Source organism: Neolamprologus multifasciatus, chromosome 16, assembly GCF_963576455.1.
Source record: "Neolamprologus multifasciatus chromosome 16, fNeoMul1.2, whole genome shotgun sequence".
Classification (NCBI taxonomy): Eukaryota; Metazoa; Chordata; class Actinopteri; order Cichliformes; family Cichlidae; genus Neolamprologus; species Neolamprologus multifasciatus.
In genome coordinates, this window is record NC_140454.1 from 650433 (window position 1) to 722521 (window position 72089).

The 72089-nt window shown below is 40.8% G+C and overlaps 1 protein-coding gene across 1 annotated transcript; it reads left to right on the plus strand.

Annotated features, from left to right (window-relative positions):
- The first annotated feature begins 556 nt into the window (after positions 1 to 556).
- On the plus strand, positions 557 to 30993 carry marco (macrophage receptor with collagenous structure). The gene is made up of 11 exons (XM_085136123.1): positions 557 to 803; positions 3421 to 3519; positions 4756 to 4910; positions 7419 to 7536; positions 10569 to 10631; positions 14849 to 14920; positions 19140 to 19208; positions 22107 to 22142; positions 27827 to 27880; positions 28350 to 28514; positions 30139 to 30993. Exons 1-11 carry the CDS (start codon positions 695 to 697, stop codon positions 30267 to 30269), a joined length of 1071 nt encoding a protein of 356 aa, XP_084992249.1. The 5' UTR covers positions 557 to 694; the 3' UTR covers positions 30270 to 30993.
- Positions 30994 to 72089: the final 41096 nt, after the last annotated feature.

The following is a 72089-nucleotide window of genomic DNA, read 5'->3' on the forward strand; positions in this document are numbered from 1 at the left end:
AGTCAGTGTCAATTGTTGATTTGTCCTGTTCACATTGTATGACGAATTATGATGTCTGTTTAGTAGCCGTTTGCATACTATGCATACTCTCTCCCTCTTCATGTGTGTGTGTGTGTGTGTGTGTGTGTGTGTGGGGGGGGGGGGGGGGGGGCGGGGCGCCAGAGGGGGTGTTCGCCCAGGGCGCCTAACAGGCTAGGACCGCCACTGTTTCTATGTCATGTATGAACTGTACATCATGTAGAGTCTGAGTGGGTAAATTACTCAGGGTAATGTAAACATTGTACACAGGAAATCAAAGCCAGAGGACAAAATAAAACTTTGCTGTAAAACGTTGCTGTAGGGTATGTACGTTATTGCAAACCAATATTTTCATAACTTTTTTGCATTGTCAAAGAATAAAAGTGGCCAGAACTTGGACAAGAAAATTGCAACTTCCGTTATGGTTTTGTAAGACCTCACCAGCTTCCTCATTTTGTTTAGCAGTAACGCTAAATAAAATTCAGCTGCAATATTTTAGTCAACTCAGCAACAAATCAGATACTTTTACTTCCTCTCTTTCAGTCGGTTCTCATGTGAGCTCTTTGGTACAGAGCTTCTGTTGCAATCTGGGGAAGAAGTGTCATCTTTTACCTACTGCATATGTTAAAAGAGGCTCCCAAGTAGGAAGTGAAGGTCATTCGGGGCTATAGGAAGAATGGAGACGGCAATGAACAGGACAAGGAATGAGGTCACATACACTCAGAGTAACCCACTGTTTGACATGTCACTCAGCAGGAGTGATCTCTACAGCCTTCAGCCTGATGGTGAGTGCTAAGACAGTGAGTGTTACTTCTTTCATAGAAACTGTGTTGAGATTTGGAAAATAGTTATCATGTTACAATGAACGTGAAGGCCTAAATCCCTGATTGTTTTACTTTTTAATTTCAAACCTTTGGTGCTGTCGCTTCTGAAGATGTGCCTAAACTTATCCATAACTCTTAACTGGCCATCAGCAGTCTCTGAAGATGGAAATGCCAATTAAGAGATATTATTTTCTTCCTGGTAGGTTGTAACGCTTGAATAATCCATATACAACCTGAAAAAAAACCTCAGTGGAAACATTATAGTATCGTTTAACAAAAATAATTTTTCAATTTGCTATAGTAACCAAAAATTTCTCGTAAAGTAAGAAACACTGAACCATCGTGAAAGCCAATTTCAACCTCGATGCGACCAAAGAAAAGTTTGGACTGAATAAAAACATGAACAGTGGAGTTAAGTGCTTTATTAGACTTGATGACAAAAACAAAAAAATCAGCTTCCTTAAGTTTTTTACGGCAGCTGCCTGAGCAGGTAAAAAAGCAAACAAACAAAAGCTGCTGTTGACAACAGACAAAACAATATTGAGTGTTTTGTTGGCTGTTTCGTCTTGGGAGAGAGTTTATTAAGACTCCTGAAACAAAAAGGAACGACATAATGACTTAACTGAATATAGAGCAGTTCAAAGAATAACTTACAGGAAAGTACAAGAGCAAACAAATCATCTAAAAAAAAACACCTGTGGGACTGAAAAACACAGAAGTAACCTGAATACTGGCAAGAGAAAAATGATTTGATTCAATTTGAATTAATTCTGGGGACTGCAGTGTCAAATGTAAGACTCTGTTGCTTCTAGTGCTCGTAAGTAAACTTTATTGTCATCTCTACTATATACAGTACAGGATATAGAGAGACGAGGCGAGGCTCCGGTTCCACTCAGTGCAAAAGACAAACAATAAATATAAGAAGAGAAATAAATATAGACTTAAAGACAAAGATAAAAGGATCAATAACAGTTAAAATTTACAATTTACAGTTTGAAAACTGCAACAAAACCCATTTCCCACCCACTCTAAATCAAAAATCAGTCTAATGTCATTATCTAATGTTGTTATTATTATTATTATTATTATTATTATTATTATCCCCAACCTTTTTTGTTCCACGGACCGGTTTAATGTCTAACAATATATTCACGGACCGGCCTTTAAGGTGTCACAGATAAATACAACAAAATAAAATGATACGACCGAGACAAAAACTGTGGTATTTTGTAAATATAATAATAAACGCAAATTGTGTAATTGTGTAACTTTATTAGCAGCGTCCTCCTGAAATGAACCAAGAACATTGAGAGTAACATCCTCCTCTCTGCCCCTTAATGCCCTCTGGTCGCTATGGTAACGCGGAAATATTTCTTTCAAAATAAGACGCACAACTACAACACGGGAAAAGACTCAGGGAAACCGAGTTAATGATTAAAACCCCGAAAACCATAAATTTCACTCAACTCTCGCAGCCTGGTGACAAATGGCTCACAGCCCAGTACCGGTCTGTGGCCCGCTGATTTAAAGTGCTGTCAGTAATACAGTGGCTGTCATTCTTAAACCTGGGACAGAGTGAAATGGCAACCTTTACCAGCAGGTGGTGGCAGTGTTTCATATTTTCTTTCAGTGACAGCAGGTTTGCTCATTAAGAGGTTTTCCACGATTCAAATTTAAAAAACGAAATAAAGAAAATGACATGAATGAAAATTCACTCAAAACAGCTCCTCATATGCCAACTATGGAAAAGCATCTTATGGTACAATCAACAGAGCTTTTAAAATACTGATGTTTTAAACATGCATAAAAAATTATCTCTTTATTTCTCTCTTTCTCCTCTGCTTTTCTCAGTACTAAATGCCTGAATACAAACTCCTGCTTTGATGACAGCCTAGAAATAGAAACTGTGTATTATCCTTGGAAGCACTGAAAGCAAAGTGATAAGTTCCTGTATTTGGTTTGTGCAATGTATATACTGGCATTATTTTATTGATTTATTTATTGCTTGACTGATTTATTTGCAGAACAAATAAATAAATGTTAGTGATTCACTTGTGTATATATATATATGTTTATATATATATATATATACACACACACACACATATATATATATATATATATATATATATATATATATATATATATATATATATATATATACATATATATATATACATATACACACACACACACACACACACACACACATATATATATATATATATATATTGTGTGTGTGTGTGTGTGTGTATATGTATATATATATATATGTATATATATATGTATATATATATATATATATATATATATGTGTGTGTGTGTATATATATATATATATATATATATATATATGTGTGTGTGTGTGTGTATATATATATATGTGTGTGTATATATATATATGTGTGTGTATATATATATATATATATATATATATATATATATATGTGTGTGTGTGTGTGTATATATATATATATATATATATATATATATATATATATATATATATACATATATATACATATACATATATATATATATATATATATATATGTGTGTGTGTATTATTGTGTTTCAGATCTGAAGTCATCCCGGCCCAGGAAACTACGGTGTTTCCATGTCATAGTTATTTACCTCATCCTGCAGACAGTCCTTAATGCTTTTCTTCTTTATAAAGGTACAGCTGCATATCATCTCATTTCACAGCTATAAAGAAATCAAGATCAATCCATTTAAAAAAAAAAATACATTAATGAGTAGCACTTTAAAATAATGTCACACTATTGAGCATTATTAAGGTATCAGAAAGTGTTTAATCCACCATCACATTTTATTCTCCCTAGTATGTAATTGATAAATACAGATATAAATGTTTATTCATGACAATAAGCTTATTTATAACATGTTCATTGTATAATTTATAAATCAAAATAAGTGATTAACAAATGGTTAAAAGATGCATATGACTAAGATATCAAGATAAACAGTATTCTACCTTTTTATCCCTCATGACTTCTTTTTAACTTGTATATTTTTTTTTTATAGCATTATCATTTTAAATGCACACGCACAGTAGTCATATTAATCTTACTACATATTACTATTATTATTAGTAGTAATAGTAGTAGTATTAGCACTGATGGAGCATTGCAAAGCAGCCCCTGTCGCTGTAGAATGAAATAACTTATGAGCAAAGACAGAAATAAACGACATTATTTAAAAGTTCAGTGATGCTACCATATCAACAAACACCATGGCGACAAGGTTCAATTTAGTTTAATTTATACAGCAACAAATCGCAACAACAGTTGCCTCAAAGCACTCGATACTGTAAGGTAGACCCTACAAACACTTCCAGCACAGTTACTCCTCCTCCTTCTCTCATCCCAACCAATCACAGCAGATGGCCCCGCCCCTCCCTGAGCCTGGTTCTGCCGGAGGTTTCTTCCTGTTAAAAGGGAGTTTTTCTTTCCCACTGTCGCCAAAGTGCTGCTCATAGGGGGTCATATGATTGTTGGGTTTTTCTCTGTATCTATAAAGCGCCTTGAGGCAACTTTTGTTGTGATTTGGCGCTATATAAATAAAATTGAATTGAATTGAATTGAATTGAATTGAATTGCTCCATCTCTCTGGACAGCAGACATCTAAAGACGTTGTTGATCAGTTATTTAGACTTTATAAATGCCACAATGACCATGTTATAAATAAATAATTATAAATAAGCATCTTAATCATTAATTTTTATATTTGTATTTAATGAGGAGTAATGGTTTATAAGTGGTGAAGCACTTACTAATACCTTAGTAATGCAGGTTAGTAAGGTTAGGGTGACATTATTATGATGTGTTACTCATTAACATACATGGGAAGAAAGTATAGTGAAACATATTTGTTCATTTTCTCTTGGTTCCAGTTTTCACACTGGAGGCTTCACTGGCTCGCCCCAGATCAGAGGAGCAAACGTCCAATGATGGTTCTCATGGTTATGAAAGCTTCCAAACTCTCATACAAAACAACAGTCGAGAAACCAAGAACCTGAGACACCACCTATGGACGCTGGAGAGCCAGGTACTCTTCTTTACATATAATGTGACACAATGGATATTGAAGTTTGTAGGATTGACCCACGGCTGACTTGATCTTTCCTGTGTTGCTCTGGTAGAGCGGATCAATCGCTGCCTCATGTTCTTGGGCAATATGTTGATCCCTAAATTGCCGTTGATGTACTCGCTGGCATGTGAGCGTGTGAACGTGACACAAAGAGTTTGGGCATACATAAAGGTGCAATGGGAATGTGTGTTATGGGAAGCGTTTTAAGTGCTGAGCTTATGTAAAAAGGTACTATTTAAGAAGCAGTCCATCACTGAATAAACAGCGCATCCGGAAAGTATTCCAAAATGGCCTGTATGGTAGTTTGTCCAGACAGAAGCCACAATCATGCATGATGATGGGCAGCCGTGCCCCTCTCCACACGCCTGTCTCACACACAGCCAACGACAAGTATCATAGTCATAACAACTCTATAACAGAGCTTATCTATGTGCTTTGCTTATAGTGAGTCATCTTTATTCTCAATCAAAGATATAAATCAAAGTATAAGTCTGATTAATATGTTAGCTGAGACATGAGCTGAGTAGCTGCAGCCTCAGTAGATGAGTATCTGTGTGTGGCTGCAGGAATGTGAAAGATAAGAAATGTGCTGCCAGCCCAAAATGATGTTCTGAAAGATTCTGGGAAAGAGAAATGGTACTAAGGGTTGAACAGAGATGTCAGATGTGATTTTAATGACAGTTTAATTATGCTTAATACTGATCAGAATATAATCAGATATGAGTTTAACCAATACAATGAATGAGAAAATATAATGATGTCATGATTCCAGAATCACGTATGTGGAAAAGCCACATAGATAGATGGTAAGATATGGTTGGACATCAGGTGATAAGTTGTTTGTTCCTTTCTCTTCTCTGAGATGAGCAGTTCAAAAGCTTAGATTATATTTATATTATAATAGTTATGGTAGTACTTTCTATTACAGCTTGGTAATAAAGGGGTAACGGTAGGGTAACAAGGGGGAAACAAGAGGGTAATAATGTAGTATTTCTAAGTTTTAATATCCAAAGTAATAACCATGTAATATCCAAGTAATATCAAGGCAGCAACAATGGTTACAGTTGAGTATTATTACCCTGAAATGTATGTAATAGGATAATAAGAGCCTCAAAAATTGGGTGTAATAATGTGGAAATAGAGCTCGGTAATAAAGCAGTAATAGTAGGGTAACAAGGACAAAATAGGAGTGTAATAATGTGGTAATTTCTAAGTTATTACCACTCAATTACCAGTAGTAGTTTCTATATAAAAAGCAGGAAACAAAATGCCAAACCGCCTGTTTCCATTTAATAACACATTAATAACCGTTAAAGCTAACTTAAAGAAGTGTGGTTATTACCTGGAAATATCTCAGGTAGTTTCCATGTAATAAGAAGGAAACAGCTGCAAAACCACTTGTTTCTATCTAATAGCACATTTATAACTATGTAATAAGCTTTTAAAGCACACTTAAAGAATAGTAACGACACCTGTGGTGGTTTCTGTGTAATAAGCAGGAATTTAACACTATGGTCGTGATACCTGATTAAAAAAAGCACCAGGAAGTCTGTAATGAGCTGGAAACACTTAAACACAAAATGTTAATAATTAAGTTAAAAACAATAACACATATGAATACATGTGTGTTATTCTCTGCACAGGAGTGTAGCGGACCCTCCATCATGGCAAAATGTATACATGGATGACAACACATAATATGGTAAATATAGTTAAGGTGGGAAAGAAAGTGGAGCACATTTTTAAAACTGTAATCAGTCGTGGCAAATCATCAAACGTCTGCTGACATCTTGGTGAATTGAGTTGTGTAAATCCACAAAGAGCAGTAAAGCTAAAAGCAGCAGTAGCTCAGATCAGCTTATCACAGCTTGTACATCAAGAAAATCTACTGGAGCCGCAGATGTTTCTCCACACTGAGCCATCCCAGCTGTCTTTAGGGTTCCCCCATCTGCTGAACCCCACAACGTAGGCAACAGAAAATAGGAATACAGGAAAATAAAAAATACTACTATTTTAATATTGCCTTAACATTGCACAAGGCTTAGTCAGCTTTACACAAAAACATCCTCCAAAAAGCTGCTTTTTACTTTCTTGCATTTACACACTACAGGTGTGTACTTTCTGTGTAGCTGGCCTGAACCACTGCACTTGGTGTCTTACACTTCTGTCTTTCCTTCTTTCACAGTCTGTCTTTGCAGGTGATTGATGGATGGTATGCCCATCAAAATAAAGCTAACATTAATCTCAGTGTTATTCCACATTACCTGGACTATATCAATATTCAGATCATACAGAGATTAGTTAAAAATATGGTGTGTGGATGTGCAACCATAGTTTTCCCCGATCTGGAGCTGAGTACTGATTTGTATTTCTTTAGATTTAGAAACTTATTCATCTATAATAATTCCTTTAAAAAAGTGTTTCCATGTTTTTACACTTTAACATCACAGTCACATATTTTACCAGATTAAAGGCCTGTGTGGCGAGGAAGGTCAGCTGGACAAACTGAAGACCGGCCTGAGCCTGCTCAATACCACCACCCATAACCTGGAAGGCAAACTAACAGTCATCAGCTTGAAGCCAGGTCTGTGCATGTGTTTACGTACACAACAACAGGGTAAAGCAACAACTATCACACAGGGCGTTGTCTGATTTCAAGCTTTAGATTCACATCATTGTTATTTAGACAACACTGAGGTTATTGTTCTCTGTCCTACAAATTTTAGAAATGTGGTGTTTAACCAAGAATTTACTTTAGATTGCACTGCGTAGCTGAGACTGCGAGGAATTTAATGAGGAATTTCTAACCAAGATTTATCCTTTAGCATGCACAGTAAACAAATATGTAGGGCTGCCTTCATTTGTTTGGTAAAATTAGAAACATCCGGTCGCTTCTATTGTGATACATAATCATCGGGTCACTCTAAAAGCTCCTGAAAAGCCTTCAGTTGATCCTGAATGCTGCAGCAAGAGTGTTAACTGGAACTAGAAAGAGAGACAATATTTCTCTCTTAAATTTGGACTTGAATTTAAAGTCTTCATCTTCACATGCAAAATGAATAACGAGGCCACACCATAAGAATTTATAGCAAGTTTCTAAAAGTAGAATAGAAGGCAGAGCCTTCAGCTATCAGACCCCTGTACTATGGACCAGCTGCCAGTTTGGATGAGTGAGACAGACACTCTCTGGGCTGTGAGGTCTCTCGCTCGCCTCATCCTCCACCTGCGGCTGGTGAGGTCACCCTGCAGAACCAGGAGGAGGCACAGAGGAGCCCCGGGCCCCAGACATCCATATGCCCTCCAAAGCATTAGAGCCTCGGGAGGACCAGAGCAGGGGCAATGGTAGCCCCTGCCCAGAGACGAGCCCTGGAGCGGGGGCTCACCCAGCAACCACAGTGCAGAAGTCCCACGGGGTCGTGGTGACGAGCCTGCATGCTCCGCTGACAGCTGGCTGTGCCAGAGCAGACTGAGGTCCAGGCCCAGGGAACCGAGACCCAAGGGCGCCCCACACTCCAGCAGGGGCCAGACAGAGTCAGGGGGGCCAGGTCCTGCCAAGCAGCCGCTGAAAGTGAGCCAGTACACAACTGAATACTCAGCCTCTGACATCCAGAACCATCAATGCTCTGCCAGGTGGGGACACCAGCCACTGGCAGGGACTGTGGCGTGGGGCAATCCACTCACAGACCCATGAGACGGGGTAGAGACAACCACACAGCCCTGGTCCATGCAGCAGCAGAGCAGCCAGTCCCAGACCCCATGCCTCCCTCCACCAGCTCATATGTGGTGTTGATGCTGGCCTATAGAGCATTTAAAGTACACTTTGCAAAGGAGGAATGAAAGTTGCAAAGCTTTGACAACAGAGCAAGCTTGAAACTAATCAATGCGACTGATTGTCCCGGAACAACAGTAATAATGCAGGAACAATACCTCAGGTGTAATCAGATGCATCATAGCACATATTGTAATAAAATTAGGGATGCAACGATACCAATTTTTTCAAACCGATACTTGGATCTGAGTACTTGCCGATAGAGTACAAAAAACGATACTTCTACCACACACACACACACACACAAATGCAATGAATTGGAAGACAGGTTTTATTTTATTCTCTGCCGATAAAAAATAAAATCTTAATAAAAATGACCACAAAAAAATTTCAAGTGAAAAATAAGCACTTCTGTTAAATTATTGCAGAGTCTCCACATTGTAATTTAACAAAATATCACTGAACTATTGGCACTGTCTCTAGGGAAGACCTTCCCAAAGTGTGGGGCCCGCCCCCTAGGGGGGGCGCAGAGCCATTGCAGGGGGGGGCGCGGCATGAAAAGGGAAAAACAAAACAACGCTTGGACACTGCTAGCACGGGGCGCCTAGACAAACGCAAAGCAGGAGATGAAGCATCGCTGAATATGCTTCCAAACCAACTTTATTCTAAGCCAAAGACTAGAAAATATGGTGAAGCATATCTTCCTTTGGCTTCACCTGCACAAGTGCCGAGGTTGGTCTCCCCTGCAAAATTGGTTTTCCCTGCGTCGGGAGCAAATCACGGACAAACAGGATCCCACATTCTTGATTTTTAGTTCACCAACACTTCTTGTAATGACTAACTACTCCTGAAATTTTGGAGATGTTTGCTCTTTACACAGTAAAGTTACAGTGGGATACAAATAATATCAGGCTGATCCTGCCACGATTTGTTCCCCGGTTCAAATCACGGACAAACAGGATCCCACAGCTGTTTATGTCTTTAAACCCATTTTGCACAGAGAGGCATTTTTAAAAAAAAATGTTGAATATAATTACACAGGAAAAAAACAACTACATGTAAAAATAATTACGCCGTGATGCCTCTGACTTTGTAAATGGAGGGACAGTAACTGCTTGTTTATATGTAAGCGTGTAAAACCTGAAGATAGAGACAAAATACTGTTAATCTGACTATCTGCCATTCTGCAATTCCTCTCATGTAAGCAATAACGTGCGCACGGCGTGACGTGAAAAAAGCCACATACCTTTGACGTTGCCTGACGAACTGTACGAATCTGTATTCCTCGTCCACACATACACGCAAAAAATGAGTTTTAAAAAATCTCAGTTTTCGGTGATTCCAAACGCCGTTTACGTGTGGACGAAACAGCTGCGTTTTCAAAAGTGTGGACGTAGTGTAAAAGAGTTAGTAGTTTATTTTCTTACTACCTGTAATTTAGTGCAGATTACTTGTATTTGCTTAATTGTTTACTAAATGTTTGAAGTGTGAAATAAACCGCAATTGAGCAAAATATGTGTGTGTGTGGTTGGAGGATGTGTTAGTGCGTGCGTGCGCGCGCGCGAGGGGGGCGCGAACATTTTTCTGTAAAACAAAGGGGGGCCCAGCGAAAAAGGTTTGGGAACCACTGCTCTAGGGGATGTCCCCCTAGTGGCCAATCTAAAAAACTACAACAGAAATGACAAGCCACCCTCTGATTAATGAAATAAGTTGGTATCGGTTCATGGTATCGGTTAACTTTTACGAGTATGAGTACACGCACATTTTACAGTATCGGCCCCATCCCTAAATAAAATACTTTCTAAAGTTTATCAAGCATAGCAATGTATTTACGTATGTGTTCTCAGGACCCCCAGGTCCTCCAGGCACCAATGGACATCCAGGTAACCGAGGAGAAAAAGGCAGCAAAGGTGAGGTCAAAGTTACAGAAGCTGTAATTGATGCATTTATATTAACAAATGGACTGGTTCTTATATAGCACTTTTCTACTCTTCTGAGCACTCAAAGCGCTTTAGACAACTTGTGCATTCACACCCATTCGCACAAGCACATTTCTCTAGGTGCTTTCTAGATAACATTCACACACATTCATACTCCGATGGATGCATCGGAGAGCAATTTGGGGTTAGTATCTTGCCCAAGGATATTTGGCATGCAGACTAGGGGAAGCCAGGAATCGAACCACCAACCTTCCAATCAGTAGATGACCTGCTCTACCACCTGAGCTACAGCCACCTCAAATGTGACATAAATCTGTGAAACGTCATATTCAGTAAGTTTAAAGCAGCAGCCGAGGCCAAAGGGAACGAGCTGATGACAGAATCATTCAGAAAAGCAGCGTCACATCTGTATTTATTTTTGCAGTGTTTAGTCTAAAACCTGCTTTGGTAAAGAACAAGAAAAGTTTCCACTGTAAAAACTTCATTCGTTAGACGATGCTGTGGGGTCGTGTGCAGCAGAATACATTAGCTTTCAGCTGCTGCTCTGGCAATGATCCCAGCATTGATGACGCATCATCTCCTGTCAGATGGATGATGAGACCTGGTTGATGGATGAGCTGCAGCCGTTATTTCACATAGCTTCACAATGTAGTGCACTGACATTTGCTGCATGAAATCTCTATCAGGGCTGGACTTTTACTCACACTGACAAATTAACCAGCTCTAATGCATATATTTCCCAATAGATCAAACTCCGCGTGCCCTCAAGCTCTCTGCTAAAAAAAGTCTTTGATCAAACTTATATTTTATGATAATTACATTTAGTTGGTTTTTTGTGGTTATTTGTTGGTTGATTTGTCTGTGAAACACTCGGCTCTATAAGGACACGAAGGACAGATTGTTGATTCACTAACATCTTCATTTTTCCGAGTCCTCACATAATAATTCTCAGTTAATCATCAATTTAATTCATTTTTTATCTTAAGTCATTGCCGTTATCTCAGTGCATTTCATTATGTAAAGACTGTAGAATATTAGAGAAAGATAAAAGATGAAGAAACAGTTTGCGTCGGTGCACAGAGAGAAGATGAAGCCTTCTCAGGCAGCTGCTGTGACCAGTTGTGGGGGTGAAAGCGTCAATATGTTTCTTTTTTTACTGCACTGAAAATTTTAATTAGTGAATCTTATTAAGGATGATTAAAAAGGATGTAAAGTGAGTGCTGTAAAAAGAAGTGTTTTAAGTGTAGTGCACTTATACCCAAGTTAACAAAATTAATGCAAGATTTACCTGCTATTGAAGTGCTTCAGACGTCCACAGAGATGAATGAAAAACAAGCTCCGTCACCTAAAATAGTCACGTTCTGTGCGGTGACAAAGTATTTGACAGCTCCCTGATTTCTTAGCTTTTTGTATTTCTGTTGCACTCACTTGTTTCAAATCATCGCATCATTTTAGACAAAGATAACCTGAGTGAACAGGAAATGCAGGTTTTAAATTGCAATTTCATTTATTGGGGAAAAGATATCTAAACCTACCGGGACCGATATAAAAATGTAATTGTCTCCTGAAAAGATTACCAACCAATCATTTGTCATAATCTTTCACATCACGGTGGAAGAATTTTGGTGCATTTGTTTTAATTCAGCAGCATTTGAAGGTTTTTAAGTATGAACAGCCTGTTTATGGTCATGCCAAAGCACCTCAATTATATTTAAGTCTGCACTGGGCCGGTCCATCACCTTCATTTTGTTGTTTTTGTGAAAAATGGCTAACATGATTTGCTGTCCTAAAGCCTTAGGAATAGTTTTGTAACCATTTCCTGGCTGATAGATGTCAGTTTCTTTAGATTGTGGCACGATGTGTTAGCCTACATCACTTCTTAAAATGTGGTTAAGTACATGTAACACTGGCTTAAAAAATATTATTTTTTTACATTTTGTTTTTGCTACTGGAAACTTTGGAAAGGTCTTTATCTATTTTTTTCCCACTAAATTCAGATTTAAAGTCCAATTAAAGATCATGTATATTATAATTATATATTCGATATAATTACGTTGGCAAAGAAAAGAACATTATTTTGACTCATCTCTGACTCATCAATCTGGAGGAAGAAAGTTGCGATGATAACATTCAAAGTACATCGTTACTGACATTGTGGCCCCATTAGCTGATGTGCTTTTGTGGATCTCAATCAGCACCCCTATGTGAGGAAGGTCTGGAACCTGCTCTCAGTTTAAAAGGTCGGAGTCTCTGATCCTACACTCAAGAAAAAAAAACAACAACCTTTGAATGAACATAAAAAAATGATCATGCAATGAATTTCCACATGATTAAATTGCTTTATTTTAGCAAGGAGACCACAGACAACCATTCACACCTATGGACCATTTAGCATCATTACCCTAACCCTACTCTGCATGTACCTAAAGGGCCACAAACGCAGGGACAACATGCAAACATGCACAGAAAGCCCAATTGGTGGATTCGAACTCTTGCTCTGAGGCAACAGTGCTACTCACCAACCTGTCACCCCATACTGTAAAAAAAGTAGGAAAGCTATGATTTCAAGGCTTGAATTTTATTTACACTTACAAACAGCAACAGCATGCACGTGCTGTGTGTTTACTTGCCTCTAATAACCCCAGTGACTTTCCTGTGGTTTGAAATCTCTTGTGATCAAGCGCTAACAGCTTCGCAGTCCTCCAGATGTCGATCATGCATCCTCTGACGATTTGGTTGCCAGGTTGGCCTCTGATTAAACCTGAAAAACTACCGGAGGATCTGTTCATTTTAAATATGACACCTGAGTGATGTGATGTCAATAATAAACAGGCTTTACAGTTTCACAAGGTGAAAAATAGAATGGAGAGAGGAGAGAAAGGGCAGAATTCAGGCTGAAGAAAAGTATTTCTGCTCTGTGTTGATGTAGGACGGGAGCCAAGAAATCAATGGAAATCCAAATCCTCTTGATTTTGTAATCTAACGTGGCAAAAATGAGAAAAACACAAAACCAAACTGTAAGAAACTGCAGTTCTTCATGATAATTAGACTTATACTGTGATTACATCTTTGATTAAGAATAAAGATGATTTACTATTAGCAAAAGCACATACAGATAAACTATCATAGCACTTTGCATCACTGGAAACATAAAAGGCACCTCTCTCCAATTTAATGTGAGCTAAGCCGGCGAATTCAGACTCTGCCGATCCCCCCTTTCTCGACATGCTGTTTCCTGAGGTAGAAAGTTGCACAGACAGAGCATCCGTTTCTCAATTTCTAGTACCCAACCGCTAAGTTACGGTGAAGTTGAATCTCCTGAATAGAGAGACGAGAGTTCAGCTGTTTGACCAAGTGGAAGTCGCTAACTCCCACTCGATTTTGTGATCGATGTAAACTTAAGATATCAGCTCTTTTACTTCTGTGGTGAAACTACAGGGTTAATATAACTGATCTAAACACTAATGTCTACAGTGTATATTTTGCTGAATAAACCATGTTACTATTTTAAATCGGTTCAACAGAAAACCATGTTGAGGTGACTTTGTTTTCCTGATGTGTAGCATCTGCATAGCTTCTACGGCACGAGTTTCTTCCGTAATAAAGTCAACAAAAATAAAAATAGACGTTAAATTTATTAACTTTAGCAGCTCATGGATTTTGCAAACTATCATCATATGTTGTGGAAACAACATGATTATTTAGGAAATAGATTTTTCTACTTTTACATTGATATAAAATGTGCCCCAATTAAAAAGATCACCTTTAAATGAAATTACTTTTTTAGGGTAGTTTGTATCTTTATTTTTCAAAAAAATGAATTTCAGAGGGTTTTTTTTGCTTTTGTAGAATATCTTATAGCATATTGGTGTGTAAATATAACAAATAATATAAAAAAACAACACTAAAAATAGTTCACATTAGAAAGAATTAACAAGACATTCCAACTGATCACAACAACAACAACAACAACACAAGTCCTGTGTAGAGGACTTTATGTTCTTTACATTTTCACTTTCTTTTTTATAATCAAAGTTTTATACATTTTATGAAAATATGATGTGGAGTAACAGTCAGTAATAAAATTGGTTTGTTTTGTGGTCGTCTTCTAACTGCACTGGCCGTGTGTGCTTTTTTCTGCATGCTTGCGTCATCAGATATTATACTCCATGTATGTTTCTTTCCAGGAGACCATGGAGATAACGGCCTTCCAGGACCAAAGGGTGAAAGGGGAGACAAAGGAGAACAAGGAGAGCCAGGTACTGGAAAATGGTCCACCATGTGGCAGCTATAGTAAGAGCTGCTCACATTCTCTGAAATCTTATCAAAGTTGCTTCAGTGCATCCTTTACAACCAGCTTAGATACTGGGGAGACTGGAGATATCATCTCACAGATCAAAGCACGGCCCCAGTGCAACATTCAGTACTGTTGGCGACAATATTTTAGCACCTTGGGAACGAGAATGGGTGCCGGGGCAGACCAGACACCAGACACTCCCACCCAAGGAGTAAGTACGGATGCAGGAGCAGGCTGGGTCATGGCTGCTCTTACCTTGGAGTGGCATAAGCGATGATCTGGCACCCGCTGTCCCTACCTGAGAACCAGGTACTGGAGCGGGAACCAGCAGGGCCCTAACTGATTTGAGACCAGGAAACGGGATTGGCTGAGCCCCAGCTTCCCAAACCTGAGGCACTGGTACAGCTGCAGGGAATGGGGGGGACCTTGGCCACCCTAGGAGCAGGTGTGGGTGCACAACACATCTCTGCCTGAACTGACTGACTTACACCGATGATCGTTTCAGGCTGTGCTGCTTCATAAACGCTTTCTGAATGAGAAGCATGAGGATTCATCTTCGAGAACAAAAGACAGTCTCAGAGAATGCAGGTCATGAATAAATGAATCGTCTGAGGGAGTCTTTCAAAAAGTAGTTTCATATACATAATCCTCATGCACAGTCTTGTCTTTAGCCAGTTCAAAAGCACAAATGTATGTTTGAGCTTCTGGAAGAAAACGAGCCGTTTATTGTGGCTGATAATGAACGAAACAGAGAAACAAAATGAAACGAAAAGCCAACCATAAAAAACCTAAACTGGGAAAACTAAACACAAAATACCTGAAACACATGGAAAGAATGAGAGGACACGGAGACACGAGGGAGGACAGATTTACAGACTGAGGGAGACAGAGACAATAAATACGCTGAGGGATGACGAGGGAAGTGGAAACAGCTGGAGTGAACAAGATGTGATGAGACGGGGGAAGCAAAACTTAGCACACTGAACACAGGACGAGAGAAGGAACAGGAAACACTGAGACTTACAGCCGGAGACAGCAATGAGATAAACAAGCAGGGAGGCAAACGATGAGACACAAGGAGAGCATGTCTACACACACACTGTCATGGTCCGCGGCCCGGTGTCCGAGGAGCTGATGGGATGACCACGGGTGTGGCTGTTAACTCCACACCTGCATCCCATCTCAGGCGATTATCAGGTGGACTATTTGATCCAGCCCAGCCAGCTGCTCCACGCCAGTCCGTTAGTCGTCTCACAGCGGTAACAGCTCGGCGTGTTTTTGAGCCACCTACCCGTCTGGAGTTTGGATCGCCTCCGGTACCAATCGCCTCTACTTTCCTGGTGCTCCCCCGCGGACCCTCACCCCTCCCTCCGGCTCCCACGGCCCCACTTTGACTGTAAGACTCATACTCTCCCCCACGTATGCTGCTATTTCCCCGCTCCCCAGTAACTCTCTTCCTCTTTCTGTTACAGCCTCCCACAGTCCCGATTACGGCGTTCCTGCGTAACTCATCCCCCGGTCCCTTGGTTTTTCTAGTTTCTCGCGTGTTTTCCTTTGACCCTTCCGGGACACCTTTAGTTGAAATAAAGTTTATTTTTCGTACTCCTGTGCGTGTTGTCTCTGCATCTGGGTCCAGCTTGTGTACTGAACTTTGGTTCATGACACACACAACCAGTTTGAGTAATAAAAATAGAATTATTTTTATTACTCAAACTGCATATCTCATTCAGCATGTCAATTAAACATATTCAATTCAATACTTTATTGTCCCACAAGGGGAAGCAATAAGAATAAACAAAACAATGATAAAAAGCCACAAGACAGTTATTTGCCATTAAGGAGACGGGTTCTCTAAAACGATGGCCAGAGTCAAACTCACTTCAAACAGTTTATAATAACATGAGCCTTCCTTCCTCTTCCTTATATCTTTGATTATAGCTTCAATTAGCACACATGAACTTTGTTTAGCACGCTGTATCACTTTAAACTTAAGAGGCCAGATGTCTTTTTATCCTCTCAGACTTAATAAGAGGTGAACAGGGAGGGCTTCATTCCCTCAGTTAGAGCTGGGCGATATGAGAGTTTTTCATATCATGATATGTTTTTTTTTTCATTTCAGGCGATAACGATATATATCACAATATAAGCCAAATAACTATATTTGTAAGATTTAAATGTGCCGTTGCTCACAAGTAAAATGTGAAATAATCAGCAGCTTGTTTTGATTTAAATATTTATTTCCCATAATAAGTTCAACAGGGTAGATGTGCTTAACATGAGACTGTTTCAGATAAATAAAGACAAATATTGCAAACGACACAAAAGGCAGCCGCTAAAGCGTTTAAGTTTCAAAACAGAACAAACAAAACAGACTAAATTGTCAATTCCACTTAGAAACAAAATATTAATTCTAAAAATAAATCTTAGTTTGTTTTACAGAAGAACAGACAAAATTGACTAACTTTTGTCAATATCAAATAAACTGAGAACTAAAAGGAAATTCTCAATCTCTCCTTGTTGTATAGTTTAGCTTTTCAAACAGTTTAACAGTTACTTTAGTCTGACAAAAGCCGAATGACGAATTAGCGCTTCCAGTCAGAGACTGAGCATGCACCGCTTTATTGTATTTCCAGACTTGCTTTCGGCACATTTACAGTGGCTACTCTGTTTTTGTCAGACTTGAAATAGCAGAAATACCGTCACACTACTGAACTTCTGTGGCTCTTCCGTTCGACAATCTCTCCGGCGTTGGAACCATCATCTGTTTTCTCTTCGCTAACCTTCGCTCACGCTCTCGGTTGGTTTTTCCTCCATTACTCGGCGGCACGGCGGCTGGCCGCTTCCCAAACAAATACACATGTGCGGCTTGGCACTTGTGCTGTACGTAACAAGTCACCTGACGTGACGCTGCGGCTGTGATTGGTTCGGCTCTGCACTACTTAATTTGAATTGGCTGTTCTTCTTTTTTTTTTAAGAGGACAGGAGAGATGAGGTCTATCGCAATAGTTTAACTTTTCTATCAAGAAAAAGTTATTTCGCAATACATATTGTTATCGTTCTATCGCCCAGCTCTACCCTCAGTCCAACCTTTCCACTTCTTCTCTGGCTCCTCTGTGAGCTCTCGGTGTTCCTCGAGCTTCTCACATTCCTTCTTCCTGGAGTTGCTACCACAGTGTCACTACATCGATCCCTACAGCCTTCTTCCTCTACTTGTTCTTCCCATTCAGCTGACTCCTCTGGATGCTTCTTACGCTCTGCAGGTATTTTGTGGTTGAGACTTTTCTAGCAGTTTGGTTTCCCTCTGTGACACCAAGGTTAGTCAGTGGTACCAGCTTCTGTCATTATGCAAATGTGCCGGAAAACACAACAAGTTTGAACCGTCTAGCTTTGATTGGAGGTTATGTTGGAGATCATTGTCGTTCTTCATTATTCTAACAACTTTGTGCAATGTACCGGTACCACTGGCAGCCAAACAGCTCCAGAGCCAGATGTTATCACCATCATCAAGGTATAAATAATATGCTTCATTTTAAAAGCCCTGACTGTCATGAACTGTGTGTGAGGAGGGCAGGATTGGACCCTGAATGCAGACAAGATCATTATATCAATAAGAGAAAAGTCACAACACAAACTAACCTGTCCAAAGGAAGAAACAACACAACCAACAACCAGACGCACTTCTGTGGCCGACCAGCCTTCACTAGTAGCAGCAAAAAACATCTACACTGTTCCCGAAACTGTCAAAACGACTTGTCTTTCCATTCTGCTCAGAATCTCAGACTCTAGAGAGCAGAGAAAATTGCAAGTGGACCTCAAACAGACTTTATAATGTTTTATGGCTAACTGCTCAGTGAGTGCAGGTGCAGGCTGGGAAAAATGAGCACCTCACCTGCACATTCCCATTGCATGTAACTGAGGCCAGATGGCCATAAACCTGTCCTGCAGAAGGCGTTTGGTTTATTCATTGTGAGCAGCTGCTAAGATCGTCAGCTGAAACAAGTATGTAAGTTTATGTTATTGGGATGTTTCACGGCTTTGGTGACTACAAATGTCACCCTTAGATAAGAGGAAACTGGTTAGGATGTCTGTCTTTTGTTCATTTACATTTACGAGTTAAAATTTGCTCCCATAAAAGTTAAACAGACATTTTAAAATCACCGTTGTTGTCTTTACAAATGCAGGTCCTGGGGGTCCACCTGGGGATCAAGGACCAGGTGCAAAGGGAGAGAAAGGTGACCCTGGCAGTGCAGGTAAGGTTTTTGGTTAAAGTCATTGCAGCCGTGTTGAGGATTCACTCAAACTCAAACTGAAGCAGATTGATTATACACTAGGGCGACCAATCATCCTCTTTCTCTGCACTTGTTGACTTGTAAAAGACTGTATGACATTTTTTATTTCACCATTCATTAACCGCACAGAGGAGGCATCGTTTAAATATGTCAAAGTTTTCTTTAAGCAAACAGTTTTATTACACACACACAAGTGCAATGAATTGGATGCCAATAAAAAATAAAATCTTAATAAAAATGACCACAAAAAAATTTCAAGTGAAAAATAAGCACTTCTGTTAAATTATTGTGTCCACATTGTAATTTAACAAAATATCACTGAACTATTGGCACTGTCTCGAGCTTTCAGAATAATAAATAAACACTTCTGTTTGGAATAAAATAAATACAAATTAGGTTTGAAAATAAAATAAACTTTTAAATTATTGCAGAGAGTCCATATTGTAAACAAACAAACAAAATAACGAAAGTATTCGGCATTGATGAACTCCTCATCTGCCCGTGGATCATCAGTCCACTGTGCCGTTAAACCGAGGACTGACATTGCGCACACACTGCTTGTCTTTACCTCTTTAGAAAGTTTTGGCACAATTATCTCTCTGATGTGTGGGCGGTTGGGAATTTCATATCGCGGCTCGAGTATGCTGAGAAGATCCTATGTTTTCCACGACCAGCATTGGCTGGTCATCCAGAGCGATAAAATGAGTCAGAGCCTCTGTTATTTTAACTGTCCGTGGATTTTCTCTTGACATGTTTCTTTGCTTTTCCAAAACCTGAGTTAAAGTTGGCTGTTCCACACTGCTGACATTTTGTTTAGCCTAGCTACAGCAGCCTCCAGTTTCTCTTTTTTATCTGGAGCCGCCAGTCTCACTCGTCTAACCCTGTGCCTGTTTAGCGCGGGATGTCCCCCTAGTGGCCAATCTAAAAAACTACAACAGATCGGTATCGGTGCATCCCTAATCCCAATCACTAATGGCAGTTACGGTGCCACCGCCTAGGACAGGGTTGTCGAACTCATTTTACATTGCAGGCCACGTACGACTCATCTAAGCGGTTGGTGAATCTCCTTTTCTGTCAGTGTAAAGAAGTTTCATATTTAACAGTTTTTCTACATGATAAAGAAAAAGAAACAAAATAAATATTTGTATTAGAAAGTGAAAATCAGAAAGCTTGTTTTTCACAAAGTTACAGAGGTTTTATTAGAAACATAGCTACGCGTTTAGCAATTTGGCATAATTCACTACCAAGAAATGGTTAAATTTTTGTAGTGAATAGCAGGAATTAGGCTTTCTTGTCAGAAGTCATTTTAGGAAAACAGAAAAACAGCAGCCAGCAACACTCTACACAACTGGTGCGTAATAAACAAGTAAACAAGGCAGATAATAGAGATTTTTGCACACAGAGATGGAGCTGATTTGGTGAATTTGGCTCGCTGAGTGATCAATCCTGCAGTTTTGCAAGATGTCTGTTATGACTTAAATGCCTTCATGCACCTGAACGTATACACAAAACTGAATGTGTACACAAAACTGAATGTATACACAAATCCAGAAATAAACGGACTGAAAATGATTTAAGGCTGACTAATCATAGTATCAAAAAAATAATCACAGCGTGTCACTTGTGCTGTATTTTGACAAGTTATTCCATAATGAATTAAATTCATTTTCACCTCAAAGTTCTACACCCAATAAGACAAAGTGAAAAAAGTTTGCTTGCAATTCTTGCAAATTTATTAAAAATAAAAAACAAAAATATAACAAGTGCATAAACGTTCACAGCCTTTGCTGAATAATTTTTCTGGTGTAACTTTGGCAGAACTGTCTCAAGTCTTTTAAGTATAATGCTTCATGCTTGGCACACTTTTTTGGGCAGTTTCTCCCAGTCTTCTTAGTAGATCCTCTCGGGCTCTACTGGGCACGATGGGAAGTGTTGGTGAACAGATATTATTATATTCAGTGGGTTCAAGTCTGGGTTCTGGCTGAGTCACTCAAGGACGTTCACAGGTGGTCCTGAAGCCACTCCTTTGTTATCTTGGCCGTTGTTTTGTAGGGAGACCTTTGACTAAGTCAAGGTCCAGAGTGCACTGAAGCTGGTTTTCATCATGAATGTGTCCATCGCTGCATTCATCTTTCCCTCGACCGTGACTAGTGTCCCAGTTCCTGCTGCAGAAATACCATCACATGATGCTTGGCAAAGTGATCATTGGCTTCTTGGCCATTGTGTTGTCCTTGACTAAGGCCCACCAATCCCAATTACTCAGACTGGTCAGGATTCCAGCTCTGAGAAGAGTCATGGTGGTTGCAAACGTCGATGATCGAGACCACTGTTCTCACTGGGACCTTCCGTGGTGCAGAAAGTCTTCCGTACTCTTTCCCAGATCTGTGCATCGACACAATCCTGTCTCATGGCTTGGTTTGCACTCTAACCTGCACTGTCAACTGTGGGACCTCAGACAGACATGTACTTTTCCCCATCATGTCCAACCAACTAAATTTGAAACTTTCAAGTTGTAGAAACAGCTGACAAATTATCAGGGGAAACAGGATGCACCTGAGGTCAGTTTTCAGCGTTAATACATATATTTTGTTATGTTTTTATTTTTAATAAATTTGTGAGAATTTCAAACTTTCAGACTTTTTTTAAACTTTGTCATTGTGGGAAACTGTGAAGAATGATCAGGCGAAAAGTGAATTCACACTATTTTGGAAAAAGTCTCTGACATGACAAAATGTGGAACAAGTGAAGTGCTGTGAATACCGTGTGTGTACAGTGTGACTAATGTGAAACAGTATTTGTTAAACCCATACAAATATTCTTATATGTTTGTGCTGTTTGTGTTTTTCTCTTTCACGACAGGTCCTAGAGGGCCAAGTGGTTACAATGGAACACAAGGTAAGCACATTTAATCAACAAGCCCGTTTCCACGACTAAAAAAAAGGATCCATAACTCAAAACTTCGACTTATTTTCTCGAAATTTCGACTTGTTAACTCAAAATTTTGAGTTACCACTGCCAATCAGTAATCTACGTGAATGACGTCATTTCCTTGTTACCTGAAAGCTGAAGATGCTACAGCTAAGCTACCAGTATTACATCCAGTCATGAATGCACAGATTGCTGAGTATTTTCAGCTTGGCTTCAAAAATGATAAAATCCTTGTGTTATTAGCTGAATCAATTCAATTCAATTCAATTCAATTCAATTTTATTTATATAGCGCCAAATCACAACAAATGTCGCCTCAAGGCGCTTCATAGATACAGAGAAAAGCCCAACAATCATATGACCCCCTATGAGCAAGCACTTTGGCGACAGTGGGAAGGAAAAACTCCCTTTTAACAGGAAGAAACCTCCAGCAGAACCAGGCTCAGGGAGGGGCGGCCATCTGCTGCGACCGGTTGGGGTGAGAGAAGGAAGACAGGATAAAGACATGCTGTGGAAGAGAGACAGAGATTAATAACAGATATGATTCAATACAGAGAGGTCTGTTAATACATAGTGAGTGAGAAAGGTGACTGGAAAGGAAAAACTCAATGCATCATGGGAATCCCCCGGCAGCCTACATCTATTGCAGCATAACTAAGGGAGGATTCAGGGTCACCTGGTCCAGCCCTAACTATATGCTTTAGCAAAAAGGAAGGTTTTAAGCCTAATCTTAAAAGTAGAGATAGTATCTGTCTCCTGAATCCAAACTGGAAGCTGGTTCCACAGAAGAGGGGCCTGAAAACTGAAGGCTCTCCCTCCCATTCTACTTTTAAATACTCTAGGAACAACAAGTAGGCCTGCAGAGCGAGAGCGAAGTGCTCTAATAGGGTGATATGGTACTACAAGGTCATTAAGATAAGATGGGGCCTGATTATTTAAGACCTTGTATGTGAGGAGCAGGATTTTGAATTCAATTCTGGATTTAACAGGAAGCCAATGAAGGGAAGCCAAAACAGGAGAAATATGCTCTCTCTTTCTAGTCCCTGTCAGTACTCTTGCTGCAGCATTTTGGATTAACTGAAGGCTTTTCAGTGAGTTTTTTGGACATCCTGATAATAATGAATTGCAGTAGTCCAGCCTGGAAGTAATAAATGCATGAACTAGTTTTTCAGCGTCACTCTGAGACAGGATATTTCTAATTTTAGAGATGTTGCGCAAATGGAAGAACGCAGTCTTACATATTTGTTTAATATGTGCGTTGAAGGACATATCCTGGTCAAAAATGACTCCAAGGTTCCTCACAGTGTTACTGGAGGCCAAGGTAATGCCATCCAGAGTAAGAATCTGGTTAGATACCATATTTCTAAGCTTTTCAGCGCCGAGTACAATGACCTCAGTTTTATCTGAGTTAAGAAGCAGAAAGTTAGTGGCCATCCAAGTCTTTATGTCTTTAAGACATTCCTGCAGTTTAACTAATTGGTGTGTGTTATCTGGCTTCATGGACAGATAGAGCTGGGTGTCATCTGCATAGCAGTGTAAATGTATGCTATGTCTTCTAATGATGCTGCCTAGGGGAAGCATGTATAATGTAAACAGAATTGGTCCTAGCACCGAACCCTGTGGAACTCCATAATTAACCTCAGTGTGTGAAGAGGACTCTCCATTTACATGCACAAATTGGAGTCTATTAGATAGATATGATACAAACCACTGCAGTGCAATACCTGTAATACCTACAGCATGTTCTAATCGCTCTAATAGAATATTATGGTCAACAGTATCGAATGCTGCACTAAGGTCAAGAAGGACAAGCACAGAGATGAGTCCACTGTCAGAGGCCATAAGAAGATCATTTGTAACCTTCAATAAAGCTGTTTCTGTGCTGTGATGAACTCTGAAACCTGACTGAAACTCTTCAAATAAACCATTCCTCTGCAGATGATCTGTTAGCTGTTTGACAACTACTCTTTCAAGGATGTTTGATATGAAAGGAAGGTTGGAGATTGGTCTATAATTAGCTAAGACTGCTGGGTCTAGAGATGGCTTTTTGAGTAAAGGTTTAACTGCAGCCACCTTGAAGGCCTGTGGTACATAGCCGATTATTAGAGATAGGTTGATCATATATAAGATCGAAGAATTAATCAATGGCAGGACTTCTTTGAGCAGTTTTGTAGGAATGGGGTCTAAAAGACACGTTGATGGTTTGGAGGAAGTAATTATTGAAGTTAACTCAGAAAGATCGATTGGAGAAAAAGAGTCTAACTTAACATCAATGGAACTAAGAGTAGCTGTAGATAATATTACATCTGTGGGATGATTATTGGTAATTTTTTCTCTAATGATAAAAATTTTATTTGTGAAGAAGTTCATGAAGTCATCACTAGTTAACGTTAAAGGGATGGTTGGCTCAACAGAGCTCTGACTTTTTGTCAGCCTGGCTACAGTGCTGAAGAGAAACCTGGGGTTGTTCTTATTTTCTTCAATCAGTGATGAGTAGTAAGCTGTTCTGGCTTTGCGGAGGGCGTTCTTATAAAGCAACAAACTATTTCTCCAGGCTAAATGATGATCCTCTAAATTTGTGACACGCCATTTCCTCTCCAGATTACGAGTCATCTGCTTTAGGGTACGTGTTTGAGAATTATACCACGGGGTCAGGTACTTCTGATTAGAGACCTTAGTTTTCACTGGAGCTACAGTATCCAGAGTCGTACGTAGTGAGGAGGTGAAATTATTAACAAGATAATCGACCTCTGTTGGGGTAGCGTTCAGATAGCTGCTCTGCTCTGTGTTGGTACAGGGCATTGACGATGATAACAGTGGCTGGATTATATTCTTAAACTTAGTTACAGCGCTTTCAGAAAGACATCTACTTTGATAAAGTCCACTCTCCACTGCTGCGTAATCAATTATTGTAAATGTAAATGTTATCAAGAAATGATCAGACAGGAGAGGGTTTTCAGGAAACACTGTTAAATGTTCAGTTTCTATGCCATATGTTAAAACAAGATCTAGAGTGTGATTAAAGTGGTGGGTGGGTTCTTTTACATTTTGAGAGAAACCAATTGAGTCTAACAACAGATTAAATGCCATGTTGAGGCTGTCATTTTTAGCATCTACATGGATGTTAAAATCACCCACCACACCCACATCACATGACGTTACTAGTGTTGGGAAGGTTACTTTTAAAATGTATTCCATTACATGCCCCAAAATGTATTCTGTAATGTATTCCGTTACGTTACTCAATGAGAGTAACGTATTCTGAATACTTTGGATTACTTAATATATTATCATGCTGTTTACAACTACATGAATGTACTATTGCTGTGATTTATTACTGTTACTGAAGGTCCGCGGCTCCGAACTGTAGTAAAGGGACCTCTGGCTAATACGGTGGGTTCTGTGTCGGGCTCGTAGCTGAAAAATAGCTTTACTTTGTTGTCTGGGTCAACTTTGCTAGCAGAGACAGAGAGAGGCGTTGAAAGGCTGCTCCAACAGAACTTATTGTTTTTGGAGGAAAACACGAACACGGTGTACAGTCGAGTCTTAATAGCTTACTTACAACTGGGCTCGTCAGGCTCTCTTCTTGGCTGCAGTGGTTATTATTATATTTACATGCTTCCAGCTCCCGTTTCTGCTCGATGACAGCTCGTACTTTTCCTTTTTCTCCCTCCCTCGCTCACAGACACATAACGGGTATGGCAGTCCATTCTCCCTGCAGCACGGACTACACTGCCTATGATGCTACATTCTTTAGAGCTATACCTGTAGCATTCTGCCTATTAGCTTAGCACAACAACAACAAAAAGGCCTCTCTCACCCAGGAAACACGCAGAGAGAGAGCGTCACCCTGTAACCATGGCAACCGTAACGCTGCCACCTGGAATAACAGAACGTAGCTGTCAAACAAAACCCAAACAGGCCTGACCCGCCACAATATGAAACAGGGAAGTACCGCCGTGTAATCCATTTATTTCAACAAAGTAACTGTATTCTAAATACCACCTTTTTAAACGGTAACTGTAACGGAATACAGTTACTCATATTTTGTATTTTAAATACGTAACGGCGGTACATGTATTCCGTTACTCCCCAACACTGGTTACTATCAGCAAACGTACTTGCTAAAGCACCAATTTGTTGCGATCCGGTTTTGAATGCGCGTTAGTCTGCGCCATATGCTTCCGGGTAACAAGAAAGTGACCTCATTCACGTTGGTTACTGATTGGCAGAGCTAACTTGAAATTTTGAGAATAGTAACTTGAAATTTTGAGCTATGTTTCTTGAAATTTCGATTTAATAAGTCGAAATTTAAAGAAAATAACTCAAAATTTCAAGTTATGGATACTTGTTATTTTTTTTTTTTGTAGTGGAAACGGGCTTCCATAAAAGATGGAGAAAATATGACTCGGAGTCTTGTTTCTCTCACACACTGGAAGCTTAGTTTTTCCTTACTTTTTCTGGGGGTTACATATTTCACAAAAACAATTCAATTCAATTCAATTCAATTTTATTTATATAGCGCCAAATCACAACAAATGTCGCCTCAAGGCGCTTCATAGATACAGAGAAAAACCCAACAATCATATGACCCCCTATGAGCAGCACTTTGGCGACAGTGGGAAGGAAAAACTCCCTTTTAACAGGAAGAAACCTCCAGCAGAACCAGGCTCAGGGAGGGGCGGGGCCATCTGCTGTGATTGGTTGGGGTGAGAGAAGGAAGACAGGATAAAGACATGCTGTGGAAGAGAGACAGAGGTTAATAACAGATATGATTCAATGCAGAGAGGTCTGTTAACACATAGTGAGTGAGAAAGGTGACTGGAAAGGAAAAACTCAATGCATCATGGGAATCCCCGGCAGCCTACGTCTATTGCAGCATAACTAAGGGAGGATTCAGGGTCACCTGGTCCAGCCCTAACTATATGCTTTAGCAAAAAGGAAAGTTTGAAGCCTAATCTTAAAAGTAGAGATAGTGCTTCTATCAGCTGCTTTTGTTAGAAAAGTTCCACTAGGCTACATCTATAAGAGATATCTCATACAGGGAAGTTTAATATGAGAGCCAGTTCAGTAAACAAAGATCTTTATAAGGAATTGAACATAATGACAGATGACCAGTAAGCAGATTGGAGGCTGATTGGCTTGAAGAAGGCAGAAATATGACTGAACTAGAGCTGTGATGTCAGCAATGAGCTTGAAAGTGATGGGGAAGTGATGAAAGCACAGATTAGTCGCCAAGCGCCCAGGAAGCAGACAGATGTTTGATTGTAGATCTTCCTTAACCTCCTAGGACCTGGCGTCCACATATGTGGACATCACGTTTTGGGTTGTCTAGACCAAAATACTAAATTTCGGGTCTTAGGAGGTTAATAAAATTATGTATAAGCTTCAGTCTGTTTGTGATAGACACATTTGGGTCCATGACTGACGACAACATGTTGTAGATGTTTGTTTTCTGTCATCATGCACTTTAGCTGTTTTCTGTAGGGGACAGTGTCTAATGCAAAGATTTGTAAAACCTTTTAATTTAAGTTGCAAGTCTGCAGTCAAATATTCATCGTGATATAAAATCTATTGTACAAAAGCAAAAATATGTCTTTGTCTAATAAATTATGGTAATTTCATATGTCAGCTTTAATCTTTTCTCCACAGGTCTTCCTGGGCCACCAGGTACCAAAGGAGAGAAGGGAGAGATGGGAACAGAGTGTAAGTGCACCTCATGCTGAGCTAAGAGCAGCGACAGCTTCAGAAACCTCAGATGTTAAACGTATTCTAATGTCTAAAGGGACATTAACCATTTTTGACAGAGAGAAAATAAAAGAGTGTTTTGTTATTAGATTTGTACTGATGCACTGAGCATGCAGCACATAGTGATTCAACAAGTATGGCTGCTATATCACAGCAGAGATATCTTGATGCATGCTCAGTCATCCAGGTGAGTAAATCTCACAGCAGAAATATTTAATCGCCAGATCACAAGTTGGCTTGTTGTGAAGTAGTCACAGAAAATGCAGCGTGTTTGTCAGTTAGCATTTCCAGATTTGTCATTTAAGAAATGCAAACCAACTAAATATCTCACAGGGACATTTTTACCAGTGTTGACCATCCTGATCTCTTTCATAACAACAACAAAAACCCACTGTTAATCTTGTCACCTCGACTTTGTCCACCACAGTGACTGTGCGCCTTGTGCCAGGAAAACACCAAGGACGAGTGGAAGTGAAGCACAACAATATCTGGGGCACTGTGTGTGACGACAGATTTGACCGTTTGGATGGCTTGGTGATCTGTAAGATGCTCGGCTTCCAGACCGTCCATTCCACCTTTATTGCCGTCCCAGGTACCAACTCTGTCATCTAATGTTTTCAATGAATCTCAAGCTTACTGCTAGAACCTTATCTTATTTATTTATTTAATTTATTTAAAATGCTATTCCCAAATTTCAAAGAAATTAAATAATATGTTGACTTTTTATAAATAGTAGGAAATCTCATAAAATGTAACATAAATTCATAAAGCCACATCTAATTCCAGGTGAATGTAAAATGTGTGCACAGGTTGTAAGTAGGGATGCACCGATACCACGTTTTTGGAAACGAGTACGAGTACTTGCATTTCAGTACTCGCCGATACCGATACCGAGTACTTAATAAAAACATGATTTAAATTTACAGGTAACAGCTTTAGTCCTATAATTTAACAAAAAACAAACAAACAAGGGACTAGTTTGGAATTAAGAACATTTATTTAAAATGAAAAGCATGTTGTATGCAACATATTACAGAATAAATAATTATAAAAAAACAAAATTTAATTTTAAATTTGTTCGTCTGTTTCTCTGTTTAGAAGTCTCACTAGCACAGTCACAGCTGGGATGACATCAGAGGCTAGTGCGTTGTAGCTGCTCACTTTTTTAGTTGGTTCCTCAAAGGGGGCGAGGATGGCAACAGTCGTCTCCATAAGAGCCCATTGGTGAGCGGTGAGATAGTCAGGGAGTTCGTGCTCGGACACGCCCAGCACTCGCTTTTGCTCAATGAGGGACTGGAGCATGTAATACGTGCTGTTCCAGCGCATCTGTACGTCCTGCTGCAGTCTCTTTATTGGCTGGTTGAGCTGTCCCTGAATGTCCTCGAGGCGGGAGTAGGCTAAGGCGGAGTGTTTAAAATGCCCAACTATTTTCCGTCCCACTGCTGTAGCATCAGCTATGCTCCTCTGTGCTAATAAGCGTGGGTAAATAAGCGTGGGTAAATAAGCGTGGGTAAACTCTTTGTACTTGTTGTCGTGTTGGGATTTTGGTGCTTGATTAAATTACTTGTGGTAAATGCGCTACCTTTAGAGCCTCTGGACAATTTCGCTGAGCACAATTTGCAGTCCGCCTTTGTTTTCGCGTCTTCGTTCACTTTGAAATAGTTCCACACGGCTGACTTGTCTTGCCTCGCCTTCTCCCCGCTCTGAGCTGCAGCCGGGGCCTGGGGGCGGGCACTCAGGGCCTGGGGGCGGGCACTCAGGGCCTGGGGGTGGGCACTCGGGGCCTGTGATTAACCCCTTACATGCCGCTCAAACATAGACAGGTCTCAGACCGTTGTATCGGTCCCCGGTATCGGGGGACTTTTAACGAGTACGAGTACTTTAGAAAATGTGGTATCGAGGCCGAGGCCGATACCTGATACTGGTATCGGTATCGGTGCATCCCTAGTTGTACGTGTAGCACAGAATTTATAGGAACTAAAAGTGTAATAAAAAAGTAAACATAGGGACTGTCGAAGCAAGCAGGTGGTTTATGTTATAGCATCACAAGATAAAGAACCTTTATGAAGATGCAAGAAAACGAAAGTAAGCTGATAAAAATCTGTCAAATAAAAAAGAGCCCACACACAAAAACTCATAGTTCATAAGCCTAAAACTCTGGGTCAGAGAAAAAGAGCACAACACCAGTCTGCTCTAACACTTCTTTCCTTCTGTAGGGTCTGGCAAGATCTGGCTGGACGAGCTGCGGTGCACAGGAGCCGAGGAGAATATCTTTGATTGCCCTCAAGGTCAAATCGGTGTTAATGACTGCAACCACAATGAAGACGCTGGGTTACACTGTCTGTAGGCTGAAGATCGCTGCTCTCGTGGAATCAAGAGCAGCAAAATGTTTTCAGAAACTCAGTGTTCAGTATATATCACAGGAATATTACACATTTTACTTCACTGTTTCGCTCAAAACTGACTTTAATGATTGAGCTTTAAAAACCTGTTATGAGCTTATGATTCAGTACTACACAAAAGCCTGCACATTAATGACGTAACAGTAATTTTCCTTGTAGATCACTATAAAATATTCCTGATAAATTAACTCAAAGTGTTTGTAATCTGTGACCTTTAGCCCACTAAATACTGCACTTTGTACCGTGAGGTAATGGCTCTGGATACTCACCACTGTCAAACACATCGACACACAGCTCACTAAGCTAATGTGTTCACATCTCAGTCTAATTATATATTCACACAATATATTTTATTCATTTAATTTTAATCTCAATATTTAACATATTAGCTTAAACCGATGCTTCTCACTGACTTCTCTTATGGCCCCCCAGGAAGAAAAAAACATTTTGCGCCCCCCACAACTATAAATAGTATCATTTGTCTATAAAATTGTTATATGTACACCTCGCTTTAACACTTTATCCTTATTTACATTAAAGAAAACAAAAAAGAAAGAAATACACTGTTGATCAACTTACAACAAAAAATAACTTTATTAACATTTTTAGTCTGTAAGAGAAAAAATTGCAACAATTTGCCTGAAATAAAAAAGAAACTTAAACTTTGAACATTTTTTGACCGACTTGAAAAATAAAATAAATCAAACTCAATAAATAATAATAATAATAATAATAATAATAATAATAATAATAATAATAATAATAATAATAAATTCAAACCGATCAGCAACATTAAATCAGGAGCACAATATATTAAACACTTTAACCTACAAAAAACAAAAATGAATAAAATAATTTCTGCTGATTTTCTTCTTTGATCAAAATAACAAAGTCAGCATTAATGGCTACAACGAGCAGGTTTGGCAGTGCACAGCTTTTCAAAGCGGGTTTGAAGCAGGATGCTGCAGCTCTCAGCTCCTGCTCAGTGTTTAGCTGGGACCTGTACTTGGTTTGCAGCAACAGCAGAGAAGCCAGACTCACAAAGATGTTGCAAAAGGAAGAAGAACGCCCACAGCCTCCGAGTGGATACTGCTCCTCTACCAGAATTCACTCAGTGTCTGTGATGTGAACTGCAGTCTCAGTGTGGAGTCAGACGTCGTGTCAATGAACTGGTTCTCCTCTGCAAAGCTGAAACCAGTTGGAGCTGGTGCTTTGAAAGGATCTCTCGCCCAGTCATACTGGGAAAGGTTTCATGGAAGTACTCTTTAAAGCAGGGGTGTCAAACTTAAATACACAGTGGGCCAATATTCAAAACTGGAACAAAGTTGCGGGCTAACGTTAATATTTATTGAAATATATTTATTCCTCCAGATATAAGAATGAATCTTTTCTTATGGGCTCAAACACGTTTTGCTGAAAAGCTGAATATGGAACAAGCAAAGCTTAATACTAAACAATATATATATTAGCTGTATAATACCAGTAGGCCAGCTCTGATAGTAATTTGGTATGGCTTCGCAGGCCAAATGTAATGTTCGGTGCTCAAACCGGTGCTTAAAGAATGGAGAACACAAACTTTGTCCAAAAACCTCTCATGTTCAGCTGTTTTTTTGTAAAAAGATAACAATGTTAGCCTTTTCTGCAGCTATGGGGCATATATGGTGTCACTCTTGGCTGGAAGCAGCTTAAACAATGGAAAAAACACAAACTTTGTCCAAAAACCTCTCATGTTTAACTGTTTTCCACTTTTTCTTTGGTCATTTTAGCCTTTTTGTCCAGGGTGAAGGGAGTATCTGCCATCAAACAAGAAGACAGCCGCATGTAGCTATGATGATGTTTGCTAGTTCACCTTACATTAGGGCTGTGCGATATGACCAAAATCTCATGTCCCGATATAAGACATCTATCGTCCTGATAACGATATAAATCATAAAAATGTAACATTTTCTGTAAAGTCTGTGAATCTCGGGCAGCTCGACTTGTGTGAAGTGTTTTAGCTGCGCGTCGTGTAGCTGGAGTCGAGTGTTTTAACGATGCATGAAACGATACATTTTTAGACATAAGTTGTAACGGCGCCGTTTTCTTTGTGAGTATTTATTACACGGCGTGCTGCGGGGAAAAGCCTGTTCTAACGTTTGAGTCTAAGGTTCATTTTTTAGCACCTGGCGTCTTTTTTACTTCTCATCCGTAAATAATCTGCTCTTTCACGTGATTCGGTTTATTTTGAAAAGTCTCAACAGGATCTTGAGCTTTACTGTGAAAGGTTTATGTGGAACATAAACAAGCGGACACGCGATGCTGTTACCGTCGTTGTTGCTAACGACAACGCATAAAAACAGGCGCTTGTCCGTCTGTAGTGTGGTTATATTAAATATAAGAGAAAGAGAGAACTTTAATAAATTAATAATAACTACAGTGACATCAAAACATGAAAAATATTGTCGTAAACAGTTTATTTTGTGACACCACAAAACAAACGATAGCGTAAAATGAAATGACAGACGTTTTTATATCGTCATCCGATATATATCGTTATATCGAACAGCCCTACCTTACATGCATTAATGTAATAACGTGGTTAGCCTACTCAACGTAAATTACACACGAACAACATTAAGCTACTCACGCAGAGAAGAACGGCTGCTGCTGCATCATCATCCTCATCATTTCTGCTACACTGGCAGGGCTAGGGGCCAGGACTCTCCTCTTCGGGTTTTTGGGGGATGTTGCTAACATCCGGGTCGATAACAGGCACCACACCCGCAGTAGATGTGCTCGGTGTGAGGTCTCGCAGCAAGCTATCAAATACGGCGCATTTCTCGGCTTTTAAAAAAACGCTATACGTCGCCAGGTGTTTCATCGGATTTGAGGTGTTACCTCCTTTGACAGTATCACAGTATCAGCTTAAAGCACTTGTTGCAGCTGCTGAGTTTGCATCTTTTGCTGTGAAGTACAGCCAGACTTTGACCGCTTCGCCTTGGACATTTTTAATCTGTAGCTCTGCTCTAAAAGAACGTACGTACCTGGACCCGCCTACTACGCTTGCAAAGGTAAAATGATTGGCTAGAATACGAAGTGTGTGACATCTCAGGGAAAAAAAGCACCGGAATGTGCGCTGCTTTTCGGTCTGGTTACTACCGTTTATGTCAGAACCAGTGCCATCATGGCACCGGATACCGGTACCCATCCCTACTCATCACTAAATTTTTCTGCAACTTTGCACTTGTGCTCCTGCTCCAAAAACATTCTTATGCTCTCTGAGCTCAAAAAGTCGGGACAAGACTTTTCCTGGTGACAGCCGCCTCGCTTCACTGTGAAACAGCACAGCTTGATGTTCGGCTCCCATCTCCTCACACATAGCAGAGAACACGCTTGTTTTTAGTGGTCTGGTCTTTATAAAATTGTCTACACCTATAATTTCAGTCATAACTTCACTTAATTCAGAGGAAAGGTGCCTTGATGCCAGTGCTTCTGTGTATAATACAGGGTGTCCACTCAGTTTTAGGTGAGACCTTCTTGATGAGTGCCTGAAGTCCTTTTCTCATCCCTGCCATGTTTTGTGCACCATCACTGCAAATACCAGTGCAGTTCTCCCACTTTAGCCCATTCTCAGCCAGGAAGCAGTCCAGCATTTTGAATCATCCTTCAGCTGTGGCTCTGTCTCTGACATTTTTACAAAAAAGCAGGTCCTGACACAGAGTTAGTCAAGTCAAATCAGACATAAGTAATAAACAAACAGTCTTTATTGCTGTCAATTGCGTCACCAAATTGTAAGGCAAAACGTTTGTCTTTGAGTTTATCTAATGTTAGCAATGTCCTTTACACGTCTGGCGACAGTGTCATTGGACAGAGGGACTGTTTTTAACTTTGCAGCACTTGCATCAGTACGCGAGTCCGTACTTGCGTTCTCGGCAAGTCTGGACTTGTCCCTGTCCCCTGTCCCCTGTTCTTGCCAGGTGTTCTGGGAATCCATCCTACCTGACAAACCATCCTACCCGATGTTTCTGCACATGCGCACAACACGAAATTAAATGGCGAACTGTCCTACCTTTGTGAATGTGACCTACAAGCATACTTTAACGGGTAAAGTGAAGTGGCAAACCGTCCTGGCTTTATGAATATGAGCTACAAGCACACTGTGATGGGCAAATTAAGTGGCAAACCGTCATACCTACTTAAATATGTGCAGGAATTACTCTGTGACAGCAGAAATGGTCAAAATTTTTTTACCAGTATTGAGCCGGAGGATCCAGTTGGCTGTCCGTCAAGATACTGGGCAATCCTCGACCCAGATTAAGGCTGTTACCTGTACCGACTGCAGCCCCATAACCATCAGACGGCATCTGAGACTGAAGAGCTTAAAAAAAATGTCTTCAAAGGCCGCGTCTCCTTGAACGCCACAAGACTGACCATTTGGACTTTGCAAGAGAGCACCAAACATGGGACACTGAAAGGTGGAAGAAAGTTTTATTCTCTGATGAGATGAAATGTAACTTGATGGTCCTGATGGTTTCCAACGTTACCAGCATGACAAACAGATCCCACCTGAGGTGTTTTCTATGTGGGGGCCGTAAAACAGCCACTGGCTATGTCCAGATGTTGCAGAGAGCATCCCTCATGATCGAGGACCCTTGTCTGTGTGGTAATTGATTGATTGATTGATATCTAGAGGGAAATTGTTTTAAAGGCTGCCATGAGCACCCCTTCCGACCATACGTAGAATACACAAACATATCATTGGGAGGACAGAGAGGTACGAAAAAACAATGCAAATACACATTACATGAGAAAAGAGGAGGAGAAAAAAAACTCCTCCCAGACTGAGCTCCTAGGGGAGAGCAGTCGAGAACAGAAAAAGACACCTCAGCACAGAAAGCACATAAATCTTCACATCTTACATCCGCCTGCATAATGCATAATGCATGGTGGGTGTAAGCGTTCGGAGGCATTGGGTGTACACACGAGATTTGCGTGGGTGTGTTTTCCTGTGTTCATCTTGAGAGAGAACGTCCTTTCACCCGGTTGAGCAAAAGTTCTCCAGCTGATGTAGGAGCAGATGGTCCAAACACAGTCCTGTGATCAAGGAGAACTGTTGTTCTGGCCAGTCTCAGCCTTGGGCATGAAGGAAATGGTTGTTTGGGTTTAAACAATGACTCCAATACATAAGTATTGTTGTGAGAGTAAAGGAGCCTCTTAGTTAAAAATTCACTGTAGTATAGTGTTATATGTAATAACTGCAAGTTACTCACATCCAGTTATTTATAAGCCATTACTACTCCCCCATAATATTTGTGTAATCAGAGTAAATATCTCTCATGCTTCCCTTATCTGATTCTGACTTCACAATCATTAGGGGTTTTGCCAACGGGCAAGAGGGATTTTTACCCTGTTCCCAGGTGGGCAAATGGGTCCTGACTAGGGATGGGTATTGATAAGATTTTCATGATTCCGATTCCATTTTCGATTCTGTTTAACGATTCGATTCTTTATCGATTCTTTTTTTAAAAAGGAGAACACTAAGGTCGATTAGCTTAGAACTTTGTTTTATATCTTCTCTTTGAACAAGATAGAAATTTAGGAGTAACATGGCCTTACAAACCCAACAGTGAGATCTTAAGAGATCCACAGCCTACAGCTCTTCAATGGGGTGTCACAGGGTCCCCAGGAAAAAAATTGTAAATGTAAAATAATAAAATAAATATTCTTCTGTAGCAATAACAAAGTATAACATAAATTATTCTGTAGCAATTAGACAAGAATATCCAGTAATGTCCCTGCCTACAATTAAACACATTCACTTACTGAAAATCATCTGCTGTGGCAAATGGGTGCAAACCTTTGACCACAAACTGAGTCACTGCTCGGTGACATTCGTCTATCCTGGCCTGAAAGGAGACGCTACGGTAGACTGCAGCGAGAACTGCCAGCATCTGAGCCAGACTCTGTCTCATCATGGTCACTAAATGCACAGTAATGGCAGGTTTGTAATAAGGCAGATCGTGCTAACATAATCTGCACTGTTAGTTGATTATTTACCTGCCGCATTAACGGGAGAGGACGTGCAAACGTTACCGCTGCTGCTGGGTTGAGATTCACGAGTCCGGAGCGGAATTAAAAACACGACATTCATTTAAGGTCATCGTGTGTTTTGTGAGCAAATGCTTTTGCATATTCGTAGTGTTTCCTCCCTTAAATGAAATATCTACTTTGCAAGTATTGCAAGTTGTCCTGTTGTCATCCGTTCTCGTAAAGTATAACCAAACTTTTGAGCGTTTGAGCCGCCGTGCTTCCTGCCAGGTAAATGACGCTCCGCAATGTGGTGACGTCATTCGGGGCGACTGGACTCGATAAGGGAATCGTTTGCAAAAATGGCAAACAATTCCAAGGAATTGAAACAGTGGGAACCGGTTCTCAACAAGAACCGGGTTTCGATACCCATCCCTAGTCCTGACTGTCTTTTGCACTTATGCATTAGTTACAGTACTTGGCCTTCTTGGAGTCACATGGTGCTCCAACTGGTGACTCAGTCATCCTACTGGGAGACTTCAAAGCTCACATGGGCACAGCAAGACCTGGAGGGTAACTGGAAAAAATGTCCTGCCTGATCTGGATCCAAGTCGTGTTCTCTTATTGGAATTCTGTGCAAATATCAATTTGTCCACACCAACTGATTGTACAAACATGAGGACTTGGCACTATGCCCTCGGACTCAGATCGATTAATTACAATTAATTTTGTAATCTTATTGGGTGGTAGTCAGAGCAAAAACTCCTCTATGAGAGGAGTTTGGTGAGGCTGTGGAAAAAGACTTTTAGTCTGCCTCAATGAGATTCTCGCCAACAGTCAATGAACTCAGTGTATAGCGAAGGTGGAGTGCTGCTGATGTCAACGGAGGCGTCACGGCGAGTGAGATGATAAAGGAGGATCCAATCGCAGGCACTTGTAAATGTGTGAAGGTGGTTTATTGAACACAAAGTACAAAATAGAAAAACGGCAAACGAGACTGCAGACGGTCTAAACTGAGAACAACTAAACTACAAAACACGAACCAGAACTCAAACATGAAGGAGGAAGGGCAGAGGTAAATGACGACGGACAGCAGGGAGAACACACAGATGAAGCACGGTGGACACACAGATGGACCAGCGACTACAACAACAGAAGACTGAGGCTACGTCCACACGTACACGGGTATTTTTGAAAACTGAGATTTTCTGTTTTCATTTTAAAAAAATAATCCGTCCACACGTAAAGGCAGAAATGAAGGAAAACGCTGCTAGGAACATGCCAAAGCAGCAGGTGGCGCTATATTCCTAACCGTGCAGAAATGTTGGCCAATCAGAAGTCTAGAAGCCTCGGTGGGAAAAAGTAAACAAAGCTGGGGCATAGAAGCAGAACCGAGTCGTATGTGTGGAGGGACAGTAACTGTGTGTGTATATGTAAGCATTTAAACACTGCAGAGAGAACAATTAACAGTAACAGTATTGTAGAAATTAATTTCACCGAAACAATAATGTGGCGCACAGTGTGACAGCAAAAAAGGCGCACACCTTTGACGCTGCGTTTTCTGCGTTTTCTCTGTTTTTCTCGTCCACACGTAAATGCAAAAACTGAGTTTTTAAAAAAAAACTCTAGCCTTAAATACACTCAGAGAAACACAGGGAGATTACACACAGCTGGAAGTAATTAACGTGAGGAGACAAGGGAGGCAAACTGAAAACACTCACATAAGACACGGACTTTCACAATAAAACAGGAAACAAGAAACCATCACACAAAGACACAGACTCAACACTGAGAGGCAGACAGAAAATAACACAGGGAACTCAAACTATACACGAGGCAACAAATCCTTAAACACGAATAAACAGAAACAAAGAATCCTTTTAATAATCAACAAAGCACAAGAGCATCAAAAAACAACTCATAATGCAAAAATAAACCAAAACATAAGAACTAAAAATACTGACCCAGAACCGTGACAGGAGGACATAACAGGGCGGTAAAAGGAGCTGACATGTCTTCTATAGAAAAAGCAGAGTAGCCCAACACTGGGGCCGAGGTCACTGAGGCAGTTGAACAGCTCCTTGGTGGTTGGGCCTCTGGGTTAGAGGAGATTTGCCATGAATTCCTGAAGGCCTTAGATCAGGGGTGGGCAACTCCAGGCCTCGAGGGCCGGTGTCCCTGCAGGTTTTAGATGTGTCCTTGATCCAACACAGCTGATTTAAATGGCTAAATTAGCTCCTCCAGTTCTCCAGAGGCCTGGTAACAAACTAATCATGTGATTCAGGTGTGTTGACCCAAGGTGAGATCTAAAACCTGCAGGACACCGGCATCCGAGGCCTGGAGTCCCTCGCCCCTGCACTAGATGTTGTAGAGCTGTAATAGTTGACATGCCTCTACAACATTGATCCGGATGGTGCCTCTGTGCTGGCACACTAAGGTGGTGATACTCATCTTTAAGCAGGGGAACCAAAGTGATTCACCTGTGCGCCAACTACTGAGGGTGTCTGGCTTGTTGTTACGAGACATTTGATCCCTGCGCAACCATAACCAGTCCAACTCATTCCCAGTGCGTGTTGGACGTCACCAGGACTGCTTCCCTTTTTTACCTTCTTTGTGTCCAAGAGAGAAACAAAGGTCGGGGCGGTAAGAGTTGATAGATAAACAGCACCAGCAACATGTTTTGACAAGAAATGAGACAAATATACTTGGTAAGATTTTGAGTTTTTGCAGTCTTGTTCAAAAAGAAAAAGAAAACTCTTTTTTTTCTTAGAGAGAAACTCTTCCTCTCTAAGATAATCTTTTACACCCAGTCAAGCTGCTGACCACTTCAGTTAATGTTTTTATACAGAACTAGGGCTGCCACGATTAGTCGACTAGTCACGATTACGTCGACTATCAAAATCGTCAACGACTGAGTTAATAGTCGACGCGTCGTTTGAAGCTTTGTAAGATCACAAAAGACGCAGGAATAAGTAGTAGGATTTAAGAGTGTAATAACGGACTGAAACAGAAGATGGCAGCACTGCATGTACAAGGATGCCAGCTGCCGTTAAACCCCGAAGAAGAAGAAGAAGCTGTGTCCCAGAATTCATAGCAGCCCTGCTCAGTTTCCAACAATGGCGGCAGCTAGTTAGTTTTAATATTACTCTTATTATTCTTTCTGGGTCACAAAATAAACGTTTAGCATATTTTCAGGTGAGAATGTAGCTATGTAAACCTCAAATATCTGCTCAGTTTATCAAGACACCACATATTTTCAAAAGCGCTCCGACGTTTTCGGAGACGTCTGTTACCCACTAGCTCGATAGCTAGCCGGGGGCTAGGCTAACTAGAGCCGTGAGAACACCGGACTCCCGGCAAATGTTTTCAAACCCACCGCCGTCTTTCGCTACTCAGGTTAAACATGATATATAAGTCACTTAGATAACTTAAAAATGTTATTGTTTGGCTTTTTTTTAGTATTTTATTTGTTCCTGAGTAAATCAGTTTGGCTGAGATTAAAGTTATAGTTTTTACACAGCTGAATAAATGTCAAGCAGACAGCTGATTATCAGAAGTGTGAGATGCTCGAGAATTTACTCTGGTGTCCTGTTATATTTTAGATAGCAAGGAGTTTATTAAACTTCACCGAAACAATCTGCAAACTTCATTAAAATTTAATAAACTATCATCTTGTCTTTATTTTTAGTTAGCACATACCTTAAACACTTAAAGCTGTAAGCTAATGATAGTTATATAAGAGCAGATGCTGCTGGTGCAATAAGCTGTACGTCCAATGGATGCATGATCTGATTAGTCGACTATCAAAATAATAGTTTGTGGCAGCCCTATACAGATCAAATCACATCAAGAGTTGGGTCAAGGCACTTTTTTAAGCAAACTTTTTTATTGCAAGGTAAAGACCCTACATTACAACAAAGAAAACAGAGAAATCTCCAACAATCATGATCCCCTGAGCAAACGCTTGGGCAACAGTGGGCTCTCCCATTCACCTGGAAGAAACCTCCAGCAGAACCAGGCTAAGGGAGGGGCAGCAATCTGGATAAAAGACAAAGACATACTGTGGAAGAGAGCCAGTTAGTTAATAATGACTAATACGTGAATGCAGATGGTTTATAAACACATAGGACTCGATGCATCGTGGGAACCACAAGCCCAGACTTAATGCAGGGTAAGTGAGTATTCGGTGTCACCTGATCCTAAGCCTGCAGTCTGATGATCTAACGGGTGATATGGTCCTGTGAGGTCATTACAATAAGATGGCGCCTGATTATTGAAGACCAGATTCAGATGTGAGGAGCAGGATTTTAAATTCCCTTCTGGATTTAAGCAGGAGCCAATGAAGCGAAGTCAATATAGGAGAAATCTGCTCTCTGTTTCTAATTCAATGTTTCTAATGCTGTTTTTATAGATGCAGCATTTTGGATCAACTATAAGACCTAATAATACAATCTAATAATAACAAATTACTATAGTCCAGCCTATTTAGTACTACTTTTCCAGCCTTTTGGTGCCCCTTCCCAAATTTTTGAGACACGCTGAAGCTAAACTCAAAATGAACATATTTTATTCATGAAATAGTAAAATCGTATTTATTTTGTCTTCTCTGTTCTGTTGTGAATACAATACGGGGTTATGAGATTTGCAAATAACTGTGTTGTGTTTGTATTTACATTTTATACAACATATCTTCTTATGAATTGGGGTTGTGTATATCCACACTGACGCTAAACTGTCTGTGGACAAAATACCAAAATAGACAGATAAAGATGTCTAATGTCTAATAGCTGCTCATTACTGTACATGTGGGACAAGGCCTCATATCTTCTCCTGCCAGACCTCTCAGTACCATTCAGATCAGTTCAAACTGGGAGAAAACGGATAGTCACATAATCCAACTGTAAATAGGAGAGCTAACATCTGCCCGCAACTGTGAAGAAGGTGGGAGTGTGAAAATTGGAGCAGAACAAAAGATTAACTTTTATTGAAGCTGATTAAAACCAAAACATCAAATAAAAAACAAACATACAACAAAGAACAAAACCCAAAGTAAACTCAGAACACTAGGAAGAAACAAAGGAAACCACACAGCGAACACACCAGGGATAACAGAGCAAGGATCGCATGGTGAAGTAAAGAACCCAGGCTATGAATACCTGAGGTAACAAGAGATGTGGCAACAGGAGATCAAACTAAACACAGCTGGATACAATTAAGATAAATGACAGAAGAACCGGAGACAAAGACTGTATCCCAATTCAGGGTCTGCAGCCTTAAAGGCCGCATTTTAAGGCCGATTACGTCACAGCGACGTGACGAAGGCTGTCCCAATTCGAAGGCTGCTCGAAATGCGGCCCTCAAATGCGTCCTTCATTTCCCTGAATTTTAAGGACATGGTGGTGTAGACTTCGTGGCCCAACATATCCCAGAATGCATAGCGCGGCGGTGGGTGTGGATAATTTTGCCGGAAAAAACGGCGGATGAGGGGCGCCGAAGAGTAAACTTTAAGTAAGTACTGAATATTATGTCACCTATTTATGTGCAAATGTTTAATAACGAAGAACATTAAAACATTACTGTTGGCCACATGTCGGCAAAGTTATGTGACATTAGTGACGTTTGTACTAACTTGGTTTTACAGCCTTTACTTTAAAATATACGCCGTTCAATAGCTGAGCTTAATCAGAGAATGATCAAAGCTCATGTAGAAACAAACAAACAAATGAACAAAAGATTTTCCCCTTCATTTCTGTCAAACAAAGCTGTATGAAACATTTCCAGCTGTTAGTATCATGGTTGCTAGGCAACCTGTGCTGCACAACGGAGGCTAGACCGTCCCATTTCACAAGCCTCGCACTTCCGGCCTTAGCGGTCTTTGAGTACGCGGCCCTTGAGGATCGTTGAGGCTGCAGACCCTGAATTGGGATACAGCCAAAGTAAAACATGAATGTGAGTGAACTTAACTCAGTGAGACCCTGATGGATCAAACTTAAATGCAATTACAATCTGAAACTAAGAAGTAAAGACTCAGAATTATAAGGGAATGCAAGTGACCTAAATCTTAAACACTAATAAAGGATTTAAAAGTTCAGAAACTCCTCGGACCGTGACCCCATAGTTTAGTTTTTTGAAACGTAATTCTTCTGTTTGATGTCTATGAGCTGTAAGCCTCTCTTCTGCTCAAACAGTTACATTACTGTTGAACACAAATCAACGATGCAAAACCTTCGAGTGGTAAATAGGCTGAGACACGTTAAAGGATATTATGGTCTTTTAAAATAGACTGTAGTGTTGTTTAAATGTTGAGTGGCTTGGCTGTGTGATGATACTGTAGTTTGTCAGTGTCAGTGAATGACAGCAGCTCACAGCAGCCATTTAGCATAGTGATTAGCTGGCATCACCTAGTGGCAGCGGCGTGCCGTAAGCAACCCGCTCTTGAAGAATAATGGCGAGCTCCTGATATGAGCAGTAGACTGTCTGCAGTCCACTTTAATTTCCAGCCCTCAGGGCAGCCATACTATGTGATAGATTCTCAGGTCTCCCCTGCTGTCTCATTACAAATTGCTCCCATGAATATAGATGTGACACATCTGAGAAACAGTTGTCATGCATTATGTCTGATTCACAAGACCTGGTCTTTAAATCAACCTAAAGGAAGCGGGGGAGCGTGGACATAACTCAGCCACAATGTCTGCCCGGGCCTACAATGGTGACATGCATTGGGAGGTCGGCGGGGAAGGGAAGGGGATAAAAGAGAAGTTATTGTATATGGTCAATGAATGAAATAGCCTCTTTTATATGCCGGCTGAATCAGATCCCTTATTCACTCCAGTGTGAGAGGCAGTGAACTGCAGGATATGTGGGATGATCATTAAAGTAGAGGCTGCAGCTGATCTATGGATCCAGGAAATTTGTGCTTTGCTCCTTGAAGGATCCTGTATCCAGGTAAGCATTGGATGACCAGCAAACAACCAAGTGAAGACCATGCCAACCACTGACTAAAAATTAGTCACAACATTGATATTTATCCAGTTTTAAAAGGCAGTGTACAACTGGCTTTTATACAGACAGCAGGGTTTTTTATTCAGATTTAATAAGTCATATCTGGCACATGCAACTTTACATATCCTGTTGCCAATCCAATCAGCTGTTCATAACACTTCCCACATTGAAAAAGACGTCAACGCGAACTATCGCATGTCCACTATTTCCTGCCCGAAACCGGAAGTGACGTCATTTCGCGGAAAATGTAGTTTTTTACTTGTAGGCCTTAAAAGCCTATACTGGTGTTTTTATAAGTCATGTTTGACTTTTCTGAATAGTTTCTGGGATGCTTAGAACTCGAATTGCACTGCTGGAAATAGTTTATTTTGATGCACATGCTGTTTTCTTTGCAAATTTGCATCATAGGATTGTTTTTCGTTTTTCCTGCAGTATATAAAAATTGGTGTATCTCCAAAATAAAACTATGAAGACGCTCAAAATAAATTTCCTGTGGTGGGAAACTATTTTGTGCAACTTTTTTGTATTTACAGTTTTGAGGGATAAGCCTCTTAAATTTCTCCAAGTAGAAATATATGTAAAAAAAACAAAAACGATTTTCAATTTTTTGTAGTTTATTGCACTTTTTTAATGTAGTTACTATGGACTTAATACATACATATTATTAAAATATGGGCTATAATGGTTGTATTGATGTATAGCAACTTGAAATGCTCCCAAAAATGGCTCCACAGCTTGTAAACATATAATATAAGCTCTGGCGGACTTGGTTCTATGGTAGGTCTTAAAGGGTTAATAATCTTGGTCCTGCAGCTGCAACTGTTATTGCAGTAAAAAGCACCAACAGTCGACATTATTTTTCATATTTGCATATAAATCTATATTGGACTTATGGTGCATCAGGGTAAAACATAGTGGTGGCACCATCACCTTTTGAGGTTTCTTCATAGCTCGGGATGGGAGCGATGTCGACTCCATTATTAAAATTATTTTTTCTCTGGTCCCCTCCCCAATCAGACCAGGAGTGACATGTTTAGCCGCATGTTCTCCTTAAATTGCTGGCTGTCTGAGTGGTGTCCCAGAAACAATGTGGGCTTCATAGATAATTGGCAAACCTTCTGGAGGAAACCTGGTCTTGTTAGGAGAGATGGCATCCATCCCACTTTGGATGGAGCAGCTCTCATTTCTAGAAATATGGACAAATTTATTAAACCCCTCAAAATATGACTATCCAGAGTTGGGACCAGGAAGCAGAGTTGCAGTCTTACACGCCTCTCTGCAGCTTCTCTCCTCCTGCTACCCCCCCCAAAAACCCATCTCCATAGAGACTGTGTCAGCTTCCAAAAAGACAAAAAACAAACGAAAAACCAGCAACAAACAACTTAAACATTTACAAAGAAAGAACAATACAGTGTCCACATCTGAACCAAAGAGTAAAACAGTGAAATGTGGATTATTAAATATTAGGTCTCTCTCCTCCAAGTCTCTGTTAGTACATGACTTAATAATTGATCAACAAATTGATTTACTCTGCCTTACAGAAACCTGGTTGCAGCAGGATGATTATGTTAGTTTAAATGAATCAACACCCCCGAGTCATTCTAACTACCAGAAATCTCGAAGCACAGGTCGAGGGGGAGGTGTGGCAGCAATTTTTCACACCAGTCTATTAATTAATGAAAGACCAAGACAGACTTTTAATTCATTTGAAAGCCTGATGCTTAACATTGTCCACCCCAGCTGTGAAACTCAGAAACCAGTCTTACTTGTTATCATCTATCGTCCACCTGGGCCTTACACAGAGTTTCTGTCTGATTTCTCAGACTTTATATCTAATTTAGTTCTGAGCTCAGATAAAATAATTATTGTGGGTGATTTTAACATCCATGTAGATGCTAAAAATGACAGCCTCAACATGGCATTTAATCTGTTGTTAGACTCAATTGGTTTCTCTCAAAATGTAAAAGAACCCACCCACCACTTTAATCACACTCTAGATCTTGTTTTAACATATGGCATAGAAACTGAACATTTAACAGTGTTTCCTGAAAACCCTCTCCTGTCTGATCATTTCTTGATAACATTTACATTTACAATAATTGATTACGCAGCAGTGGAGAGTGGACTTTATCAAAGTAGATGTCTTTCTGAAAGCGCTGTAACTAAGTTTAAGAATATAATCCAGCCACTGTTATCATCGTCAATGCCCTGTACCAACACAGAGCAGAGCAGCTATCTGAACGCTACCCCAACAGAGGTCGATTATCTTGTTAATAATTTCACCTCCTCACTACGTACGACTCTGGATACTGTAGCTCCTGTGAAAACTAAGGTCTCTAATCAGAAGTGCCTGACTCCGTGGTATAATTCTCAAACACGTACCCTAAAGCAGATGACTCGTAATCTGGAGAGGAAATGGCGTGTCACAAATTTAGAAGATCATCATTTAGCCTGGAGAAATAGTTTGTTGCTTTATAAGAAAGCCCTCCGCAAAGCCAGAACAGCTTACTACTCATCACTGATTGAAGAAAATAAGAACAACCCCAGGTTTCTCTTCAGCACTGTAGCCAGGCTGACAAAAAGTCAGAGCTCTGTTGAGCCAACCATCCCTTTAACGTTAACTAGTGATGACTTCATGAACTTCTTCACAAATAAAATTTTTATCATTAGAGAAAAAATTACCAATAATCATCCCACAGATGTAATATTATCTACAGCTACTCTTAGTACCATTGATGTTAAGTTAGACTCTTTTTCTCCAATCGATCTTTCTGAGTTAACTTCAATAATTACTTCCTCCAAACCATCAACGTGTCTTTTAGACCCCATTCCTACAAAACTGCTCAAAGAAGTCCTGCCATTGATTAATTCTTCGATCTTATATATGATCAACCTATCTCTAATAATCGGCTATGTACCACAGGCCTTCAAGGTGGCTGCAGTTAAACCTTTACTCAAAAAGCCATCTCTAGACCCAGCAGTCTTAGCTAATTATAGGCCAATCTCCAACCTTCCTTTCATATCAAAAATCCTTGAAAGAGTAGTTGTCAAACAGCTAACAGATCATCTGCAGAGGAATGGTTTATTTGAAGAGTTTCAGTCAGGTTTCAGAGCTCATCACAGCACAGAAACAGCTTTAGTGAAGGTTACAAATGATCTTCTTATGGCCTCTGACAGTGGACTCATCTCTGTGCTTGTCCTTCTTGACCTTAGTGCAGCATTCGATACTGTCGACCATAATATCCTATTAGAGCGATTAGAACATGCTGTAGGTATTACAGGTATTGCACTGCAGTGGTTTGTATCATATCTATCTAATAGACTCCAATTTGTGCATGTAAATGGAGAGTCCTCTTCACACACTGAGGTTAATTATGGAGTTCCACAGGGTTCAGTGCTAGGACCAATTCTGTTTACATTATACATGCTTCCCCTAGGCAGCATCATTAGAAGACATAGCATACATTTACACTGCTATGCAGATGACACCCAGCTCTATCTGTCCATGAAGCCAGATAACACACACCAATTAGTTAAACTGCAGGAATGTCTTAAAGACATAAAGACTTGGATGGCCACTAACTTTCTGCTTCTTAACTCAGATAAAACTGAGGTCATTGTACTCGGCGCTGAAAAGCTTAGAAATATGGTATCTAACCAGATTCTTACTCTGGATGGCATTACCTTGGCCTCCAGTAACACTGTGAGGAACCTTGGAGTCATTTTTGACCAGGATATGTCCTTCAACGCACATATTAAACAAATATGTAAGACTGCGTTCTTCCATTTGCGCAAAAACTAGTTCATGCATTTATTACTTCCAGGCTGGACTACTGCAATTCATTATTATCAGGATGTCCAAAAAACTCACTGAAAAGCCTTCAGTTAATCCAAAATGCTGCAGCAAGAGTACTGACAGGGACTAGAAAGAGAGAGCATATTTCTCCTGTTTTGGCTTCCCTTCATTGGCTTCCTGTTAAATCCAGAATTGAATTCAAAATCCTGCTCCTCACATACAAGGTCTTAAATAATCAGGCCCCATCTTATCTTAATGACCTTGTAATACCATATTACCCTATTAGAGCACTTCGCTCCCGCTCTGCAGGCCTACTTGTTGTTCCTAGAGTATTTAAAAGTAGAATGGGAGGCAGAGCCTTCAGTTTTCAGGCCCCTCTTCTGTGGAACCAGCTTCCAGTTTGGATTCGGGAGACAGACACTATCTCTACTTTTAAGATTAGGCTTAAAACTTTCCTTTTTGCTAAAGCATATAGTTAGGGCTGGACCAGGTGACCCTGAATCCTCCCTTAGTTATGCTGCAATAGATGTAGGCTGCCGGGGGATACCCATGATGCATTGAGTTTTTCCTTTCCAGTCACCTTTCTCACTCACTATGTATTAACAGACCTCTCTGCATTGAATCATATCTGTTATTAATCTCTGTCTCTCTTCCACAGCATGTCTTTTATCCTGTCTTCCTTCTCTCACCCCAACCGGTCGCAGCAGATGGCCGCCCCTCCCTGAGCCTGGTTCTGCCGGAGGTTTCTTCCTGTTAAAAGGGAGTTTTTCCTTCCCACTGTCGCCAAAGTGCTTGCTCATAGGGGGTCATATGATTGTTGGGCTTTTCTCTGTATCTATGAAGCGCCTTGAGGCGACATTTGTTGTGATTTGGCGCTATATAAATAAAATTTAATTGAATTGAATTAATATTATTTATCGATTCAATTCCTTATCAGTTCTCTTACTGATGCTCGTTGTGTTCACACCGGCTTCACTTTGAGAGTTAGCACCATCACTAATCAGCGTATCAAAGACATTACAGTTCTACAAATGAACTGTAACACTTGTTGTGTGGTCAAATGTTTGTGCATCTTGGGTGTGTTTCCTGTCTTTGTTGTGATCAGTGTTGGGCCATTACTCAAAGAAAAGTAATGTATTACGCACAGAACAACACATTCATTAAATGTAATGCAGTGCATTACTTAATTAGTCAAAGGAGAAAATTATTCATTACACTTCTCATAACCAGTGTTGGTCAAGTTCCTTGAAAAAAGTAATCAGTAACTAATTAGTGATTACTTTCCCCAAAAAGTAATCCCGTTACTTTACTGATTACTTATTTCAAAAGTAATTAATTACTTAGTTACTTAGTTACTTTTTAAAAACACGATAAAGGGATAGATCTTTCAGCCCAATTCTACTTTTTCTGCATAATCATCATACAAAATGTAATCAAATGAAAAAGTCTCTTTTTAAAACTTGTTTTATTAGTTTTAATCTTTTAACTTTATGCATCAAGCAAAATTTTAATTATCTGCAACATTCTCTGACAGGAAGAAATTCGTTTAACATTTAAACCTATTTTCTGCACATTCCAGCACATAAAATAAAATATTTTGTGTGTTTACACTCAGTCTTTCAAATAGATGCAAGTAAAACACAGCAGAAAATAAATAAAGTCAAAGACTAGCGGTCCTGTTGCTCTATTTTCACCTGTAAAGCAGGAGTGGGGTAGGCGGAGGTTTACCCTGGTGCAGGTGTGCAGCGGTCAGTGGAAGAATCCGCGAGTTTCTCTGTGAGTTTCCCATTACGTCGTAGCTACTCGGTGCTTGCTCGGAAGTTTAGGGGTTTTTTCGCTGTAAAAAGAAGTTTTCTTCCCACGCACAACGGACACTAATGTTTTTGTCACTTTTTATGGAATCAAACTCAAAGTAAGGTCAGTACTTCCACGCTTTAAACGCTGCACGCTCATACTCTCTCTGCACTCGATATATGATCCATTGTTGATCTGCACACAGCTGTTGTCACGAACGTCGCACTCGCTTACGTCACTGTCATGAGACATTCTCGCAAAAAAATGACGGTTTTAGTAACGCAGCGTTCCTACGGGAAAGTAACAGTAATCTAATTACCGTTTTTTCGTTACTTGAAAAAAGTAATCGGATCCATCTCTGCTCATAACATTACTTTCCTCTTACTCTATAAAATGACCTGAAACACGCTGGTTTATAATGACCATGTACCAGTATAAACCTGTGGCTACTGCCCACACACCAACACAGTCAAAGGTAGACAAGAGACTCAGCTGTCCGAAACACACTCACACGTTCTCAGCCTGTTCCAACTAAAAACAAAGAGGCATAACCATATTAACTAACAGAAAAATTAATTTCACCGCTAACAACACTATTACAGATCCAGCAGGTTGATTTATGATACTTTATTTAAGTATTTAAAATATGGGTCAGAGTCTTTCTCGTCTATAAGGATCAGGTGTTTTTGACCCCTCCTCTTCCTGCATTCCCTGCATTCTTCACTCTGATGCCACGTTTATATTGGGAGGAGATTGTTCTCATGAGAAAAATAAGGATTATTGTATAACAATTTTTTAAAAATGTAATCATTAGAACCTGCCTATGCTGCCTTAACACAAGAACAAGTAACAGCTTGAGAAAACTATTATTATTATTATTATTATTATTATTATTATTATTATTATTATTATTATTATTATCATCATCGTTATTATTATTATTATTATTATCATCATCGTTATCATTATTATTATTATTATTATTATTATTATTATCATCATCATCATCATCATCATCATCATTATTATTATTATTATTATTATTAAAAACAGAAAACAACATTTCTGGTGCACTTGGAGAACTTTAACCATGGCAACAAATCTGAAAGAAAGAAAATCAAAAAAAAATCAACTGTTTATTCTATTAAGATTCGACTGAAAACATTACTCATGATCCACAACAAATAAATAAATATTTTAAAACGTTTTATAAACCTTTATACATGCCACAGATTTCCATCTGATGCTGTCATTGAACATTTTTTAACTATATAAATTTACCCAAACTAAATGATGAACAGATTGTGGTTCTTCATCTCTTTCGATGTCTGAATTTCACAAAGCCCTACAGCGTCTCCCAACCAAAGGCTCAGGTCCAAAAGGTAACCAAGCAGTTTTACAAAGAAGTTTGTCCTACATTAGCACCTCCTTTTTTCAGAACGGTCACACACTTATCATGTACTCTGCTTTCATCTGTAAGTGAAGCTGGGCAGTAGCCGAGTGGAAGAGTAGGAGCTTTGGCTGGCTTAAGAAGTGGGCTAATGATGATCGATAGCTTGCCAGACGATAAAAAAACCCACTCGATTCATAATACATCCTGACCGACAGGTTTTATCATAGGCCGACATCCAGCAGTAACACATGCAGACTAATAACAGATTATTGCTCCATCAACACATCAGAAACCAGGTAAACTGGAGATTTTTACTTGCAGTTCTACACAAACTTGGATTTGGTTCTTCAAAGACAGAAGTAACTGAGGATAAAACAGAGAAACATGAAGGAGATTTTTTCTGGCCTGGCTTTTTATAAAAAAAATAACCTTAAAAATATTCAGCAGTAGAACAAAAACTGAAGAAAACCATGAATCATCATATGAACATTACCTGATGCTGCTGAAGTGAAGCAGAGCAAAGTTACAGAGGTTTGATTACAGACACAGCTGAGTGTTTTGCATTTTGGCATCATTTGTAAAAGTTTACATTTCTTCAGTACTGAACAGCAGAAATGAGCCTTTCTTGTCGGAGGCCGACAGCACTGAACACAACAGTCGACTGGTGAGTAATAAGCATGAAAGTACAATAAGTAAGTAAATAATGCAGGAAATAGACAAAGGAAAAAGTGTCTGGACTTCTTTAAGTTGCTTGAAGATGTTTCACCTCTGATCCAAGAAGCTTCTTCAGTTCTAAGGTCAAATGGTGGAGAGTCCCAGTTTTAAGCATTGGCCACCACGTTCTGGGTAGCAGGTCGGTGATGATGCCTGCAGCTGACTTAATCCTGCAGAGGTTCAACCAGCAGCCATTAGCGTAGCAGTAGGCGGTCCACTGGACTATTCCAAGCAACTCGAAGAGCGTATGTTAAGAAGGTTTTGAGAAATATGTGTACTTAAACTATTGTTTAAGTGTCTCTGTTTCAGTTATCACACCCTCTCAAGAAAGAGGAACAACGTGTAATAGGACACGAGAGAAGACAAAAGGATCCTGACTGCTCTGGAGAAAAATATCACTGAACTCTACGTGACCTTGTATCTAAGCCGTGTGTCTGAAAGTACTAAGAAACCCACAGTAGAGATCAGGATGGCTGATGGACTGCCCCCGAGCAAAAAAAAAAAAAAAAAAAAGTGTCATTGTTTTTTATTAAAGTGGTGTCAGCTTTGGATATATCCAACATTTTGGTCCTGTGGATCCTACATCCCAGCACTTTCCTTATAATTGTCATTGAAAGTGTCTGTGAACATGAATGAGACTGAGAACAATCTGGAAGGTAGTGTCTGGGTAGACAAAAGTTGAAAAATATCCAATATGTACACTTACAGAATATAGATGAGCTAGTGTGTCAGTGAAATGGGAAGCTGTTGTTCATGCCGTGCTGTGAAACATATGGGAAAGCAACTTAAAGTACGCTCAATGTAACACGGATGATTTCTTCTCTGCTTTTATGTTGATTTAGAAAAAACTGTATGAGGCCCTGGGTTCATTCCCCATTGGAAAATCCAAATTGCCATTAGGTGTGAATGTGCGAGTGAATGTGAGCGCGAATGGTTGTCTGTCCCTGTGTGTTGGCCCTGCGACAGACTGGCGACCTGTCCAGGGTGTACCCTGCCTCTCGCCCTATGACAGCTGGGATAGGCTCCAGCGCCCCCCGCGACCCTGAAAAGGATAAGCGGAAGCGAATGGATGGATGGATGGATGGATAGAAAAAACTGCAGGTAGACTCAGCGAGTCTGAAAGATCAATTTCCTCAGAGTAGCTTATTGAGGAGACAAACGCCTGACAACTGAGAGCAGACAAAGTCACTGCTGAAAGTATCCAGATATGCAGACTGGAGAGCAGCTGAGATCAACTTGAACTTCTATATGAGAGTTATTTGGTTTAAGAAATTTGAAATTATTTTGTGTGTGGTAATCAGTGTTGGTCAAGTTACTTGAAAAAAGTAATCAGTAACTAATTACTGATTACTTCCCCAAAAAAGTAATCCCGTTACTTTACTGATTACTTATTTTCAAAAGTAATCAATTACTTAGTTACGTAGTTACTTTTTAAAAACATGATTTACAACCTGAATAGGTGATAAAGTGATAGATCTTTCAGCCCAATTCTACTTTTTCTACATAATCATCATACAAAATGTAATCAAATGGAAAAGTCTCTTTTTAAAACTTGTTTTATTAGTTTTAATCTTTTAACTTTATGCATCAAGCAAAAATTAAATTATCTGCAACATTCTCTGACAGGAAGAAATTCGTTTAACATTTAAACCTATTTTCTGCACATTCCAGCACATAAAATAAAATATTTTTGTGTGTTTACACTCAGTCTTTCAAATAGATGCAAGTAAAACACAGCAGAAAATAAATAAAGTCAAAGACTAGCGGTCCTGTTGCTCTATTTTCACCTGTAAAGCAGGAGTGGGGTAGGCGGAGTGTTACCCTGGTGCAGGTGTGCCGCAGCGGTCAGTGGAAGAATCCGCGAGTTTCTCTGTGAGTTTCCCATTACGTCGTAGCTACTCGGTGCTTGCTCGGAAGTTTAAAAAGACTTTAAAAAGCTGTAAAAAGAAGTTTTCTTCCCACGCACAACGGACACTAATGTTTTTGTCACTTTTTATGGAATCAAACTCAAAGTAAGGTCAGTACTTCCACGCTTTAAACGCTGCACGCTCATACTCTCTCTGCACTCGATATATGATCCATTGTTGATCTGCACACAGCTGTTGTCACGAACGTCGCACTCGCTTACGTCACTGTCATGAGACATTCTCGCAAAATAAATCACGGTTTTAGTAACGCAGTAACGCAGCGTTCCTACAGGAAAGTAACGGTAATCTAATCACCGTTTTTGCAATAGTAATCCCTTACTTTACTCATTACTTGAAAAAAGTAATTGGATTACAGTAACGCGTTACAAGTAACGCGTTACAAGTAACGCGTGCCCGTAACGCGTGCCCATCTCTGGCGCCAAGTAAGTATTACTTATAACAGTCAAACGTAACAAAACAATTACATTTACACCAATCAACAAAATGCAGTGAATGCACCCTTTGCCTTCAAAACAGCAGCAATCCTTCTACGTACGCTTGCACACACTATTTGAAGGAACGCGGCTGGTAGGTCGTTCCAAACATCTTGGAGAACTAATCACATTTCTTCTGTGGTTGTAGGCTTCCTCACATCCTTCTGTCTCTAATCACAGACACACTCAATGATGTTGATGGTATGGCCTCTGTGGGAGCCGTACCATCACTTCCAGTACTTCTTGTTCTTCTTCACGCTGAAGATAGTTCTTAAAGACTTTGGCTGTATGTTTTGACGTCGTTGTCCTGCTGCAGAATACATTTGGGGCCAATAAACCATCTTTTATATTTCTGAAAGCATTCTTTGTTTACAGCATTTTTTTCACACCTGCCTAATACTTTTGCACAGCACTGCGTGTCCAGGAGCCAAAGACTACCTTCACCAAAAGTTGATTCTGTTTTTCAGTGGGAGAAATGTTTCGTCACTCACCCAGGGGACTTCTTCAGTCTCAGCTGACTGCAGGTTTCCCCAATCAGTCCCCAGAAATACTTATCGGGGTGATTGAGATGACATCAAGACACTCCACCTTCACCACCACCCAACTCTGACCATGAAAAACAAGCTTCAACATCAACCGGCCTCTACCAGCCCACACAAGGCACTTCCACAGCAACTGCTTTGACATGAATGTCCTCTCATGTCACCGGATTAGGAAACCAAAGTTTTTCTTTTTGTTGTTTGATTTTTTGAAGAATGCCTGAATGTAAACATGTGTCAACACAAAACAAGAGGACAGTGAGGATTTTGTTGCCTTCTGGTTGAATTTAAACCAACAGCAACTTAAAGTGGGGGCAAGCCATCTCATCAAGAGTCAACGACAAGTGGCAAGACAATGACAAAGCGTATACAGTGGGGCAAAAAAGTATTTAGTCAGCCACCGATTGTGCAAGTTCCCCCACTTAAAATGATGACAGAGGTCAGTAATTTGCACCAGAGGTACACTTCAACTGTGAGAGACAGAATGTGAAAACAAAATCCATGAATTCACATGGTAGGATTTGTAAAGAATTTATTCGTAAATCAGGGTGGAAAATAAGTATTTGGTCACCTCAAACAAGGAAAATCCCTGGCTCTCACAGACCTGTAACGTCTTCTGTAAGAAGCTTTTCTGTCCCCCACTCGTTACCTGTATGAATGGCACCTGTTTGACCTCATCATCTGTATAAAAGACACCTGTCCACAGCCTCAACCAGTCAGACTCCAAACTCCTGCCATGGCCAAGACCAAAGAGCTTTCGAAGGACACCAGGAAAAGAATTGTAGACCTGCACCAGACTGGGAAGAGTGAATCTACAATAGGCAAGCAGCTTGGTGTGAAAAAATCAACTGTGGGAGCAATCATCAGAAAATGGAAGACATACAAGACCACTGATAATCTCCCTCGATCTGGGGCTCCACGCAAGATCTCATCCCGTGGGGTCAAAATGATCATGAGAACGGTGAGCAAAGATCCCAGAACCACACGGGGGGACCTGGTGAATGACCTGCAGAGAGCTGGGACCAAAGTAACAAAGGTCACCATCAGTAACACACTACAACGGCAGGGAATCAAATCCCGCAGTGCCAGACGTGTTCCGCTGCTGAAGCCAGTGCATGTCCAGGCCCGTCTGAAGTTTGCCAGAGAGCACATGGATGATACAGCAGAGGATTGGGAGAATGTCATGTGGTCAGATGAAACCAAAGTAGAACTTTTTGGTATAAACTCAACTCGTCGTGTTTGGAGGAAGAAGAATACCGAGTTGCATCCCAAGAACACCATACCTACTGTGAAGCATGGGGGTGGAAACATCATGCTATGGGGCTGTTTTTCTGCCAAGGGGACAGGACGACTGATCCGTGTTAAGGACAGAATGAATGGGGCCAAGTATCGTGAGATTTTGAGCCAAAACCTCCTTCCATCAGTGAGAACTTTGAAGATGAAACGAGGCTGGGTCTTCCAACATGACAATGATCCAAAACACACCGCCCGGGCAACAAAGGAGTGGCTCCGTAAGAAGCATTTGAAAGTCCTGGAGTGGCCTAGCCAGTCTCCAGACCTCAACCCCATAGAAAATCTGTGGCGGGAGTTGAAAGTCCGTGTTGCTTGGCGACAGCCCCAAAACATCACTGCTCTTGAGAAGGTCTGCATGGAGGAATGGGCCAAAATACCAGCTACTGTGTGTGCAAACCTGGTAAAGACCTATAGTAAACGTTTGACCTCTGTTATTGCCAACAAAGGTTATGTTACAAAGTATTGAGTTGTATTTTTGTTATTGACTAAATACTTATTTTCCACCCTGATTTACGAATAAATTCTTTACAAATCCTACCATGTGAATTCATGGATTTTTTTTTCATATTCTGTCTCTCACAGTTGAAGTGTACCTCTGGTGCAAATTACTGACCTCTGTCATCATTTTAAGTGGGGGAACTTGCACAATCGGTGGCTGACTAAATACTTTTTTGCCCCACTGTACATACTAAGAAATTCTAAGAAATAAAAGTGTAACATATTAACCAAATTATAATACTGTGAAATATCATATTTTACAGTATTGCAGTAATGTTTTACTTTGTTAACATGTTCATTTGGAACGCTTAAATCTAACACTGGTTGTCAGTCATCCACCACTTTGATCCAGGCTGAAAAACAAACAGCTGGACTGACGACCAGAAAACTTTACGTCTGGGCTGTATCCCAATTCAGGGTCTGCAGCCTTAAAGGCCGCATTTTAAGGATGATTACGTCACAGCGACGCAACGAAGGCTGTCCCAATTCAAAGGCTGCTCGAAATGCGTCCCTCAAATGCGTCCTTCATTTCCCTGAATTTTAAGGATGTGGCGGTGTAGACTTCGTGGCCCAACATATCCCAGAATGCATAGCGCGGCGGTGGGTGTGGATAATTTTGCCGAAAAAAAAACAGCGGATGAGGGGCGCCCGAAGAGTAAACTTTAAGTACTGAATATTATGTCACTTATTTATGTGCAAATGTTTACTAACGAAGAACATTAAAACATTACTGTTGGCCACATGTCGGCAAAGTCATGTGACATTAGTGACGTTTGTACTAACTTGGTTTTACAGCCTTTACTTTAAAATATACACCGTTCAATAGCTGAGCTTAATCAGAGAATGATCAAAGCTCATGTAGAAACAAACAAACAAATGAACAAAAGATTTCCTCCTTCATTTCTGTCAAACAAAGCTGTATGAAACGTTTCCAGCTGTTAGTATCATGGTTGCTAGGCAACCTGGGCAGCACGATGGAGGCTAGACCGTCCGATTTCACAAGCCTCGCACTTCCGGCCTTAGCGGTCTTTAAGTACGTGGCCCTTGTGGACCGTTAAGGCTGCAGACCCTGAATTGGGATACAGCCCTGTTCACAGTTTCAAATAATCCGGCTCAGCATTGGCCTGCTGATGAGATCTGGAACAGGTGGGCGATTGCTGCAGGTGTGTTCAGCCAGAGGCGGGAACCTGTGATGAGTTCCACCCATGAACATAGGCACAGACACACGAGACTAGAGAAAGAAACGGGAGAAGGAGCGGAACCAAAGCCTGGAGCAGGCGGCTCAGAAGGCCTGAGGGACCGTGGCACAGACAGTCCAGTGTAGGGATGGGTATCAAAACCCGGTTCTTGTTGAGAACCGGTTCCCACTGTTTCAATTCCTTGGAATTGTTTGCCATTTTTGCAAACAATTCCTTTATCGATTCCAGTATCGATTCCAGTCGCCCCGAATGACGTCACCACGTTGCGGAGCGTCATTTACCTGGCAGGAAACACGGCGCCTAAGCGGCTCAAACGCTCAAAAGTTTGGTTATACTTTACGAGAACGGATGACAACAGGACAACTTGCAATACTTGAAAAGTAGATATTTCATTTAAGGGAGGAAACACTACGAATATGCAAAAGCATTTGCTCACAAAACACACGATGACCTTAAATGAATGTCGTGTTTTTAATTCCGCTCCGGACTCGTGAATCTCAACCCAGCAGCAGCGGTAACGTTTGCACGTCCTCTCCCGTTAATGCGGCAGGTAAATAATCAACTAACAGTGCAGATTATGTTAGCACGATCTGCCTTATTACAAACCTGCCATTACTGTGCATTTAGGTGACCATGATGAGAGAGACAGAGTCTGGCTCAGATGCTGGCAGTTCTCGCTGCAGTCTACCGTAGCGTCTCCTTTCAGGCAGGATAGACGAATGTCACCGAGCAGTGACTCAGTTTGTGGTCAAAGGCTTGAACCCATTTGCCACAGCAGATGATTTTCAGTAAGTGAATGTGTTTAATTGTAGGCAGGGACATTACTGGATATTCTTGTCTAATTGCTACAGAATAATTTATGTTATACTTTGTTATTGCTACAGAAGAATATTTATTTTATTATTTTACATTTACAATTTTTTCCTGGGGACCCTGTGACACCCCATTGAAGAGCCGTAGGCTGTGGATCTCTTAAGATCTCACTGTTGGGTTTGTAAGGCCATGTTACTCCTAAATTTCTATCTTGTTCAAAGAGAAGATATAAAACAAAGTTCTAAGCTAATCGACCTTAGTGTTCTCCTTTTTAAAAAGAATCGATAAAGAATCGAATCGTTAAACAGAATCAAAAATGGAATCGGAATCGTGAAAATCTCATCAATACCCATCCTGAGCTGGATATTTGCTCTGGTTGATTTCAATGAAACTTGTTGGTACGAGGAAAAAAGAGGACTAGCTAAAAGGATACAGTTACGTTTGATGATGATGCTTACCATACACGTGTAAAATGTTAAACGTATTCTTAGTATTGCTTTGTTTTGTTCTTGACATGTGTTGGATTGTTGAATAATGAGGAAGTAGATGAGCATATGATTTTGATATGTGAAGTTCTTTTATAAAAACTGGGTGAGGGTGAGTAAGAGCAACACTGAGGATGACAATGGCGTGATATCAGCTGGTGCACACTATCAGCATCTGCAGTGTTTAAATATAAATTCATCCTGAGGTCTACAGATGGCTGTTGTGGGCTCAGCTGCAGTGCCTTAAGAAGAAAATGCCTTTATCTGTGACAATCTGACAACAGCAGCTATTACTACAGCTCTTACAGACATCCCACTTTTTATGGCAACTGTGAGGATAGAAGTCACCACAGATGGGAAGGCAAGTTAAATATCTTGTAATCTAAAGTAGAAAGTGATGACATTTTATTCAAGCTCAAGTATCACTATATTAGTCTTTGCTTATGAATTTGAATGTTGTTAGAGATGGAGCTGGAGTAACTGTGCGGATGACACAGCACCACAGAACTGTTAGCTCCCCTTATGCAGCACGGCAGTGACTCATGCTACAGATGTGTTGATTTGTGTAGATTCCCCTTGGTAAGTGTATGGAGACAGTTTTTCACCAATTGCAAATGTACTCCAACGCAGCCCATTTGCCCTGCATGTTGCATGACGTGGATGACACTGTCCTTCATGGAGCTGATGGCCCACCGTATCCCAGAATTCATAGCATGGCCTAGCCAATTCCAGTTTCTAACAATGGCGACTACTACTTAGCTTTAATATCACTCTTATTTCTCTTTCTGGGTCACAAAATAAACTTTTAAGATATTTTCAGGTGAGAATGTAGCTGTGTGAACCTCCGGTTGCAGACACACTGCTGGCCCAGAACAGTTTCAGCTCTGGCCTCAGATGTCAGCCTAATGTGTAGCTTAATCAAGCCATGTAATAACATCATGTGCCAGAATATAATAGTACAAAAGTAACAAGACAAAACCCTGTTTAGACAGTGAATGGACCGATTCTTATTTAGCACTTTTCTGCTCTCCCAGATTACTCAAAGTGCCACATACATTCATTTTCTCTAAACTGAGTGCTTCCTAACTACATTCATACTCTTGACATGCAAACTGGAGGAGCGAGGGATCGAACCACTAACCTTCCAATCAGTAGGTGACCTGCTCTACCACCTGAGCTACAGCCACCCAGTGGTAAGCATGAGTAAACTGTCACTAGGTTTTAGATAAAGTGTACACTCACAAACCTGTCAAACCTGCATTTGAAACATTGGCTACCATAGCAGTAAATGGTCTGTATTTGTAAAGCGCTTTACTTGGTCCTAAGGACCCCAAAGCACTTTACAATCATCCACACACTGGTGATGGCAGCTACATTTTAGCCACAGCCACCCTGGGGTGCACTGACAGAGGCGAGGCTACCGGACACTGGTGCCCCTCTGACCACCACCAGTAGGCAACGGGTGAAGTGTCTTGCCGAAGGACCCAACGACAGAGACTGACCAAGCCGGGGCTCGAACCGGAACCTTCCGATTACAAGACGAACGCCCAACTCTTGAGCCACGATCGCCCCATGTATAGTATTGCAACATGGCTTTTGGGTCTTGGGAAAATAGGAACATAAATAGTGCCATTATTGCCAGACCTGGCCCACATCTGGTTGACATACACCCTGCCATGACAACGGTCAGTCAGAAGTGCCAGCTTGATGCCGGATCCAGGGAAGACCTGTTTTCTATGAGCCTGGGCCACATACACCAAACCACAATCGGGCCAGATATGGCGTGCCATCGCATAGACAGTGCCATCTATGAAAGGCCTGGCCCATATCTGGATGACATACGTCTTATCACGCCAGAAGTCAGCCAGCAGTGCCAGCTTGACACCAGATCGGGCCCAGACCTGTGTGCTATGTGGGGAAAAGTCTCAAGATGATGAGCTACAGCCTTGTTTTAAAGTGTTTATCTTTGAAGGTGCTGTGTCTCGAATTGCAAATCTGGAGGGTGTGCAATCAATTTAAACTCTGAGAAATACTGGTGAATACATTCTGAATAATTACTGCTGGGCTAAATTGGTTATGAATGCAATGCTGAGCCAGGGCAGAGTGTGTGGCTGAGTTTCTTCTTGCAGTCCAAGGAGTGAAAATGAGATATATTCCAGCTCCCTTACATGCAGAGTACATCAGCTCCAAGCTAATCTGCAGGTTTTTTTTTTTTTTGGTTTTTTTTTGCCTGTCCCGTTTGGCTCTTTTGCCATCAGAATTATTGTCTAAAGGCGAAGAAAGATGCCCAACGGATTTTCTTTACCAAATTGACCATCCCAGCTTTGCCGTAATGGTCCATTTGATTCACCTTTTATTCTTTATTTTATTTTCACTTGCTGAATACGGGACAGACTTGACTGGGGGAAAGAAAAGGGAGAAAGAAAGAGGGAGAGAAAAACAGTTGAGAAGAGGGACGGGGGAGAAGGGCAAAAACCAAAAACCAACAGAATAAGCAGAAAAAAAAAATACATATATCGATCACCTGGATCACCTGTTGAGAAAGAAAAAAGAAAACAAGCAGAAGAAAACGAGAGTAATACAATAAACAACATCACAATGATCTATGGGAATATGACAGTAAATACTAAATATTAAACATTATTGTGCAGCACGTAAGATCGACAGCACAGTGTGCATTGAGGTAGGAGCCAAAAAGGGTGTAGTTTGTGTGTGTGATCACCCGTGTGTACACCTGTGAGCATGGACGCGCTTGTTTTCTTAAAAGGTTCCCTCATGTAATGATCTGCTAGAGGGTGTGTGGGGGGGGGGGGGGGGGGGGGGGCACAGCCCCGTCCTCCAGGGCATGAAGCAGGTATGGAGGAGATCAAAACTCCAGACATCCAGAGGCCCTCAGAGCACAAGAGACCAAGGAAGACCAACAGAGGGGCAGCTGAGCCACTGTCCCAGAAAGAGCTGAGGAGAGTCCCAGATGAGGGGTCACCCAGCAGCCACGGAGCAGAAGCCAGGGGGGGTTGCAGTGACGTGCCCGTGAGCTCCGCCGGCAGCCAGCTGTGCCTGAGTGACCGAGCCCCAGGCCGAGAGGCCGGGGGCACCCCACCTCCGAAGTGTCCCAAGCGAGCCACAGGCTCCAGGCCCCGATAAGCAGCCGCCAAGGAGTGAGCCGGTGTGTACCCGGACGCCCACCCCCGGACACAAAGAACCACCAACACACCGATGTCTGAGGGAGTCCGCCCCCGGCAGGGGAAGTGGTGGGGGGAGATAGGCCTCCAAACCTTGGAGGGCCTGAGCTGTCCTCAGAGAGGTGGCGTCTGATACCCAACCTGACATATGGACACAGACATACAGGCACACACAGATACAAACATCCATTCCCACCCTCATGCTCTCATATGCACTTACTCCACACTCAACCAACGTGGAGACAGACATAAAGAGACGCTGTACACACAATCACACTCCCCAAGCGTACTCTACGAACCGGGTCTAGGTACCCTTGCCCCTGGAGGGGGGAACTGCACCCAGACCCAGGTTGTGTTACCCTTTTCCCTGCGGTGGGGAGAAGCAGACCGCCCCGACTCCGCAGCAGCAGGGAGGCCCCACATTCCGGACCCCAGTCGGACGGCCAACTCCTCCTCCTAGCCCCCCTGCTCCAGCAGACTGCAGAGAACGAGGGTGAGAGAAGACTCCTAACCTCCCTCCACCCGCTCATTGTAGTGTTGATGCATGTGTGTTCTAAGGTGCATTTAAAACCCAGGAGGGCATGGAGCTACCTGCCAGAGAGCAGCAGGTAAGCGCATAGTCCCTCCTGCTAGCCCTCAATGTCTACGTGTATTTAAAATTGAGAGGTGGGCAACGACGCCAGGGGTGAGGTGTACACCCTGATGGTAATTTGGATTCCGTGTAGCGTGCCCACCCCCAAGATCCTATATGTATGTGTAATGAGAGTGTGAGTAATGTGAATGTCTAAGTTGTGGGATAAAATTGAGGCAGAGGCAGCCAGAAGGGGACGGGGGGGGGGGGGGGGGGGGGGTTACCTCCTCTGCACCCTGGTGACACACCCCTACTCCAAGGCCCTGCAATCTGCAGGTTTTTCACCATTGTTGCTCAGCCCTCCTTCCCCTTTAAAGGTATTTATTTTCTTATGGTTCATTATTATTTATTATTGCTGGGGGCAATGTGAAATCTGAGGTCATAGAGTGGTGTCAAACAACAACTGCAATCAAGTGTTTGCGATAACTAGTAATTTTACGTGTCTTTGTAAAATTCAGCCATAATTTAAGGATGAACCACTTTTTTAAGGTCTTGCCACAGCATCCAAATCAGATTCAGGTCCCTATTTTATCTTAAGCAACTCAGAGGTGGACATGCTGATGCGTTTTGGACCATTGTCCTGCTGCAGAACCTTTCTGCACTTCAGCTTCAGGTCATGAACAGATGGCCAGATTCTCCCTCTGAGCTGTATGAAGGGCCCGCCTGCTTAAAACGCTCCAGGACCTCCCGGTCCCAAAGTCCACCATCACATAATTAAATGACTACAGGCTCCCTGATGTCTGAATGTCATGAACGACTAGTACTGAGCCACCTGAAGGACATCACAGAGCCCCTGCTGAAGTGGACTTCACCGTTGGGTCTATTTTCCGTGTCTGCATCCTTCGAAGGCCATATTTTAAGGTCAGTTAGGTTACAGCAAAGTGCCGAAGGCTGTTCTAATTTGAAGCGTCTTCCAAATGTGGCCTCCTTTTCCCCGGATTTGATAGATGGGTCAGATGTATCCTTCGAGGTCTGCCCTCCCATTCATTACGCTAATGTTAATGTTAGCAAGGTTATTTTCCTGCCTTTGTTTGAGATGGGAAAGTGATATGAACTCAGAGCTCCTTGAATTTTTTACTGAAACTGAGTTAAATTTCACTGCTGTAATTTTTGAATGAAATTTCTTTTATAATAATCCAATAAATTTAATGTTGGTCATATTGTATTTATATTATTTGACCAAAGTGAGATGACTTTAATCTCATGAACCACATTAAGTAACTGTTGTTTGCCAGCTAATGTTAAAGTTACTTTTGTGTAAGGAGACACAGCCTAACGATCTTATTTTTACAATCCCATCACTCAGCCTCAAATACATCACCCGCCAGCACCCACCCCAAATTGTAGACTCGGGCTGAGGATCCTGTGGAGAGGTTAGCAGCCTACCCAGAACATCGTCTTCTCAGCTCCAACCTCAACCCCGTGTCTGTGGTAGACAAGGTTGGAGGTGTAACCCTCTCCTGGGTAAGTTCACCTCACTCTCGGTTCGGCAGGAGCTGGATATGAGTGCAAATAATCACAACCAGAGGTGGGCAGTAACGCGTTACAAGTAACGTGTTACTGTAATCCGATTACTTTTTTCAAGTAACGAGTAAAGTAAGGGATTACTATTGCAAAAACGGTAATTAGATTACGTTACTTTCCCGTAGGAACGCTGCGTTACTGCGTTACTAAAACCGTGATTTTTTTGCGAGAATGTCTCATGACAGTGACGTAAGCGAGTGCGACGTTCGTGACAACAGCTGTGTGCAGATCAACAATGGATCATATATCGAGTTGGGAGAGAGTATGAGCGTGCAGCGTTTAAAGCGTGGAAGTACTGACCTTACTTTGAGTTTGATTCCATAAAAAGTGACAAAAACATTAGTGTCCGTTGTGCGTGGGAAGAAAACTTCTCTTTACACCGAAAAAACCCCTAAACTTCCGAGCAAGCACCGAGTAGCTACGACGTAATGGGAAACTCACAGAGAAACTCGCGGATTCTTCCACTGACCGCGGCACACCTGCACCAGGGTAAACCTCCGCCTACCCCACTCCTGCTTTACAGGTGAAAATAGAGCAACAGGACCGCTAGTCTTTGACTTTATTTATTTTCTGCTGTGTTTTACTTGCATCTATTTGAAAGACTGAGTGTAAACACACAAAATATTTTATTTTATGTGCTGGAATGTGCAGAAAATAGGTTTAAATGTTAAACTAATTTCTTCCAGTCAGAGAATGTTGCAGATAATTAAATGTTTGCTTGATGCATAAAGTTAAAAGATTAAAACTAATAAAACAAGTTTTAAAAAGAGACTTTTCCATTTGATTACATTTTGTATGATGATTATGCAGAAAAAGTAGAATTGGGCTGAAAGATCTATCACTTTATCACCTATTCAGGTTGTAAATCATGTTTTTAAAAAGTAACCAATTAACTAAGTAATTAATTACTTTTGAAAATAAGTAATCAGTAAAGTAACAGGATTACTTTTTGGGGAAGTAATCAGTAATTAGTTACTGATTACTTTTTTAAAGTAACTTGACCAACACTGATCACAACACACAGGAGTTTCAGTAAACTGTGACTTTAGTTTTCAACAGGTAACCGCTTCATAACAGAGATTACAACCTGGGCCTTTACAAAATAAAATAAAACACCTTGTGCTTAGTTATTTGAATTGTGCCTTTAAAAGGTATTTTATTAGGTTGCAACCTTATCTTTCAGAGTTTTATAGAGTCGATGGTCAGTCAAGTCAATGAACAGGCTGCCGGGGGATTCCCATGATGCACTGAGTTTTCCCTTTCCAGTCACCTTTCTCACTCACTATGTGTTAACAGACCTCTCTGCATTGAATCATATCTGTTATTAATCTCTGTCTCTCTTCCACAGCATGTCTTTATCCTGTCTTCCTTCTCTCACACCAACCAATCACAGCAGATGGCCCCGCCCCTCCCTGAGCCTGGTTCTGCTGGAGGTTTCTTCCTGTTAAAAGGGAGTTTTTCCTTCCCACTGTCGCCAAAGTGCTGCTCATAGGGGGTCATATGATTGTTGGGTTTTTCTCTGTATCTATGAAGCGCCTTGAGGCGACTTTTGTTGTGATTTGGCGCTATATAAATAAAATTGAATTGAATTGAATTGAACAGATCAAGTTCAGTTCTCCACACCCCCACCTAATTTCTGATGAATGCTCATAGGGTCATTTTGATCTTGTAGAGTTCTGCATTCCAGGTGATGCACGGGCTGGTCAGTCAGGTCTTATCAGCTACTGGCATTTTTTCTTTCAGTTTATTTGACATGATATTTAGACAGTTGCCCACTCTGCTCTTTGTATGTTCCATCCATCCATTTGCTTCCACTTTTCAGGGTCGCGGGGGGCGCTGGAGCCTATCCCAGCTGTCATAGGGCGAGAGGCGGGGTACACCCTGGACAGGTCGCCAGTCTGTCGCAGGGCCAACACACAGGGACAGACAACCATTCGCACTCACATTCACACCTTTTAGATTAATTTAGATTATCCAATTAACCTATCCCCACAAGCTGCATGTCTTTGGACGGTGGGAGGAAGCCGGAGTACCCGGAGGGAACCCACGCAAACACGGGGAGAACATGCAAACTCCACACAGAAAGACCTGATGGTGGAATTGAACTCAGGACCTTCTTGCTGTGCGGCAACAGTGCTAACCACCGTGCTGCCGTCTTTGTATGTTATATTATTAAAAATGATGTGACTGTATAGCTGCAGACTATCTAGAAAAGACTGGTGACAACAAATAAGACTCAACTTAATGGGTGAAATGTTTTCCCTTTAAGAGGCACTTCACTCTGTGTGTGAGAGCTCTGAATCCAAAGTAAAGTCTGCGTGAGCCGCTGTGGCAGAAGGTCTCTGCCTGTTGACAGCTGTCACATTTCATAAGATATACTGGTTTCCCATCACCCCCATTTCTGTCCCACAAGACCTTCTGCTAAATGAGAGGCAACAGGTTTTTATAGCTATACACAAAAATTTACAAACGGTGCACCACGGTAGCTGGTATAAAACACTCGATTTGTTCCTTTTCTGCCTTTCTCATTTAGGCTGCTTCAGAAGAGCTCGGGTGCAGGCAGGTGTGTGCTTTATGTGCCTGATTGACACCTGAGCAGGGGCTCTGACATAGATGCTCCATTCCCTCTGCACCGGCACTAATAAAACAAGAAGACGCTCGCTGTCAGTGTTTGTCACTGAGAAACAAACAGGGGAGGTGGATGGTGCTGCTGGCGAGCATTGGCCATCGCACGCTAACATTTTCTGACAAGAGGCAACAGTTTAAAATAGGTTTATCTCAGAGGGAAAACAAAGGGACTATAGAGTGAATAGAAAGCTTCGGGGACAGATTTCACTACAAAAAAATAAATATACTGAGAAGTGAGGGGAAAAGATGTGGTCGGCGCATGCTACAGGAATATGTTGGAAATTTTTGTCATTCTAATTTTCATTCAGAAGGAAGAAAAGAAGGTCATGCTAATCAAGAGCTGCGAAACAATCAAGCAATAACCACGAGGCACGAAGAGCTTGTGCAGGAGTTACTCAGGTCTCAGCTGTTTGAAGACGTGGTCATGTACTTTAACCCTCTGGAGTTGTGCCGGTGTGTCCAAATCACACGGCCTTGCTGCTACGGTTAAGATGATGTAGCGTAGCATGCAGCTGTGTCAAGTCTCTGTTTCAACTTGTCTTCAAGCTATATGCCAGTTTTTATATTGTATTGATAGGCCAGCTAAAACCAGAGTTTTGATAAATAATTTACTCTTTTTAACGAATACCATTGTCACAGGAATTCAAAGGTCAATTCAATTCAATTCAACTTTATTTATATAGCACCAAATCACAACAAAAGTCGCCTCAAGGCGCTTCATAGATACAGAGAAAAACCCAACAATCATATGACCCCCTATGAGCAGCACTTTGGCGACAGTGGGAAGGAAAAACTCCCTTTTAACAGGAAGAAACCTCCAGCAGAACCAGGCTCAGGGAGGGGCGGGGCCATCTGCTGTGATTGGTTGGGGTGAGAGAAGGAAGACAGGATAAAGACATGCTGTGGAAGAGAGACAGAGGTTAATAACAGATATGATTCAATGCAGAGAGGTCTGTTAACACATAGTGAGTGAGAAAGGTGACTGGAAAGGAAAAACTCAATGCATCATGGGAATCCCCCGGCAGCCTACGTCTATTGCAGCATAACTAAGGGAGGATTCAGGGTCACCTGGTCCAGCCCTAACTATATGCTTTAGCAAAAAGGAAAGTTTGAAGCCTAATCTTGAAAGTAGAGATAGTGTCTGTCTCCTGAATCCAAACTGGAAGCTGGTTCCACAGAAGAGGGGCCTGAAAACTGAAGGCTCTGCCTCCCATTCTACTTTTAAATACTCTAGGAACAACAAGTAAGCCTGCAGAGCGAGAGCGAAGTGCTCTAATAGGGTGATATGGTACTACAAGGTCATTAAGATAAGATGGGGCCTGATTATTTAAGACCTTGTATGTGAGGAGCAGGATTTTGAATTCTGGATTTAACAGGAAGCCAATGAAAGGTCCGCGCAAAACAAAATAAAAATATGACACCAGCTTTCCAGTTTCCAGCTCTTTGTATGTTTGGCAGTTGAAGTGTGACTTTTTTCCTCATTCTGTAAGAATATCATAGCTTGATTTGTCATAGCTTCTGAGATAATACAGAAAGAAGCTTATATGTTACCCGTTTATTTTTCATTGTGTTAATATTAGATTGTTAAAGGAGCTGGACACCACCATGTTAAGTATTCATTAGCCAGTGCAACTATCGACCTATTACATGGTTATTTTTTTGATGTTAACATTAGATTTTATCCATGTAAGACACTTACCTGTAGTCTTCTGTAGTCGTACTCACAGCTGAGGCCAAAGTTTTTAACCCTTATGAAATTGATTTCAGTATGAATATCTGTTTCCAAAATAACAATGTCCACTAAGTTTAATTAGGATATTTTATTGATACACCAAGTTGGAACAAGAAAGGGCAAAAATGAGACATCCAAAATGATTAGCCCCATGGCCATTAATAATCAATACTTCACCCTTTCTGAGCCACAACTGACAACAGTCTCTTCGAGTAGGTCTTTATCAGGTTGGCACAGGTCTCCTGAGGGATTTGGGACATTCCTCCATTGCAACTTGTTCTAGCTTGTCCAAATTGCACAGTTTCTGAGCAGGAAGATTCACTTTGAGCACTCACCACAGATTCTCAATAGGATTGAGGTCTGGGTTCTGTGCGGGCCCTCCAGGATCTTGGTTTTGGTATCCTTGAGGAACTGTTGGACTGGATTTTGGGTGAAATTCATATGAACACGTGGCTGGTCAAAGATCCTGAGACCCTGTATGAAGGAAGATGTTGAACAAAAGTCATGGATCATTAATAATACTCACCACCCTCTGCTTCACTTGGTCTCAAGGTCCTCCTGTGCTGACCTGCCTTTTCTTTTTGCGCCCTCTCATTCTTTCTCCATTCAGTGTGAGAGTGTGTGTATTGTTACCCTGCTAGTTCCTCCTCCTACTGGTCACGCACACCTGGAAATGTTCTGCTGATTAACTCACCTGTTTTTGCAAGCAGCCATTATCTGCAGCCTTCTTAAGACTAAAAAGAGTCGCTGCCAGAGCGTTGCATCTACTTCATGCTCTGTTCTACACTATGAAGCTTGTTCAGCATACCCAGGATACCTCTCCATTATCTGGATTGACTTACCCTAACGCTGTCAATCAGGATAACCAATCACACGAAGGCAGAACTCTGACCAATCTAAAAGGGGCATCTTAGATGACTCTTCTTTGGCAGAAAGTGATCCCTGTGACACACAAAGACATTATAAAATGTAAAAACAGAAAATAATAGTCAAATGCGACACTGTTGTAAAAGGAAAAGAGATGAAATTTAATCATTAACCTGGTGGTTAATGGCACAGAGCATTAAAATAAACATTTTAATTACACTTAATTATTGCAGTGTGCTCTCAGTGCTGCTGTTTTAAGGATGATGGCTGCACACATGCGAGTTCTGAAACTTGAACAGGATCCATTCAAACATTAAAGCTCACTGTCAGTCTAATAACGAGATGTGCAAAGTGTTTCAGTTCGACGCAGATCAAAGTAAAATTAATTGAGCAGTATTGTTGATGTGTGTCCTGTTCCAGTTCTGCATGTGTAACAACACTAAATGACCAAATGAATACATAGAGATTCCTGTGACAATTCAACATGTGGTCAGTGATTTTAATAAGGTGCAGCTTAAAAAGCTCCACGTGTTAAACCAGCAGCGTGAATGCAGAATGTGTTATGTATCCTGACACTTTTGAGACCCAGCATTCAGTTTTCTGGGAACATAAGCTCCCACCGGCTGGTTCTTGGGTGCTGGATCCCTGGGACCCTGATCTCGGGTTGCACCAGGGGCAGCCGGCCATTGGCCTTCGGTTCTCTGAGACTCCTACCCTTTTGCTGTGGGCACCCCATCTAGGGCCTCCGTCCTTCTCCTGCTGGGATGGGCGCGCAGATATCGTGGAGATGTGTGGCCTTAGGTCTTCGGTATTCTTGGGGACTGTGGATGGTTCGGTTCTGCCTCTGGCTCCTGGGACATTACTGTGGCTTCCTCATTTTTAAGTACATTTCGTGTGAAAGACACATACACAGTCCCAATCTCTCTCTCTCTTTTTCTCTCTTACACTCACACAAACCCCACAAAGAAAGACCTGCCTGTCTTTCCTTATGTCATACTGTAACCACTTATAGTGTAATAACTGAAAGAGGACAGATGAAGAAATACAGAGATAAAAGAAACACCTGAGCAAGAGGAGAATTAATAGAGCTGATCTTGGGAAAGCAACACGTGTTAGACACAACAGTGCATTCAGATCATAAAGAAAAGAAGTGCAGTTTTTGGAGATGCTCTGACTCAGTTTCCTCCCCATCACAGCTCGGTCTTTGTCAAACTCGCCGATTTTTCCTGCTTCTAAAACATCAACTTTGAGGACAAAAGGTTCACCTGCTTCCTAATAATCCTGATAATATCCCACAAGCAGGTGCCCTGATGAAGAGTTTTTCACTTCATTTATCAGTGATCATAATGTTACGCCTGACAGGTGCATCAGTATTTAGAATCATGTAACATGTTTGGAGATTGTTGCTGACTGAAGGATGATGCAGGACATGTAAGTATCAAGACTGACACGGGTACTTTGTTAATTTATTTCAATCGTGTAAACAATAATCAAAGTTCATTTAGCAAAGAAAGAAGAGAAAGCAATGCTACACAAAATAAAGCTAATACATTTCAATATTGCTTCAACTGTTCTGATGTCAAAAAGGAGCAGGAAGAAGTGCACACTTATTTAATCCCACTCCTTTACTATCAGTTATCGCTCCATATTCAGTCGGCTTCCTTAAGAGTAAATATATATATATATATATATATATATATATACAGGTGACCCTGAATCCTCCCTTAGTTATGCTGCAATAGACGTAGGCTGCCGGGGGATTCCCATGATGCATTGAGTTTTTCCTTTCCAGTCACCTTTCTCACTCACTATGTATTAACAGACCTCTCTGTATTGAATCATATCTGTTATTAACCTCTGTCTCTCTTCCACAGCATGTCTTTATCCTGTCTTCCTTCTCTCACCCCAACCAATCACAGCAGATGGCCCCGCCCCTCCCTGAGCCTGGTTCTGCTGGAGGTTTCTTCCTGTTAAAAGGGAGTTTTTCCTTCCCACTGTCGCCAAAGTGCTGCTCATAGGGGGTCATATGATTGTTGGGTTTTTCTCTGTATCTATGAAGCGTCTTGAGGCGACTTTTGTTGTGATTTGGCGCTATATAAGTAAAATTGAATTGAATTGAATATAATCTGCAGTAATGATAATGAACAGATTTCTGATATTATATATTCATCACATCATAATATTTCCTAAACAGATACATTCACTGAATTTCAACATTTTTTCTTTCTTTAAAATGTATGAAGATCATATCTTTATAACTTTTTTGAACTGCTTTATGTTTGGACATTGTTTCAACTCCATATTCAAACTGTTGCACAGCTTCAGAAACACAGAAGCCTTTTCTGGTAGTACGCACACTCACAGCTTTGAAGTTACAAAAACCCTTTAAATCATAACTTTAACTAACTTGTGCTGTTTGGAATTTCACTAGATCGGCAAATTTTAATATTTCATTCGGTAAAATAGTGAGTTTAGTGAGTAAGCTGCATTGTGAATGATTTGAGCTGCTTTTTTTTTGAAGAGTAAAAAGTGAAAAAAGTGAAACAATAGCTTAAGTAAGGTGAAACCAGTGAACAGTACAGAATAGGAAGTGCTGTCCTGTCTAATACCCGCTTTGCCTCGTTTAGGATTGCAGTGCTTTTTGATTCTGAATATATCGTTTTTCACCTTATTACCCCCAGAAATGTATTTATTTCACTGACTCTTTCAATATCAGCACCATTTATTTGAATATTTAAATGACTATTTCCAAATAACACAATTTTAGTTTTATTCAAATTTAATGATAATTTGTTTTTATCAAACCAGAACTTCACTTAACTCATTTCATTTGTCATCTCATCTGATAAATGCTGCAGAAAATCTTTGCATCGTCAGCAAAGAGAACCATTTTTAATAGTTTGGACACTTTACAAATGTCATTAATGTACAAGTTGAAGAATTTGGGGCCCAAAACTGACCCTTGGGGTACACCACAAGCAATCTGCATACATAAACATACAAAAACATTGAATTTCACAAACTGTCCTGGACTAGCTTAACGTTCCAGTTTTCTTATTAATATATTATGATCTATTGTGTCAAAGCCTATGAATAACCCAGCTACATAAAGCTTTTTCTCTATAGAATTTGTGATGTGTTGAATCTAATAGTGCCAGTGATGTTGATGTGCTTGATCTGAACCCGTACTGACTCTCGTGGTTATTCTTCATGGTCATTATCAGTGAAATGCTTGTTTAGTCCAGCCCCACATTTTTAACACTGTTCA

Coding starts and splice junctions, on each gene's coding strand:
- marco (XM_085136123.1), top strand. CDS start 695: ATGGAGACGGCAATGAACAGGACAAGGAATGAGGTCACATACACTCAG. Junction 3,520..4,755: donor TGCTTTTCTTCTTTATAAAG/GTACAGCTGCAT, acceptor TCTTGGTTCCAG/TTTTCACACTGGAGGCTTCA. Junction 7,537..10,568: donor AGTCATCAGCTTGAAGCCAG/GTCTGTGCATGT, acceptor ATGTGTTCTCAG/GACCCCCAGGTCCTCCAGGC.